The following is a 72,089-nucleotide window of genomic DNA, read 5'->3' on the forward strand; positions in this document are numbered from 1 at the left end:
AAAATAAAACTATTATGTAATCATGAAAAAGCTAATTATTTTATCTAACATTTTTAATGGGAAAATTTTAACAACAAATTCAATACCTTAAGTTAGTTCTTGAACGATGAAAGTCACATGGGTGTCACATTCTTGACATTTCATTGGCCATCACAAACTAATTAAAATTCTTTTTTTTTATCATTAGTTTTTAAAAATATAATAAATCGCAAGTCAGCAGTAGGAGGTTTTTTTTTCCTTTAGTTATTTGTTAAACAAATATTCTGCTAATTAATTGGGGATATATTAGTTTATTAACTGTCTTAATTAAGCTAATCTTGTCACATTATTTTTAACAAATCCAATGATTAATTTTGCTGTATTTGCCGTGTTCATTTTTTTCTTAAAAAAGGAATTAGCTTGCTAAGCTTTAATAAAATAATTAAATCAATTTGGCGTTGGATCTAGCGCAACGATGTCAGAATATTGACAAAATCTTTTGTTGTATTTGATTTATAGTTGGATAGATTATTAAACAGCCTGCAGTTCCACCACTACGCATGCTCTCTCTTTGTCTATATCTGTGCCCCGGGCTAGGATGTCTTTAGATTGTTATTTAGTTATTTGTAGTTTGATTTTTAGTTATCTTATTTTAAATTTATAAGATTTTTTTTTAAATGGGTGTGTAATTAAAGGATGATGTACTTCTTGATCGTCCACTGTGAGTATTTTTTGATTTATTTTAGTGTCCGATGAAAAAATTCTGTGGAACTGGATCGATATATCATGCTAGGACTAATTAATTGTGCTAACTGTATTTATCATTTTCTTTATCTCATATATGTCCTTGGATGAGTTAGTTATCGCACGATAAATTTATAGAATTGAGTAAGGATCAAATCCTGATAAAATCAATAAATTATTTTCCCATATTTCCTGATTTACCGTTAGGACTGTAAATGAACCAAGTGTTCGTGAACAAGCTTGGTGTTCGGCTTGGTAAGAACTTGTTTATGTTCGTTCAATATACATTAGATTAATTAAACAAACAAGCTTGAATAGCTCGTTAAGCTTGTTGGAAAAACTTGAATGGAAATACGACGTGTGTGTTTCAGTCCCACAAAGAAAGTGAAGCCTTCCGGCTGATTCGGAACAAAGGGGATGAAAATCCAGGGCCCGAATGAAATCAACCCGAAGGGTCATTTTGTGAACCTCATTATTTGTAATATCAGTCAGACAACTTGTTGACCAGCATACAAGACAAGGAAAGTCGCCAGCTTACCTGCACGCCACGTGACAGCTTGCCTGCTCGCCACGTGGCAAGCTTGCAAGCAAGCCACAACACGTGGCAAACTTGCAAGCAAGCCACGTTGTGGCTTGCTGACATTTTTGGCAAGCATGCAAGCCACAACGTGGCTTGCTCGTTGTGCTTGCAACGAGTTTGCAAGCAGATCAAAAGGCCACAGAGGTCTATATAAGACCTTGAGCAGAGAAGCAAAAGGCAGAGAGAAAAAGAAAGAAAAAAGAGAGAAAAAACTCAAGTGATGTGAACTTTGTCCTCCTTGAATCCCCATGTTTCTTTCCCTTCTGTTGTGCACTTCTTTTGCTCAACAGACATCGTGATAGTTTTCGGATCTAGTTCAGATCGTTACGACAACCAGTGCTCGGCTGTGCTCGTGATTTTGCCGTTTTATCCTGAGAAACAGACGTCCACCTAATCCTCTGAGCACCACGGAGGGGCCGAATCTGTTTTAAGGAGACAGCGCTCTGCTGGACTCGGCATCCACTCTGAGTTCGTGTTGCAGCTCTCGACATCCTGTTAGCAACTCTTAGCACAACGTGGCGCCGCTCGACAACTCACGGTGTTCGCGACTCATCTACTCGGTGCGTGGCTCAGCTCGCTAAAGTTGACAGTTTGAGATTATCTGCACAAACCTACTTGATTGTAAGTTCTTGTGACTCTGGTACGCACTCAGAAGCGTGGAAAAGAGCTTCTGAGAAGATCACACAGATTGTAACGGGTTTACTCCCAACAAAACTTAAAACAGATTCGTTCTGTTACCATGGCGGCAGAAAATGTTGAGATGCAACAGGCTCAACATGTGCCGGCCTCCTCCGCCCCGATTGGGAATGTGCCAATCAATCATGGGGAAAAGCCAGAGAAATTCACAGGAGTGAATTTCAAGCGGTGGCAGCAGAAGATGTTCTTCTACTTAACCACACTAGGCCTGGCACGTATCTTGACCGAGGAAACTCCCAAGGTTGTTAAGGGTGTAGATGAGGTGAACACACTCCTTCTGATCGACAAATGGAACGATTCTGAGTTCCTCTGTCGAAACTACATCCTTAACAATCTTGCTGACTCACTCTATCTTTTGTATTGTGAGATGAAAATGGCAAAGGAACTGTGGGAATCTCTGGACAAGAAATATAAATCGGAGGATGCTGGGGCAAAAAAAGTTTATTGTTGGTCGTTTCCTGGACTATAAGATGAGTGACTCGAAGTCTGTAATCAGTCAAGTCCAGGAGCTTCAAGTACTCTTACAAGAAATTCACTCAGAAGGTATGACTCTGAGTGAAACCTTCCAAGTGGCAGCTATCATCGAAAAGCTACCAACTGGCTGGAAGGACTTTAAGAATTATCTGAAGCACAAGCGGAAGGAAATGAACCTGGAGGAACTTGTTGTTCGCCTTCGTATAGAAGAAGACAACAAGAATTCGGAGAGAAAATTGTTCTCTCAAGCTACTGTAAAAGCCAATGTTATTGAGCACGGACAAAGCTCAAAACGGAAGCATCCAAAATCTTCCACGACGCAACCCAAAGGACAAAACATGAAAAAGAAGTTCTTAGGGAAATGCTACAATTGTGATCGTATAGGTCACAAGGCTTCAGACTGTAAAAGGCCAAAGAAGAAAAAGCCTAAGACCAACCTGGCAGGTGAATAGGATATGGATCTCTGCACCGTGATCTCTGAGGTGAACCTAATAGGTTCCAATCCTCGGCAATGGTGGATCGATACTGAAGCCACCAGACATGTGTGCTGCAGCAAGGAGCTACTTCACAACTTCGAAGAAGTCACTGGAGATAAACTGTTCATGGGAAACTCAGCAACCTCGGACATAATGGGCCAAGCAAAGGTGATGCTGAAGATGACCTCGGGCAAGGATCTCACTCTGAACAATGTGTTGTATGTTCCGAAGATTCGAAAGAATCTAGTATCCGGATCACTGTTAAGCAAGCATGGCTTTCGCATTGTCTTTGAGTCAGACAGAGTTGTACTGTCCAAGAACGGAGTGTTTATAGGAAGGGGCTATGTATCTGATGGGATGTTTAAGCTCAATGTAATAGTCATTAGGCCCAAGATAAATAAAAATGAAAGCTCTTCCACTTATATGCTTGAGTCTTCGTGTTTGTGGCATGGTAGACTAGGATATGTTAACTACGATGTATTACGTAGATTAATAAACATGCAAAACATACCTACATTCCACCTTGACCCAAAACACAAGTGTGAGATTTGTGTTGAAGCAAAAATGACAAGGTCATCCTTTCAACATATTGAAAGAAGTAATGAACCACTTAACCTAATCCACACTGATGTGTGCGACCTAAAAGGTATGCCAACACGTGGTGGTAATAAATATTTCATCACTTTTATAGATGATAACACAAAATACTGTTTTGTGTATCTTCTCAAAAGTAAGAATGAAGCTATAGAGAAATTCGCTCTCTATATAAATGAAGTTGAAAACCAACGTAATAGAAAGATTAAAATGGTTCGAAGTGACCGAGGCGGTGAATATGTATCACCATTCGTTGAGTTGTGTGCTGAACATGAGATCAGACACGAAACAACAGCTCCTTATACTCCTCAGCAAAATGGAGTTGCTGAACGAAAGAATCAGACTCTTAAGGAGATGATGAATGCTCTTCTATTGAGCTCTGGATTGCCAGAGTCCATGTGGGGAGGAGCTGTGTTAACAGCTAATTACCTTTTAAATAAGGTGTCCCGGAAGAAAATAGATAAGAGTCCTTATGAGTTGTGGAATGGAAGACAACCGTCCTACAAATATTTACGAATGTGGGGGTGTCTTGCCAAAGTATTGGTACATAATCCGAAAAGGATTAAGATAGGACCAAAGACTGTTGATTGCATCTTCATTGGCTATGCACAAAACAACACTGCATATATATTTTATGTGTATGAGTCACACATACCGGAGATACACAAGAACTCGATAATCGAATCGAGAAATGCCTCGTTCTTCGAGCATGTGTTTCCATATAAGACCCGGGAGGATGCTAGCTCCTCAAAACGGGCAACCGAAACACCAGGCGAAGAAGAAGATGATGATGACGAGGAAACCGTGGAGGTTGAGCCTAGACGGATTAAAAGAGTTCGGGTAGAAAAATCCTATGGATCGGATTTTATCACATTCATGTTGGAAAGTAAGCCCCGAAGTTACTCAGAAGCTGTAGACTCTTTTGATGGCCCTCACTGGAAAGAGGCAATTGCATCTGAGATAGAATCTATCTTGCAAAATCACACTTGGGAACTTGTGGATCTTCCTCCGGGAAGTAAACCACTAGGTTGTAAGTGGATCTTCAAGAAGAAAATTAAATCAAATGGTACAATCGATAAATACAAGGCCAGATTGGTAATCAAAGGATACCGACAATGAGAAGACCTTGATTACTTCGATACATACTCTCCGGTATCTAGAATAACTTCCATTAGAGTCTTGTTGGCTATCGCTGCTCTATGGAATCTCGAAATACATCAAATGGATGTAAAGACAACCTTTCTAAATGGGGATTTAGAAGAGAAAATCTATATGGACCAACCTGAGGGGTTTTCTGTGTCAGGACAGAAAAACAAGGTCTGTAGATTGGTAAAGTCATTATATGGTTTGAAAGAAGCACCAAAGCAGTGACATCAGACATTTGATAATGCCATGAAGGAATGTAGCTTCAAGATCAATGAATGTGATAAATGTGTCTACATGAGAACCACAGAGAGTGACTATGTCATCTTGTGCCTCTGTGTAGACGATATACTTATCATTGGAAGTAATGATAAGATAATCGAATCCACTAAAGATATGTTGAACTCAAGATTTGACATGAAAGACATGAGCCTAGCTGATGTGATTCTAGGAATTAAAATTCTTAGAACGATAGAAGGACTTGTTCTTAGTCAGTCCCATTACGTGGACAAGATTCTTGAGAAATTCACCAAGGGTGATACTGCGTTGGCACGAATGCCGATAGATACGAGTCAACATCTATCGAAAAATCGAGGTGAAAGTATCTCGCAGATAGAGTACTCTCGAGTGATTGGAAGTCTGATGTACTTGATGAGTTGTACATGACCATACTTAGCCTACGCAATAAGCAGACTGAGCAGATACACGAGTAATCCCGGTATTGAGCACTGGAAAGGGATAACAAGAGTACTGAGGTACTTAAGGTACACTCGTGAATATGGATTGCACTATACAAGATATCCTGCTGTGATCGAAGGATACAGCGATGCAAGTTTGATATATGATATACAAGACTCTAAGTCTACGAGTGGATATGTCTTCACTCTAGCTGGTGCAGCCATTTCCTGGAAATCTTCTAAGCAAACCGTAATAACCAGATCTACGATGGAATCTGAGTTTGTAGCTCTTGACAAATATGGTGAAAAGGCTGAATGGCTACAACAATTCTTAGAAGATATTCCACGTTGGCTAAAACCTATGCCGGCGATTTGCATACATTGCGATAGTCGATCAGCAATCGGTCGGGCACAAAGTCAACTATATAATGGTAAGTCTAGACATATACGTCGTAGACATAATACCATTAGACAACTACTCTCAACTGGTGTTATCACTATTGACTATGTGAAGTCAAAGGATAACTTAGTAGATCCGCTAACCAAGGGGTTAAATCGAGAGTTAGTTACAAGCTCATCACAGGGAATGTGCATGATGTCGTTGTCAGCAATCAGTGCAGAGGACACCCAACCTATGCTGACTGGAGATCCCAAGAACTAGGTTCAGGGCCAACTAATCTGCACTGACTAGACACATTGTGGGTAGCCCAATGAAACAGTGACCAGACCAGGGTAAGCCGATAGGCTTTTAATGATCAAGAAGAATAAAGTGTAACTCTTGAGGGATCACCTATGTGCGAAAGAAGTGAGGCCGCTTCCAAAAGAATTGAAGGCACAATTCTTAGAACTTCTCACAGAATCAGGCGTGTTCATGGCCAAGAATGAACACACTCATAAGACCTGAGCTATATCAGGGAGAGTCGTGGGTACACCTCTGTCTATGCTTACACCAACGGTCGAACAGTTCAAAGACCTCACGTCTACTAATCAGCCAGTGAGCAAACAGAGGTTACAAGGGAAGGTTCAAAGGGTAACACCTACCTATCCTATACTCAACTCAACTATCGAAGACTATCACACATCCTTGTTTCCATTCATGTGGGGGATTGTTGGAAAAACTTGAATGGAAATACGACGTGTGGGTTTCAGTCCCACAAAGAAAGTGAAGCCTTCCGGCTGATTCGGAACAAAGAGGATGAAAATCCAGGGTCCGGATGACATCAACCCGAAGGGTCATTTTGTGAACCCCATTATTTATAAGATCAGTCAGACAACTTGTTGACCAGCATACAAGACAAGGAAGGTCGCCAGCTTACCTACACGCCACGTGGCAGCTTGCCTGCTCGCCACGTGGCAAGCTTGCAAGCAAGCCACAACTTGCATGCAAGCCACGTTGTGGCTTGCTGGCATTTTTGGCAAGCATGCAAGCCACAACGTGGCTTGCTCGTTGTGCTTGCAACGAGTTTGCAAGCAGATCAAAAGGCCACAGAGGTCTATATAAGACCTTGAGCAGAGAAGCAAAAGGCAGAGAGAAAAAGAAAGAAAAAGGAGAGAAAAGACTCAAGTGATGTGAGCTTTGTCCTCCTTGAATCCCCATGTTTCTTTTCCTTCTGTTGTGCACTTCTTTTGCTCAACAGACATCGTGATAGTTTTCGGATCTAGTTGAGATCGTCACGACAACCAGTGCTCGGTTGTGCTCATGATTTTGCCATTTTATCCTGGGAAACAGACGTCTACCTAATCCTCTGAGCACCGCGGAGGGGCCGAATATGTTTTAAGGAGACAACGCTCTGCTGGACTCGGCATTAGGGGTGATCACGGATCGGCCGAATATGTTTTAAGGAGACAACGCTCTGCTGGACTCGGCATTAGGGGTGATCACGGATCGGATTGGTTCGGTTATTGGGGTAAAAAATTATCCGGCCCTACTAGATCAGATAATGCAAAATCGGGACCTACATCCGGCCCTATATCCGGCGGTTCTTATGTTTCAGATATCCGACGGATTGTCAGTTATTTGGATATCCGACCCTATATCCAATGAAATATAAAATATAAATATAAATATAACAAAAATAAAATAAATTTTTTTAAAATGATAATAGACATTACTCATTACACGTTATAGAAGGTAATCGGAAATAACTATTACAACGTGTAGCAGCTTATCGGCAGTAGTTACTACAACGTGTAACAACTTATCAACATTAGTTGCTACAAGTAGGGGTGATCGGATCGGATTGGTTCGGTTATTGAGATAAAAAACTATCCGACCCTACTAGATCAGATAATGCAATATTAGGACCCTATATCCGGCCCTATATCCGACGGATTATTTTTTTTCGGTTCGGTTCAGGTCGGTATAAGCGGGTTGGTCGGTTTGACGGATTGACTGCTCACCCCTACTCGGCATCCACTCTGAGTTCGTGTTGTAGCTCTCGACATCCTGTCAGCAACTCTTAGCACAACGTGGCGCCGCTCGACAACTCACGATGTCCATGACTCATCTACTCGGCGCGTGGCTCGGCTCGCTAGAGTCGACAGTTTGAGATTATCTGCTCAAATCTACTTGATTGTAAGTTCTTGTGACTCTGGTACGCACTCAGAAGCGTGGAAAAGAGCTTATGAGAAGATCACACAGATTGTAACGAGTTTACTTCCAACAAAGCTAAACATGTGTTCAGCTCGTTAACATTCGTGAACAACGTTCGTGAACAATGTTCGTGAACAATGTTCGTGAACAGCATTCGTGAACAATGTTCACTAACCATATTTATTAATAAAATTCTTTTCAATATACTAAATAAATAATAAAATAAAATAAAATAAAATAAATAAATAAATAAATAATTTTAAATTATCAATCTTAATAATCAATCAAACAATTAAAAGTTTCAAACAATTAAACAAACTTGAATTGAGAGCTTGATAACATCTAAATGAACCAAGCTTAAACCAAGATCATGCCAAGCTCGAACAAAGCTCAAGCCAAGCTTGAATTGAGAGCTTGATAACATCTAAACAAACCGAGCTTCAAACAAGCTCAAGCCAAGCTTCAAACAAGCTCAAGCTCATAAAAAATAAACCAAGCCAAACTTGAACACGCATTTTAAAAGCTTAGTTCATTTTAAGCTCGGCTCGGTTCGGCTTGGTTATCTTATCAAATAAGTTTGAATACTCCAAAGCTTAACTCGACTCGGCTCGACTCGTTTATAGTCCTATTTACCGTCTTCAAATGATATAGATAGTCGCAGGTGGTAGTATGACGAATTTTATCTTTTAATAAACCTTTATCTATGTGTATTTATGGGCGATTAAACTCTCCATTAAATCCAAATAATTGAATCATTGAATTTGAAAGATTAATTAATTAAAAAAACAGATTTTATAAAAAAAATATTTGATTATTTCAATTTACTTAATTCAGTTTTCATTTTTAAATTTAAATTTAGATTAAACCGAATTGGTTGGTACGAATCGACCGATATGATATGTGATGATTGTTATATTTGAAACTCTCGACTTGGAAATATTTAGTCTCAATTTAGATTCGATTGTCCAATAACAATTTGACTGATAAAAATTTGATAATGGATTGAATTAATTGATTTTTTTATTAGTTTGGGTTTGGCAAATCGATTTGTAAAAAAAATATTTTATTTCGATTTAATTATCATTCGATTTTAAACTGATTGTGGAGCTAAGCGACAAAAGATTTAATCTACACGAAGTTTCATTTTCATGGAGTTCAAAATCGATCATGTCTGTGTTTTTTTTTATCAGTCAAAATGACAGTCATGGCTCCTCCATGAACCAGACATGCACAGTGACCACGCTACGAAGGGAAGAAGAAGGTCTCAGGAATTTGAGGAAAACGCAAGCATCGTACATTTGATTCTCGTCCTACATAAATTGTTTAATTATTTGGGAAGAATTAATTCATATTAATTAGCAGTTCATGTTAATTACTTGATTTCTGAATCATTTTTAATTTTGGGAAGAATTAATTCATATTGTTGTAGTGTCTACACAAGTATGCAAACGCAAGAAAGCTAATGGCGCTCAACGAAGCTAAGAACCAGTAGTAGCTGTCGAGCCTTGCTTCCCTGATATCATCGGAGAACCAGCTTTGGTTCTTCCCATTTGATTTACTGAAAAATTCCAGAACTGATATCAGAAGAGCACTCAAGAAGCTTCCGAATCCGAAAACGCTGAGGTACAGCGCAATTCCGATCGTCCGCATCGTCGCCGGCACCTCCATGTAGAAGAACTCCTGCATCCCCACGACGGTGAACACGTCGGAAATTCCCAGGAGAATGTACTGCGGCAACAGCCAAAAGATGCTCAGCTGAGATTCAAGCTGAAGCGGCTGATCGTGTGGCAGGAGCATTCCTCCACTTTGCAGAATTCGGATCCGTTTCGATTCGACGACGGCGGCGACGACCATGGCGATGACGGAGAGACACATCCCAATGCCGATCCTCTGGAGCACAGTGATTCCCTTCTCTTTTCCGGTGAGGAGGTGGAGGAAGGGGATTATGAGCTTGTCGTAGAGAGGCATGATGAGGATGATGGACATGGTGATGGCGCTCTGCAGCATCGCCGGAGGGATCACGATTGTTCGTCGCTGTCCGACGCTGTGTTTCATCATCATGCCTTGCTTCGTGAAGAAGGTGAGCGGCTGCTGGAAGATCACTGCGAACGTGAGGAGCATCGTCCAGATTGGCAGGAGTCTGAGAATTGTTTTAGCCACGCCAGGCGGTTCATCGGCGACGTCGCCGCCGGTGCAATCAGACGCCGAGCCAAGAGGTTTCGCTTGTAACCTTCCATCCACACAATTAATCAAACATGTCAAGCAAAAGCAAAATCAAAAGCACAGGTGAAAGCTGATCTTACTCGAGTTCTTCAGCATCATTTTCCAAACCGATGAGGCTTTTCGACCTGAATTTATAAGGCCGATCGGGGATCTTGTGGACGTAAACCCGGGACGAGCAGAGGAAGCAAGCCACCGAGACGGCCATGGCACAGGTAGGGATGGCGAACCCCAGTCCCCAACCAAAAGTGTCTTGGATGTAGGACATGATGGAGTTGCCCAAGAGGCTGCCGCTGCAGATGCCGAAGTACCACCACTGGAAGAACAAGCTCTTCTTGTTGCTCCTCTCGTCATCTGTGTCCAACTGATCGGCTCCGAACGCTTGCAACGAAGGGTTGTATCCTCCTTGACCTAAGGAAATCAAGTAGAGCGGAAGGAACAGAGATGAAGTCGGCATCCATGCGCACAGCAACGCCCACGAGGTCAACCCCACGAATCCCTGCTAACAAAAAAAGTTTTCAGTAACTCGAGAGATGGAGCTAGCTAGCCATGATCGTTCTCTAGCTCTCACGAATTACCATGATGTAGAGCAAGGAAGAGACTGTAATGGTGGAGTAACGATCCCAGTAGGAATCAGCGAGGATGGCACTGGCGAGAGGAAGCATGGAAGTGACTCCACTCCAAGTGCTGACGCTCTTGGCAGCCGAAGAGGTGCTCATCTTCACATGGTGAGTGAGATAGCTCAGCAGGTTGGAGGCCACTCCTTTGTAAGCAAATCTCTCCACGCTCGCCACCACTGCAATGCTCCATGATCAGTAGTAAACTCATCACAAAAGGACGTCGATCGATCGATCCATCGAGAGCTTACCAATTATGAGTATGCATGATTTGCTAAGGCCTGAGGAGCTCTTCATTTCCAGAGCCATGGCAGAGATCAGGACTAATCAGGAAGCAGATGGTGGCTCCATATATCTTACGCAACTGACCTGTGTTACAGGGCGTCAGATCAATCAGACACACTTTGCGTTTTCCTGTTCAAGATAAAAACAAGTGTGACAAACACTTTATCTATCTCCTACTTCCCCAGTAGTGAATGTTGTTGCTAAATCGTGTCACTTTGCATCACTGTTCGTCATGGTGCATGCTTTTATGGATTGGCTGCCCAGAAAAGGATTGGGAACCGAAAAGCTTTTGGATTATGGAGTTGTTAAAGTTGTTCCTTTAGATAAACTTGGGTGGCATCCCCATAACCCTCCCTGACGCACTCGAGCAAAGGAGATGGCAAGATGGATCAGGCACTGATTTGCTTTCTTCAGGGTTCTCTGATTTGCCTTATCAGACAGAGCTCGAGTAGACTGAGTCGTCTGCAAAGAACATGTACAAAGAAGATAATGTCTAATTTAAACGAAGCAGAGAGCAAAGGACATGTACGAAGGAGGAAGGCGTTATAGAAGCCGATAAAGAGAGTAAGGTGGAGGATGATTCATCGTTGCAGGGAGAGGTGTTGTTGCTTGTCGAGGTGGACTTCACTTTCTCTTTGATTGAAATCGCCTGGTGGATCATCCTTTTCCTTTCCGAGCATCCCCGTCAGATTGCATACTGTCCAAGTTAACTAAACTTAGGCTTTCTGTGGTCGACTGGCCAACCCAACACATGGGTATTCTAGTCGGCTCAACTTATCAAACAGCTCGATAGATTCGCTCGAAGACATCAACTTACCATGAAACATTTGTTTTTATTTAAGTATGAATTGATGCTCGAATCAGGAGTTTATATGCTTGGTTCAATGTTAAAAAGCAATTATCTAATTGTTGAAATGTGTGATTTCTTTTTTATTTTTTATCTAAAAAAGTTACCATCGCCACCATTATCGATTTTACTAGCTGGAACTATAATGGCCCAACAGTAATGTTTGGAGAATTAGGATATTAATGGGCCTGATGAAATAATGGCGTTAGGCCTTTGTATTAAAACTTAGATGAATTAATAAATAATAGTGTTGATTAAATTATTATTTAGTTTATTAATGAATGTCATTTATTTATTTTTATATATTAAGTATGAATTACATATGACAGATAGACATATTATATAACACGTGGATCAGTAAAGGTGACGTGGCAGTTTGGGCACGACGATAGCCTTCAGTGGCACCTCCCGCCGCAGGGTGGTACCGGGCGCCTCCTCCATGCTCACCTCCTCCGGCCTCATCCCCGCTGGAGGCAGCCACTCGAATCCGTGAACAAGATTGGCCATCAATAATTGGATCATCTTCAATCCCAATCCGTACCCTGGGCACATCCTCCGCCCTGCTCCGAACGGCAATAGCTCCATGTCCTGGCCCTTCACGTCGACCGCGCTGCCCAAGAACCGCTCCGGCATGAACTCCTCCGGCGACTCCCACACAGATGGATCCCGCCCCATGGCCCACACGTTCACCAGCACGCTCGTCCCCGCGGGGACGTCATATCCGCCGCAGTCCTCGCCCGCGACGGCGTGCTCCCGAGCTTGCCGCGGAACGAGCAGGGGCACCGCCGGGTGCAAGCGCATCGTTTCCTTGACGACGGCCACCAGGTACGGAAGCCGTGGGATGTCATCCTCCTCCACCCACCGCCCTCGGCCTACAACCTGCTCCAGCTCCTCTGCTGCCTTCCTCTGTTTCTCAGGGTTCCGTACGAGCTCTGAGATGGCCCATTCGATGGTCACCGACGACGAGCCGGAGGCCCCAACGATCATGCTCTGTATAAAATTAGTCAATCAAAGCATTTAAAATCAAATTTTGAAAAGACGTAATCGATTAATCTACCTGAATGAAAGCTTTGACTCTGTCCCTATCAAGTCTGGTATCGTTGTCGATGGTTGGATCATCGACCATCAGAAGGAGCACGTCGACCGTGTCCTTGGCAACGAAGGCGTCACCTTCGCATAGGCGGTGCTCCTCGTGGTCGACCAGAATTTGCTCGTACAAGCTGTCGAGCTTCCGGCCCAGCAGCTTCATCCGGCGGACGTTGCCCAGCAGGTCGAGAAATCCGAGCCAGGGAATGTAATCGCCGAGGTTGAAGACTCCAAAAAGCATCACTAATTCCTCGATCCCCTCCTTGAAGTCCTGTGCTATGTATTGCTTCCCAAAAGCCATGCGGCTGATGACATTGAACGCGAAGGTGAAGAGGAATTCCTTGACGACGACCTGCGCAGACGCGTCAAAAATGCGGCGTAGGAGGGAGTGGACCTCGTCGACGCGGATGGAGGAGAAGGAGTGGAGGCGTTTGGCGCTGAACAGCTCGGTGAGGGATAGGCGGCGGACCTGGCGCCAGTAGGGGCCGTAGGGTGACCAAACCATGTCGGAAGAGTTGTATGCCGTGTACTTGGTGACGAACGTGTTGGGGCGGTCGGAGAAGGAGAGGTCGTGGGTCTTGAAGAAGAACCGGGCTACGGCGGCGGAGGAGCCGACGACGGTTGGGCGGGATCCGAGGAGGAGATACATGAGTGGGCCGTGCTTCTTGGCGAGGGCGTGGAGGGATTGGTGGCTAAGTGGGCCGATGAGGTGGAGGTTTCCGATCACTGGCCATGGCTTGGGACCCGGGGGAAGGTTAAATTTGCGGCAGCGGCAGCGGCGGCGGCTGTGGCGAAGGCCGGCGAGAGGTACCAGTACAAGTATAAATGCGATGACCAAATAAGTAATAATTAGCTCCATATTTCTCTCTCCAAACATATTGATTATATCTGAAAGAAGAGCCAAGTTATAGAGTTTAGAATACTTAAATTTCAAAAGAAAAATATTAATTCTTCGTTAACGTAACCGAATTAATTTGCTAATTTTGAATAAATCAGATGATTCATGCTGACGAATTTTATATTATAACTCTCTGTAATTATTATTTAAAAGGCAGGCGACACATTATTAAACTTAAAATATATTCATTAACATTTTTATAATATGCATGTGTCAATTAACTTTAATTAAATATATTAATTCTCATGTCATTAAATGGATTCCACGAGGTTCATGGGCTTACTAGAACATCAACATTAACTTTTTAACAAGATGAACATGTCAATTAACCTTAAAACAAATATATATACTAATTTAGTGATAGTAGGTCTCTAGGTGAATTTATCCTGTAGATGAATTTGAATCATCCATTGTTATTAGATAGGTCAACATCTTAATTATAATAAAAAAATTGTAAACCAAATATCAGTTGGATTTAAATAAAACTTATGTAAAATGTAATGTAACTTAGTTAGCAATTATAAAAAGATATTTGAAATTAACAAAAGTTACAAACTAAACAAATGGAAACTCTCTTTACTTACGGTACCACAAGACTAGTTAGCACAAAAGAGCAATCAAACAAGCTAATTTGAATGTTCCACATCTCTTATAAAAGTTGGACAACCCTGACTGATAACAGGAGAAGAGTCAGTTGCCCTTGACGATAGTTATATCCTCTAATAGGTAACTGAAGGTCTAAGATTTTAGTTCCAGTTGCGGTATATTGTAAAAGATTTTTTTTTCTCCAACAAGAAGTAGACCTACAAATATTGGGCATTCTCTATTAGAGCTTTCCGATTTATTCTAGTGGTCGATGAAAAATTTCTATAAGAACAAATCGTAAAAGAAAATAATTCAATATATCAAAATTGATCAAATCATGTCATCAAATCAAATCAAATTAATATTAAGATTTAATAATTATTAAAATAATTCAGTTGTAACTATTAGAATAATTATATTATTTATTAATCGATCAATTGATTAAATATTTTTTTATATATTAAAATGCCCTTATGAATAATATTTTTTCTTACTCTCTTTCTATTCTTTTTCTTTCATCTATCATCTGCAAAATTAGTCGGTTTAAATACTTAAGATACATATGTTATAAAGAAAAGAGTAGTTGCAATGGATATAACAAATTTGGAGGTTGTTGGAGACATGGTGATCGAGGGGATATAAGTGAAGGAGCCCGTGAACGTGCAGCTAGTTCATAGACGATCGAGTTTTCTCTTGAGTTCGCAAACAAGGGCGGAGCTACTTAAAGGAAAAGCTACAGTACAGATTTTAGGCTCCACCATTATTCGCAAATGCAAAGCGTTAAATATATTTGTCTATGACCTTTATAGTGTGGCAATGGATGACAAAACTGGAGGGCTTCCATTGATGTAGTATATGCTACAGGACCGTAAGGACTTAGTGTGCATTAGATGCCTCAAGGATCTCCGGTCAGTTGTGTGCAAATATACATAGATAAATGGTATAATGCCCACCAGGTACGATAAACGTAAAATGTCATCCTCATTTTAATAATAGATGAAACATGAAAGATATTGTACATGTGAAAAACATAAGTTGATAAATAAATATTTGTATTTCTAAAATTAACAATTTACAAATTTAAATGATGTCTATTTGAATCATATCTGAGTCATTATACGACATTATATATGTAAGGAGTGTCAATATATCAATCAGTATAAGAAATTCTAGATTTTACCATGAGTAGACATGGACGAGAGGATTTTAAAATAGACTTATGAAACAGTTAGTTGTTTTGATATTGCAGGATCACCAATAAATTTGAGTCAAATAGTCTAGGATATTGAATTCCAAAATATTTATTTTTGAGATAAATTTGACATTTCACTCTAGTATAAAATTAATTATATTTTTTAGAATATTGATTTTCAGTATAATTAATAATGTGATAAATTTGACATCGGTATGAAGCATGACCTCCTTGATATAATATTTGACCTCTAAAATAATATAACTTGACAGTAGGTGATGTTGACTTCTGCAGACCTTGTGGTTGGCGGTGCACTGTCTAGCGAATTCCCAATCTGCTGGGCGGTTGGGATTGGCTCCGGTGGGATGTTTAGAGATGACAATCGATGGCTTCTGGAAGTGACGATGGAAGCGATCTCTTTGCAAAAGAAATTAAAAAAAAACGATGGAGGAAATCGTTTGCTGCCTTGTCTCCGGAAGAAATCAAGATGTCTCCGGCAAACCACGATGGAGGAGAGGACCAGTGTCGACCATACTGGGGGTCGCGTGCGTAGCAATGGCTGCTACGGTGGGAAAGACTACTCGCAGCTGGCAGTGAGGAAGGTAGAGCCGGTCTTAATTTTTGGGAGTCGTTCGGTGAAAAGAGAAAAATGATCTTTTAGGAAAAAGAATTTATTAACGTACAATTTGAATATAATTTAATAAAAAAATTTAAAAATCAATATATTTCATTTAAAATATGATAAACTTTGTATAAAATTTATTTTTCAAAATTCTTCAAAAAATATAACACCATGTAAAATATGTTTCCTAAGTTTTTCCAAAAAAATATAATACCTACAAATAAAAAAAATAAGTATGAAATAATCATTAAAAAAATCTATATCTTCTAGTATTTTGAGAAGTAAAATCATCAATAAGGTTTTTAAAATTAAGTTTTTCTAATATCTCATTTTTGATACATAAAATTGTCAAGTCATTTACATTTAAATCATTATCATCATTTTCTCTCAATTCTTTCTGCTTATTCGTTGCATGATTATTATCATCATTTTCTCTCAATTCTTCCCCGTCATTAATTGTATGATTATTTAATTCTTCTTGATTACTCGATTGCTGCTCATTCATTACATGATCATTTAGTTCTTCTTGACTTTCTTTTTACAATTCATCAACTGAATTTTCATTGAAGAGCTAACTTTAAAAAATGTAAAGTGTATATAACCTACGCACATCACACCCCCAGACTTAAACCTTTGCTTGCCATCAAGCAAAACCCACAATTTAGATTCATGTGGTTAAATAGTATATCATAATCTCTAGCAAGTCAATCTAATCCTATCAAATGATTTCATTGGTGAGCAAGATATAACAGTAATTTGAGTATGACCTAAATAGTAGTCCTCCATGCTCAGTGCGAAAGTGGCCTATGTTTATCAAGTTTCAATCCCTAAGTCTAGTCAAGTCGTCATAAAATTGTGTTCCTTATACTTCCGGCGATAGACACTTACCTGCCACACGCAAGGTTCGTTCTCCTCGAAAATGCTATGCATCGTCTACATAAGGTCTCAAAGGAATACTCAGTATCAAGAGAAACATAGCATTCATTTCCCCAGTAACCTAACTCGGTTTCAAAGGGGTGAATTACTAGTTTCCACTCACGATAATTGTTTTTTATCCCTTATTTTTTTCTCTTTTTTTTTATATTTGCAAAGTGTCAAACTTGAACAAACTTTCATTTTTTTGGGATTGATTTTTCCAAATAAGCTTACATGATCTGAGTTTATCCAATAACCAAAATGTAGTTGAGAGGTCACCATAGAAGCACAAGTACTAGTCCAATTCTATGAATCATGACTATTTTAGAGTTATCAACCATCAAAAATAGACATAGTGTATAGAGATCCTAAAACAAGGCCAATACTTAAACTCTTATAGTAAAAACATTGATCACTTCATGCTATCATAGATAGAAATAGATAGATCACTAAACATAATAGCGCCATAAGTAACCAATAAACCACATGAAATATAGAATAAACGTGCTAGTAGTTTGCATTAAGGAACAAACAATCATGATATGATGAATGATGCAACTAGCAAAAACAAAAAATTTATTATACAAAAACTAAACTAAACGAAATGCATCTAATGCACCCCCCCAGACTTAAACTTTTCATTGTCCCAATGAAAATTAAAAACAATGTGGAGGAGATTTTAAGTAAGAGAAGTTACCAAGTGATGAGCTCCAAATGGTTGACATTCATGTTTTTAAAGATACTCCTCTATCCAATACTCACATTCCTCCACAACTTTGAATTCTACAAAAATAAGATAGACAAGAAAAATTAAGTAGAGAATACATGTTTATTATAAAGAAAGAACTAAAGACATAAAAGAAAACAAGGAAAATGAACTTGGGTTGCCTCCCAAGAAGCACTTGTTTAAGGTCATTAGCTCGACCACCTCATAAGATTTATCTAAATCTCGCTCTTGGAGGGGTAAGATATTTTAGAACCTTCTTACCAAGGATTCTTATTATGGATGGAGCTTCCAATATTGGAGTTAAAAAGTGAAGTATCGCCCTCTCCATCTTCGTCTTCTTTAAAGTTCTTTCAGGTGGTCGAAGACGGTTCAGTACCTGAAATTTCATAGGTACCTCTATGAAATTTTCTAAAAGATCATTAAGAATACTAACCTTGTAGTGCTGAGAAGTACCTGAAAGTTCTAAACAAGTGAATGTGACCTCTTCAAAATTTTGTAGTGGTTCTAGCTCTAGTTCGAGTGGTGGTGCCTCTAAAAGTAGTGATTCTTGGGGCTTTGTTTCTATTGCACAAGTCCCTACACAATTATCATCAACCAATTCCATATTTGCAAATTCCATAGTATCAATTGGTTGTGCGACCAAGAGAGGTGATCCTTGGAACATTTCCTCCATAGTACATGTTCCTACACTTTTATCTACCACATCATCATCATAAGTAGGGAAAAGTCCACTAACACTAATGTCATCACTACAAGAAAAAGCCTCATAGACATCGGTGGAATAACAACAGTTTTAAGCAAAAACCAATGTCTTTGAGTATTTACACCGGTTTTTCCAAAAACCGGTGTCTATAAGCGCAGATTTTCGCTCATAGACATCGGTTTTTTAGCCGATGTCTATAAGCGCCTTTTTTTTTGTTAATAGACATCGATTTTAACAGCGGTTTTTAAAACCCGATGTTAATGAACAAAAAAAAATAATTTAATTTTTCCACCAGCCAAAATTTATAACACTTCACAAAGTTCCCTCCAAACCTAAACCAATATCGCGCCCCTTCTCTCAGCCTAAACCTAAACCTAAACCTCCGACCATCTCTCTCAGCCTCATCTCCCTCTTCCCTTTCCTGGATCTCTTCCCCTTCCTGGATCGACGCCCCTTAGGATCAAAACCACCTGCTTCGATCCTAAGCAAAATCGCAGTATAAATCGTTCCATTCTGCCTCCTCGTCCGATCCTCTCTTCCTCCTCCTCCTCCTTCCTCTCTTCGCTCTTCCCGGCTAAGGTAGGGGCCGATAAGATCCGAACGCACGCGCGGTATCGTCCGCCCAGCATTTATCCGACCAATCGACATCATTCCGGTCACACTCGCGGTATCGTCCGCCCGGCATTTATCCATCCGATCGGTATCATTTCGATCGCTCGCACGACAGCGTTCGCCTAGCATCTATCCATCCGATCGACATCATTTCGATCGCTCGCACGACAGCGTTCATCTAGCATCTAGCCATCCAATCGATAGCACTTCGATCGTCCGCTCGGTATCGTTACCAGCTCCTACAACACCACTATTATAGCGACCGCTTGAGCGACATTATATTATTGGTTTAGCGATTTGGCTTTGACATCGAGAGCGGTTCAATTCTTTGCAATAGACTATCCAGTTAGTCGGACTCACGCCTCCTTCGACTAGACTTGAAGGGGAGGCTTGTGATCCGGATATAGAGAATGGCATGGGAGTAATTAAGGAGAAGGAGGAAGGCTTTTTTTGTCATTTCGCCTTTAGGTTTTGTGGGCTTAAAAGAGCACGGTTCGTGCTCTTAGAAGAGAGGAGAAAAAGGAGCGGTGGCTCAAGGGGGGTTCTGTTCGTGAGAGGAAAGGGAGCCCGCCGCCAGCCAAAGGGAAGCAGGGGTTTGCCCCTCTCACGCCCTTCGCCGGCGACCGACGAAGCCGCCGGAGTTATCCTCCTCCTCTCCGCCACCCCCTTCCTCCGGTTTCACACCATCGACGCCGCCTAGGAGAGGGCGTTTTCACCGCTGCCAGGGGGAGAACCGAGCACCGCCGTCGCGTATGGCGTCCATCGCCGCCTCCCCCCTCCGGTGTCGCCTCCTCTAGCAGCAGCCGACGTCTCCAGCCGCCACGGCCGCCTCCGGCGATTGCCACAGTCGTGGCCGGCGTCTCCAGCAGCCGCCGACTCCTCCACCATTGCTGCCTGCGCTTCCCGTGATGGGCGCCGGCGATCACGGCGAATACCACCTCCAAATCACAGCCATAGCTGCCTTTGGCAGCCCGCTGACATGGATCCGGCCATCGGGCCGGTGTATTTCATTCTTCGCACCACTATTATGCTTGTTAGTCATTTGTATTATCCGGCCTGCGTGCCGTGTGCCGGCCTATGAGCCGCTGTATTGTTCCGGGCCGCTGCGACTAGATCAGCACCACTATCAGCTCACCGATCCATCCGAGGGCGCCCCCTGGGCCAGGGTACGTCACTGCACTCATACTAATTACTTACTTTATTACTCTATTTTATGTGATCGCTTATGCGTTTGTGGGATTCGCCTCGAGCACCGAGGTACCAGAGACCGGGGGAACCCGGTCGCTGGATACAAGTACAGTTGACCGGAGGAGGACTTCAGACGACTTGGTCAACGCAGCGGACAGATCATCGACCGGGTCATGGGGATGCGGTCAACCTTCCAGACACGTCACACCGGCAGGTTCGTTTTCTCAGCTTCCAGACAGGATCAAAATGGCGCCGTCTGTGGGAACGCGCCTGATCTGGAACGTGAAGATGGACGACGCCGAAGAGTTCTGCTATCCTCATGACCTAGGTCAGTTTTTCCGTTATCTGTTCTCGGTTAGTTATATGATCTGTAGTAGTTCTTCGAGCCAAGGCCCCCGAGCCGTTCGGCCGGGAGGTTTATATTCGAGCTACAGGCTCGAAGACGAAGGCCCCCGAGCCGATCGGCCGGGAGGTTTATATCCGAGCCACAGGCTCGATGATGAAGGCCCCCGAGCCGATCGGCCGGGAGGTTTATATCCGAGCCACGGGCTCGAAGCCGAAGGCCCCCGAGCCGATCGGCCGGGAGGTTTATATCCGAGCCACGGGCTCGAAGACGAAGGCCCCCGAGCCGATCGGCCGGGAGGTTTATATCCGAGCCACGGGCTCGAAGACGAAGGCCCCCGAGCCGATCGGCCGGGAGGTTTATATCCGAGCCACGGGCTCGAAGACGAAGGCCCCCGAGCCGAGCGGCCGGGAGGTTTATATCCGAGCCAGGGGCTCGAAGCCGAAGGCCCCCGAGCCGTTCAGCCGGGAGGTTTATATCCGAGCCACGGGCTCGAAGACGAAGGCCCCCGAACCGATCGGCCGGGAGGTTTATATCCGAGCCACGGGCTCGAAGACGAATGCCCCCGAGCCGATCGGCCGGGAGGTTTATATCCGAGCCACGGGCTCGAAGACGAAGGCCCCCTAGCCGATCGGCCGGGAGGTTTATATCCGAGCCACAAGAGCCACAGACGAAGACCCCCGAGCCGAGCAGCCGGGAGGATTATATACGAGCCCGTAGCTGCTACGGGCTCGATGGCGAAGACCCCCGAGCCGAGCAGCCGGGAGGATTATATACGAGCCCGTAGCTGCTACGGGCTCGATGGCGAAGACCCCCGAGCCGAGCAGCCGGGAGGATTATATACGAGCCCGTAGCTGCTACGGGCTCGATGGCGAAGACCCCCGAGCCGAGCAGCCGGGAGGATTATATACGAGCCAGGGGCTCGATGGCGAAGACCCCCGAGCCGTTCGGCCGGGAGGATTATATACGAGCCCGTAGCTGCTACGGGCTCGATGGCGAAGACCCCCGAGCCGAGCAGGGTTTATATCCGAGCCACGGGCTCGAAGCCGAAGGCCCCCGAGCCGAGCGGCCGGGAGGATTATATACGAGCCACGGGCTCGATGGCGAAGACCCCCGAGCCGAGCAGCCGGGAGGATTATATACGAGCCAGGGGATCGATGGCGAAGACCCCCGAGCCGATCGGCCGAGAGGATTATATTCAAGCGATCATCACCGGTTTCGGACCAGTTCAGAGGACCAGCACATCATATATCTATATCCCCCGTTCGGGGTTGAGCGACCTTCACTGGTCACGGACCAGATTCATGATCATCTATCTCCCCCGTACGGGGTCGAGCAATCGTCGCGGCCAGGTATCTATTCTTCCGGTCGACATCATTCCGGTCGCACACGCGGTATCGTCCGCCCGGCATTTATCCGACCGGTCGACATCATTCCGGTCGCACACGCGGTATCGTCCGCCCGGCATTTATCCGACCGATCGACATCATTCAGGTCGCACGCACGGTATCGCCCGCCTGGCATTTATCTGACCGATCGACATCATTCCGGTCGCACGCGCGGTATCGTCCGCCCAGCATTTATCTGACCGATCGACATCATTCCGGTCGCACGCGCGGTATCGTCCGCCCAGCATTTATCCGACCGATCGACATCATTCCGGTCACACTCGCGGTATCGTCCGCCCGACATTTATCCATCCGATCGGCATCATTTCGATCGCTCGCACGACAGCGTTCGCCTAGCATCTATCCATCCGATCGACATCATTTCGATCGCTCGCACGACAGCGTTCATCTAGCATCTAGCCATCCAATCGATAGCACTTCGATCGTCCGCTCGGTATCGTTACCAGCTCCTACGACACCACTATTATAGCGACCGCTTGAGCGACATTATATTATTGGTTTAGCGATTTGGCTTTGACATCGAGAGCGGTTCAATTCTTTGCAATAGACTGTCCAGTCAGTCGGACTCACGCCTCCTTCGACTAGACTTGAAGGGGAGGCTTGTGATCCGGATATAGAGAATGGCATGGGAGTAATTAAGGAGAAGGAGGAGGGCTTTTTTTGTCATTTCACCTTTAGGTTTTGTGGGCTTAAAAGAGCACGGTTCGTGCTCTTAGAAGAGAGGAGAAAAAGGGGCGGTGGCTCAAGGGGGGTTCTGTTCGTGAGAGGAAAGGGAGCCCGCCGCCAGCCAAAGGGAAGCAGGGGTTTGCCCCTCTCACACCCTTCGCTGGCGACCGACAAAGCCGCCGGAGTTATCCTCCTCCTCTCCGCCACCCCCTTCCTCCGGTTTCACACCATCGACGCCGCCTAGGAGAGGGCGTTTTCACCGCTGCCAGGGGGAGAACCGAGCACCGCCGTCGCGTATGGCGTCCATCGCCGCCTCCCCCCTCCGGTGTCGCCTCCTCTAGCAGCAGCCGACGTCTCCAGCCGCCACGGCCGCCTCCGACGATTGCCACAGTCGTGGCCGGCGTCTCCAGCAGCCGCCGACACCTCCGCCATTGCTGCCTGCGCTTCCCGTGATGGGCGCCGGCGATCACGGCGAATACCACCTCCAAATCACAGCCATAGCTGCCTTTGGCAGCCCGCTGACGTGGATCCGGCCATCGGGCCGGTGTATTTCATTCTTCGCACCACTATTATGCTTGTTAGTCATTTGTATCATCCGGCCTGCGTGCCGTGTGCCGGCCTGTGAGCCGCTGTATTGTTCCGGGCCGCTGCGACTAGATCAGCACCACTATCAGCTCACCGATCCATCCGAGGGCGCCCCCCTGGGCCAGGGTACGTCACTGCACTCATACTAATTACTTACTTTATTACTCTATTTTATGTGATCGCTTATGCGTCTGTGGGATTCGCCTCGAGCACCGAGGTACCAGAGACCGGGGGAACCCGGTCGCTGGATACAGGTACAGTTGACCGGAGGAGGACTTCAGACGACTTGGTCAACGCAGCGGACAGATCATCGACCGGGTCATGGGGATGCGGTCAACCTTCCAGACACGTCACACCGGCAGGTTCGTTTTCTCAGCTTCCAGACAGGATCAACAAGAAAAACTAAAAATGCAGAATTAAAGACAAGAAATAAAATGCATAATGAAAAGCAAGAAGGAAAATGCAAAAAGAAAAAGAAAAATATCTAGAGTAACTTATATGTTAATAAACTAATGTTAATCGAAAACAGTCTCCGACAACGGCGCTAAAAACTTGATACGAACCGCAAGTGTATGGTTACGTTGTTAGTAATAATAAAAGATATCGTATCCACGGGAACTGTTGATTAAGCACTAGTTAACTTTACACGGTGAATTATCTAGACAAACACAAGCTTGATTAGAAAGAAATTAAGAGAAAGAAAGAGGAAAGAGAGAGAATAGATCTTGAGAGGGGTTGAGCAAGAGGATGGTGGATGATAGATTATAGGATTTCGATTTCCTTGTAATGCTAGGTGATGTTACATAGATTGCTTAGTTCCTATCCTCTATGTTCATGCTCTTGTAGGAAGTTAGATTCATTATCGACTCTCCCCTGCAGTGATCAAGCCGGCATGATCCCCTACTCGATGTCCTATGCTACTAAATGGGAATGATTCCTATGTTATCCTTACACGGGCTTGCCTGTCACGTGTGTTCCTCAGATAATCAATATAGAAACACACTAACACATAATACCATAGAAATAGAAATAGTGATTAGGCCTGATCCCCTACTTCCTTGTGGAGATTTGCTTCTCCTTTTAAGGTGATACCCTAAATCGTTCTTACACGGGCATGTTCCTGTCACGAACGTCCCTCGGATAATCGATCTAGGGTATCCCCCTACGGGATTAATAATTCTACACAACAATTTGATAAAACATGCAAAAGATATAAACAAGATTCACACACACATTACATCAAACAAGAACAAGGCATCAATAAGTCATTGAATAGAAAACATGACAAATCTACATAGTTTTACATCACCATCACATCACAAATACTTCCTATATCCTAGATCTAAAGATCTACTCCATTGCTAAGAAATAACAACTCCAAAACATAAAGAAAAACATACTTACAACCCTAGATTTGAGAAGAAGGGGAAGAAGAGATATTTGCCGATGATTCCGATGTCTTGGGGATGCTTCCTTGCTCCGGAGATGGATGGATTGCCAAGGGATGGAGGAGAATGAAGCTCTAGGGTTTTCCCCTAAGGGGAGAACCCTTCCCCTAAGGAGAGGGACGAAGTCCCAGATCCAAGATCCAAGATCCCAAGATGAGTCAAAGAATGGAGATCTTGACTCTTATATACCTCCTCCAAACTGCTCAGGAAAACCAGGAAAACAGAGGTCCGATAAACCAAGTTTTTCACTCATTAAACCAGGTTTTCTCATGATTCACTCTGAACTAAAGTTGTAGCTCTTTAAATTATCTTCAATCTGATACTTGGATCGAGCCCTGGCTCCAACCGAGCCAAAAGTTATGGTGGTTCAAAGTTTGGTCTGCAGTCTGGGCGGAGGTCCAGTTGAACCCGCGGTTGGGAGGCACGGCCATGCCATTTAGCACGGGTAGACAAGTCTCTCTCTCTGTTGGACCTGAAGCAAAGTTGTAGATCTTAAAGTCTACTACGTTTCAGTATAAAGATCATCCAAAAACTCCAACTGAGCGCAAAGTTATGACCGTTTTACGAACGGTCTGCAATCTGCCAGAATTCAGCACAGCTCTATTTTTTGGTGTGGCACGGCCCGTGTTCTTCGTCACACAACCGTGTGGAATCCACACGGCCTCACACGGCTCCCTCTCTGGTTGAGTCACACGGCCGTGTGGCTCACACGGCCATGGCCCTTTTCTTCTCTGCCGAGGCCACACGGCCATGTGGATTCACACGGCCGTGGCCTTCCGGGTCACTGGAATGTTGGCATGGCCATGTGGGTCACACGGCTGTGGCTTTCTTTGGCTCTGGTGGAGGGGCATGTCCGTGCCATTTGGCACGGCCAAGGCATGTAATGGCCACATTGCGGTGTGGCATATACGACCCATGCTGGATTTCTTCCGAAGTTGCTCCCGTGTGTATTTTTACTCCATTTTCGCTCCAAATAACGTCCTGTCAATCAAAACAATTAAAGAGCAGATCTCCGAACAAAATATAATGGAAGTATGACATTACAATGAAATAGGGTGTAATAAACATAGATTATGCTAATGAAATACAAGTAAATGTGCGTCAAGACATGCATAAAAGTGTATATAACCTACGCACATCACTTGCTGAAGCTTTCCCCTCCTTCAAAGACGATAACTTTGAATTTTCTCTCGTACCTTTACCATGAATTGTGTTTGGTTGTCAAAGCATCCTTTTGAATGTACCTTTACTAATGCATATTCTACGCTGGCTCCTATCCTGGGGCATTAGGATAATCTATTGAGCGCGTGCTTTTTCTCTGGATATTTCTGCTTCAACGTTCCTTGAATCCTTATGAATTTCCTAAAAACTTACTTGTCTCCTGCATGAGGTTTTGCCGTAACCTTACTGATATTCTGATCAATGTTGCAGACCTGGCCTTCTAACCACGCGCTTCAGGCTTTGCTGTGATATTGTTAGTATCTCGATCCATAATACAACAGACCTGGATCTCTTCCTATGTTTGTATTTGTCTTTTCCTGATCTGTTCTTCAGTTCTGTTTGTTGGTGTCCCAACCTGCACTACAAACCTATCTTTTTAACTGCGCCCACCTTTTTCCCGGTCTGTTCTTCAGTCTGGCTATTAACAGGTGAAAGCGCACATATGCAGATTTCTGAGAGACTCAACTGTAGCTGTGTTCCTTCCCCAGGTTACCATCCCTCATAATTACTCTTGTACACTGCGCCATTTACTTTTTCTAACACCTTCCTCTAGCTTCATTTTCTGTGATGATCTCATGGCTCCTTTTGCTCAGATAACTTGAACCACCTTTATTGTAAGTCGTCGGATGGTGGTTGACCATAATACCCTCATAAGCATCGGCTATAAATATACCTTCCCCTGTATCCCATGGAACTTTTTCGTCTGCCTTTTCCTTCTGTTCTCGCTCTCTGCTCTATCTTGCCTTTTTCTTCCTCTTTCCCTCTGCCTCATACTTAAATCCCTCCTCTTATGTTCTTGCTCTCTGCTCCCTCTTGCCCTCTGCTTCATACTTAAATCCCTCCTATGGCTTTTCCTACCATCGTTTACCCTACTGGAGTCTCTTCTTTCGCTGGTGTGGATCTGAATGATCTTCGTTTCAACTATGAAATCTCAGAAGACATGCACATCATTATCCCTAACTTGCTTTACCGGGCCTCCTCTTCTCCAGAGGGATATGCCACTTTTCATAAGGAACAATTCGTCATTGGGCTTCGCTTCCTCATTCACCCTCTATTCTCTGATGTAAGTCGATATTTCAGAATTCCTCTAGGCTAACTAACTCCCAATTCTATAAGGATCCTATGCGGATTCGTTATCCTGTGTGAAGTCTGCGACATACCCTGGTCTGCCCGCCTGTTCCACTATTTCTTTACCCCTCGCCAACAGAGTGAGGGTTTGTTTCGTTTTCAGGCCCGTACCCATACTACTTTCTTTTGTCCTATTCCCTCCTCCGACGCGAATTGGAAGGATACATATTTTTTCCTTAAATTTCCCTTTGGCATAGAATGGCCCACTCGGTGGCAACGATTACTTCCTGCAGCACCTTACTTAGGGGACTTCAGTACTGATCCCCTCTTCACAGAGGCTTTGGCTCAATCGAGATGTTGGAGACTAGATTTAATGAGACTGCTGACTGAGGAAGTGCTATCCTTTTTTAGGCTGAGCCGCATTTCCTCCGCCGAGTTGCCTCGCTCACTGGGTGAGTCTTACCTGACCTTGACTTATTCCACCCTGTTTTTTGGTATTGCTACTACAACCCTAGTTTTCCATGTGTAGCCAACATCCTACACCGTGCATCAGATGTCCAGCCCCTCCCCCTGAGAGACCAAGAAATAATGCGCAGAGGCAGGATCATATTAGAAAGAAGACCCCTTCATCATTCTTCCCCTACCCGGCTGGGATCAACTACCGTTGTAATTCCCTGGTCGGTCCCTCAAACAACTCCCCTATCAGCCTCCCGATCAGCTCCTGAACCTGCTTCCCGATCGACTCCCAGACCACCTTCCAGGTCAGCGAACATACCTCCTACCAGTCCCGCTTTCCGAGCAACTTCTTGTGCAGCTCGTCAGGTGTGTTTTGCTGTTGATCCCACAAGTCAAAGTGTCCCTCTCTTCTGGCTCGTCGATCCCGACCTCCATCTAAAGATTCAGATTCAGACGACCATCCATTGATACACCGGTTTCAACGCAGAGCTATTGATCCTGTCTCCAACGATCCACCTGCTGCTGGATCTTCCTCCTCACCTCCAGCGGTCACCCCAAGCCTGGGATTCCCGGGTGCTTCCATGACTCCTTCAGAGGCCCTAGAGGGAACTTTTTGAGGGGCGCCCCCAATTGCCAATTGTCCCTGAAGAAGTCCGCGACGAATCTCACTTGCCCCCCCCCCCCCCCATGGGTCCTACTTCGTCACATGCATCTCCCCCTACATCTCCGACCTCTGTGCCCCATCCTCCGGAGGCCCAAAAACACATCTGCAGGACCTTCAACTCACTTCCCTCCGGTTGTGGGTGAAACCGGACCATCTATCTCATGACGCCCAACCTACTCACACTTCAAAGTCACTTTACCCTCAGAACGACACCTGCAGCGTCAAGAAGATTCCCTACTAATCGCATCACTCTGAGAGGACTATTGTCCAACTGCTGGCAAGAAAATTTGGAGTAGATACATGCCATTCCGGTGCCACTCCAATTGGACCTGATCACGGAAGGAGCTATAGCCGTAAGCTTCCTTTATTATTTCCTCCCCTTATTTCTGTCATACCCTTATGCCTGTCCCTCTGTAGAGCCTCGCTGAGTCTTTGACAATGAGTCACACATTGTCCGCCTTATATCAAGAAAATAAAGCTATGAAGGACAGAGTAGCTGAAGTGGAGCTTCAATTAAATGACCCGACGGCAGCTAACCATATACTGAGGGCTGAGATAGAGACCTTGAAGAGAGTGAATGCTCTTCATAGGCAATCCTTAAGAGAGGCAGATCAAGAAATCAAAGGCCTTCAGGCGGAAATATGCAGGACGAAAGCTCTTCATAAGCAGACTTTGGATCAGCTAGCCCAAGAGCTGCAATCCAAGGAGCCACTATTTCAGGATCAGAGCAAAACTTTGGAATCGTAAGCAGTAGAATTGTGCGTCGTGCAAGCTGAATTAACCGAAGCCCGCTCTGCTTCCTCTGTAGTCGCCACAACTCTGGAAATATATAGGGAGGGAGAAAGCGAACGCTGCAGGTTGAGCCGAGAGGCCTACCTATATTCTTGGGAGCTTGGCATTCAGGTAGGGGACCGCTTCGTTACATCTATAGCTTATGGTGCATCAGGGGCCCTCCGGCAACTGTATGAGCAAGGGTATCTTACCTCCGCTCCCCCCGAAGACTTCTTAGATCACCACCGTATTTTGAAAGAAATACCTGACAAAATCTTTTCCGCTTTTAAGTAATTTGTATCTGTAAACTGTGTAAACTGAACAACCTTATGCTTAGCGTTCCATCCCATCTCTTGTTATCTGCTTCCGGTTATGAATCCTAAATGAGTCTGATGATTTACAAAGAGTAAGGACATAATAATCCTGACCAGGCTACCATTCTGACTAACCGGTTAAGCGAGTATTCCCAACCTGACTTATCATACCTCAATCAGACCCACTTCTATTGGGACTAGGCTTACAGACGAGAAAGTGGTCTATGTGCGATAAGGCCGAAGATAGTTAGCGCTCCAGGGCCGATCTAGCTTCCTACCTCGGTCATCTTGCAGGTAGTAGGCACCTGACGCCAACTTTTTAACAACTTTATAAGGCTCATCCCATTGGGGTGCTAGCTTGGCTATGTCCCCAACAGGCTTTGTTTGCTTCCAGACCAGGTCCCCTTCTCCGAAGAAATGAGGAACCACTCTTCTATCGTAATTCTGCCTCATCCTTTGTCGGTAGGCCGCTAGTCTGGCTGTCGTCTGCTCACGGATTTCACTAATAAGGTCCAGCTCTGCGAGTCTTCGTTCGACATTTTCTTCATCGTATAGCAGTCTCCTAGTTGAGGGCACCCCAATCTCTATAGGCACCACTGCCTCATTGCCATAGACTAGATGAAACGAAGTAAGACCTGTGCTCTCCCGGGGCGTCGTACGGTAGGTCCAGAGAATACTTGGCAATTTTTCTACCCAATCTCCTCCAACGTGATCCAACTTAACCTTCAATCCCCGCACAATCTCTCAGTTAATAACTTCTGTCTGACCATTACTTTGCTGGTATGCTACGGATGTGAAGGCCTGAGTAATGTCGAATCCTTGACACCAGGCCTAGATCTTCCAACCTTGAAAATGTCTTCCATTATCTGAGACCAGTTTATGGGGTATGTCGAATCTGCACAGAATGTTTTTCCACAAAAACTGAATAACTACTCCCTTTGTAATTCTGGCCAGGGCTTCGATTTCTACCCATTTGGAAAAGTAGTCCACTGCCACAAGCAGAAATTGCTTTTGACCGGGTGTCATAGGGAATGGTCCTATAATATTCATACCCCACTGATCGAAGGGGCAAGAAACTATAGATGTCTTTAGCATCGAGGTGGGCATATGTGTCAGATTCTAATATTTTTAGCTAGATAAACAAGTGTTTACCAACTGCTGAGCATCTTTATGTAAGGTAGGCCAGAAATAGCCGATCAACAGCACCTTGCGAGCCAACGTTTTGCCTCCAGCATGGCTACCGCAACACCCTAGATGTATCTCTCGTAAGGCATGATCCGCCTCTTCCATACCTAAACACTTGAGTAAAGGCCTAGAAAATGCCCGCTTGTATAACTGATCTCCTATCATGGTATAGGTGTGGGCCTTTTTCCTGACCAACCGTGCACTCTCAAGGTCGGTCGGCAGGATACCTTGCTGAAGATAACTAATCATCGCGCTCTCTAATCAATAGACTCCTCCATGTTATTCTGAAGATCTATCTGGGATACGAGGAAGGTCTGTGCTATTGACCTCTCCAATACCTATGTAGTCAAAGAACTGACCATTTGACTAACTCATCGGCTCGTCCATTTTCCGTTCTGGGAATCTTAGTTACCGTGACCTCCTTTAATTCTCCTCTCATTTTTTCATAAGCCTCCGGGTATACTTGCAACTTATCATTGTTGACATCAAAGTTGCCTACTATTTGTTGAGTTACTAATTGAGAGTCCAAATAGATGATTACCTGGGCAGCCCCCACATGTCGTGCTGCTTGCAACCCTGCTAACAAAGCCTCATATTCAGCCTTGTTGTTAGTAGGCCTGAAGTTTAACCGAACGACTATCTGCAGGATGTCCTCTTGAGGGGATATCAGAGGAACTCCAACGTCGCTTCCTTGCCGAGTGGTCGATCCATCCACGTACACCTTCCAAGTCTCTATGGAATCAGCCTGATGAATCTCTGTCAAGAAATCAGCCAAGGCCTACGCTTTAATGGTCGTGCGAGATTGATATACTATATCATATTCTCCCAATTCTGTTGCTCACTTAATAAGCCGACCAGCAACTTCTACATTGGTAAGGGCCTTACCCATAGTACTATTGATCAAGACCGTGATGGGATGTGCCAGAAAATAGGGCATTAAACGTTGGGCCATGAGTATCAGTCCATAGACTAACTTTTCCAGAGCTGTGTATCTAGACTCAACCCCTTTTAGTAGATTACTGAAAAAGTACACTAGCCGTTGTACATTGTCTTATTCTTTTACCAACACCGCCCCCACAACCTCAGGGGTGGCTGACAAGTAAACCCAAAGCGGCTCCCCCGTGATGGGCTTGAATAAGGAAGGTAAGGTCTCCAGATATTTCTTCAGTTCTTTAAAAGCCTGTGTACATTCCTCGTCCCACTGGAATTTGGAAGCTTTCCTGAGCACTTTAAAGAAGGGTGCTACTTTGTCTGCTGATCGGGAGATAAATCTGGACAGGGCTGTTATCCTGCCTACTAACTTCTGAGTCTCCTTTAGGTTTTGGGGGGCCTTCATTTCCCGGAGTGCTTGGACCTTCTTAGGATTGACTTCAATTTCCCGCTCAGTCACTAGGTATCCCAAGAACTTCCCTCCTTTGGCTCCAAACAAACACTTCAAGGGATTTAATTTTAACCCATACTGTCGGAGGGTACCGCAGGTCTCCTCCACGTCAGCTATTAGGTTTGCGGCTAAAGAGGACTTGATGAGTATATCATCTACATAGACTTCTACGTTACGTCCGATCTGCTCCCGGAAGATCTTATCCATCATCCTTTGGTAGGTGGTTCCAGCATTCTTAAGTCCAAAAGGCATGACAGTGTAACAGAAGATATCATCCGCCGTGATAAAACTGACCTTCTCCTGATCCTCTATGGCCAGGGGGATTTGGTGATACTCCTGATAAGCATCCAGTATGCAAATCCTTTCACAGCCTGCGGTTGAGCCTACCATCTGGTCAATTCTGGGGAGAGGATAACAATCTTTAGGGCTGGCATGGTTGAGATCCCGGAAGTCTATGCAAACTCTCCACTTATTATTGGGCTTCGCCACCAGGACCATATTAGAAAGCCAGGACGGGAATTGTACTTCCCTAACGTGACCCGCTTTCCAGAGTTGATCCACTTCAGCTCGGATAATTTTATTTTGATCGACCGAGAAATTTCTCTTTTTCTGCTTGACCGGCTAGGCCTCAGGCAAGAGATGTAACTTATGTTCTGCTATTTCAGGCTTGACCCCCGGTAATTCTTCAGTAGACCAGGCGAAGACATCTCTGTTGTGAGTCAAGCATTAGATCAATTCTTCTTTAAGCTCGGGAGGTAAATCACCGGCTATACGAGTGAGACTCTCTGAGCGTTCAGGATATAATTGGACTTCCTCCCAGGGAATGAGTTCTTCTGCTATAGGTAGAGGTTCTTCTTGGATGGCATGAACGACCCTATCCTGAGTCCTTTGTGTTGGTTAGTCCTAATAAAATCGTACCGGTTCCACTGTACAAAATTTTTTTTGTACAAGTGTCGAACCTTTCCTTAAATAACCTATTGTGTTCTTTAGAAGTTAAATTAGGAATCGCAGACGGAACTTAACATCATTGATTCCAAATTTAACTTATCTGTTCTTAATGGTTTAGATTTAAATCGCAAGCAGAACTTAACACTATTGATTCAAATCTACCTAAGTTATTAATTCCATAAATATTAATTTCCAAAATTGGCTTCCAGGACTGCATGGCGAGGCACATGACCTTCTTGGATATGGGAGCAACCACCACCGCCTAGGCAAAGCCTTTTAAGGAAAGCTAATATTTATTTCCTTAAATAACTCTAGGTTAATAAAAAAAAACAATCGAATCATAAATTCGAAAAAGAAGAAAACACAAACTCGAAAAAACTATTTCAAAAACTCTAGAATCATATGTCTCTTGTGTTTGGTATTTCCATAAATAACTATACAAAGAAAACTAGTATTATGCGGAAAATAATTACTAGTTATACCTTTCTTTGTAAGCAAAATAACCTCTTGATCTTCTACCGTATTCCTCTTCTTATCTCGGACGTTGTGTGGACAACGATCTTCCGAGACGAGAACCACCAAGCTCCTTCTTCTCTAAGCTAGATTCGGCCACCATTAATTTTCCATGAGAAGTAAAGGTCCGGCCACCACCACCAAGCTCCAAGGGATGCTAGAAACGAAGCCTTCTTTCTCTCCTTCTTCTCCTAGCTAGAACCGGCCAATATGGAAAGCTCTTGTGTTGATGCCGCCGGCCACAAAGGCGGAAGAGAAAAGAAGGAGAAGAGGAGACCCTAGGGCCGACCACACCAAGGAAGAAAAGAATAGAGTCGTTAGCCATGAAGGCACCTCTACCCCCTCTTTTATAATCCTTGGTCTTGGCAAATAAGGAAATTTTAATAAAAACTTCCTTAATTCTTTTGCCATGAAAAGAAAAATTTAATTAATTAAAAATCAATTTTCTTTTCTCAATTCATATGGCTGGCCACTTTCTCCTCAAAACAAGGAAAGTTTTAATTAAAACAAGAATTAAAACTTCCTAATTTGTTTCCGAAAATTTATAAAAATTTCTTTAATAATTTTTCCCTTCATGGTGATTTATAAAAAAGAAATTTTATAAATTAAAATCTTTCTTTTAAACATGTGGATAATTTCCAAAAAGAAAAGTTATCTCTAAAAATTAAAATCTCTTTTCAATCTACAAATAAAGAAAGATATCAAATCTTTTCTTAATCTTTTGTAGAAACTAATAAAAGAGAATATTTAATTTTTAAAACTCTCTTTTAAATTATGATCCTGGTTAAAAAGGAAAGTTTTCTCAAAATTAAAATCTCCTTTCAATCTACAAATAAGGAAAGCTTTCAAATCTTTTCTTAATCTTTTGTAGAAAACTATAAAAGGAAAAATTTAAATTTTAAGCTCTCTTTTAAAACCATGATATCCACATAAGAAATAATTTTAATAAAAATCCTTTTTAATATTCTAGTGGTCGGCCACCTAAGCTTGGGACCCAAGCTTTGGCCGGCCACCAACTTGGCTCATCCACTTGGTCTTGGCCGGCCCTAGCTTGGGTTCCAAGCTAGCTTGGCCGGCCCCATTAGGATGGGTAAGAAGGTGGGTATGTGGTGGGTATAAATCTCTATATACAAGAGGCTACGATAGGGACCAAGAGGAGGAATTGGTTTTGGTCTCCCGATGAAATTAAGCTTCCCGTGTTAGCCCCGAACACACAACTTAACTTCATCAATAATAATTCATACCACTAAAAAATTATTATTGAACTACCGCACCAATCCCAAATTACATTTTTGGGCTCCTTCTTATTATGAGTGTGTTAGTCTCCCTGTGTTTAAGATGTCGAATGTCCACTAATTAAGTGAGTTACTGACAACTCATTTAATTAATATCTTAGTCCAAGAGTAGAACCACTCAATCTTATCATCATGTCGGACTAAGTCCACCTGCAGGGTTTAACATGACAATCTTTATGAGCTCCTCTTGGGGACATTATCAACTTAGATTACTAGGACACAGTTTCCTTCTATAATCAACAACACACACTATAAGTAATATAATTTTCCAACTTATCGGGCTTATTGATTTATCGAACTAAATCTCACCCATTGATAAATTAAAGAAATAAATATCAAATATATGTGCTTGTTATTATATTAGGATTAAGAGCACATACTTCCATAATAACTGAGGTCTTTGTTCCTTTATAAAGTCAGTATAAAAGAAACCACCTCTAATGGTCCTACTCAATACACTCTAAGTGTACTAGTGTAATTATATAGTTAAGATAAACTAATACCTAATTACACTACGACCTTCCAATGGTTTGTTCCTTTCCATCTTGGTCGTGAGCTACTGTTTATAATTTATAAGGTGCTGATAGCATGATCCTCTGTGTGTGACACCACACACCATGTTAACAATATAAATTAATTGAACAACTATATTTATCATAAATGTAGACATTTGACCAATGTGATTCTTTTATTTCTAAATAAATGTTTATACAAAAGCTAGGCTTTTAGTATACACTCTAACACTTTGTGCCTTGTGAGCTTCTACGCTGACCATATCAATATAGCATCGACGAGAAACCCGCTGCTCTCCTTTAACTTCCCCGACCTGCTCTCCCACGAGGAACTTGGTTTTCTGGTGGAAGGTAGAAACAGCAGCTCGGAACTCATGTAAAGTTGGTCGGCCCGGAATTATATTGTAAGAGGGGGGTGAATCCACCATGATGAAGGTACTCCTCCTGGTTCTCACTAATGGTTCGCTTCCTAAAGATACGACCAACTTGATCTGGCCTATGGGTTTTACCTCGTTACCAGTAAAATCATATAAAGAAGTAGCCATTGGTTGAAGTTCGCTGGCATCGATCTACATTTCTTCAAAAGCGGTCCTAAACAGCACGTTGACAGAGCTCCCGGTGTCAACGAAGACCCTGGCCACGCGGCTATTTGCTATTACAGCCTTAATGATGAGGGCGTTATCATGAGGCAGCTCTAATCCTTCCAAATCCTGTGGTCCAAAGCTAATGACAGGGCTAGCAGCCTGCTCCTGGCTGCATCCAACAGTGTGGATCTCCAGCCAGCGTTCGTGGGACTTGCATGCCCTGCCCGAATCTTCATTAGTAAGCCCTCCAGAGATCATGCCTATGTCCCGGATGGCCGTATTGCCCCTATTCTCTGCTTCGCGGGCTTCTCCTTGCTCCCTGGTGAGTCCTTGTTGCTGCACGCCAGGCCCCCCTGCTCTGTCCGAGGTCTGCTTGCCTGCCCCACTGCATCGTGTCGCTCCTCCATCATTTTTTGAACCTGGGGAGCCAGCTCGGGTGGTGGTAGGCCCAGCTCAACAACATGACGAGAATCACGGGTGAATTGAAAACAATCACTGGTGGCATGCATGTGTGACCGATGATAAGTACAATAGTGTGATCCCCAATGCCCAGGTCGGGGAACATGGACTGCGGCCACACGTGGGACCGTCCGAACATCCTGACCGAGAAGGAAGGTAGGTCGGGCTTTCCGAGTGCGTGGGAGAGGTTGAGCAGACAGTTGGGGTATTCTTCTCTCAGGCTTATTGGTAGAAGAAGGCAGTTTGTCTGCCTTCCTTCGCGCCGCCTGCGCTTCTTCCACATTGATGTAGGTGGCGGCTTTCTCTAGCATCTCATCAAAATTCCTTACGGGATTTCTGATGAGGTCCCTAAAGAATTCTCCCTCTATCAATCCATGAGAGAAGGCGCTCATGAGTATTTCTGATGTGGCTGCGGGGACGTATTGGCCCACTTGGTTGAAGCGTTTGATATAACTCCTTAAGGGTTCAGAGGGCCCCTGCTTGAGAGTAAAAAGATAGTGGTAAGTCTTTTGGTATTTCCTGGTGCTGGCAAAGTGGCACAGGAATGCGGTCTTGAAATCTAAGAAGTAAGTGATGGACCCGTGCAGCAGTCCATCGAACCACTTCTGTGCGGAGTCCGATAGAGTATTCAAGAATACCCGACACTTAACGGCGTCGCTATACTGGTGTAGCAGGGCCGCGTTTCTAAACTTGTGAAAATGATCTTCGGGATCTTTGCTACCATCATATTCCCCAATAGTAGGGGGCCTATATCCTTTGGGTAGTTTTTCTTCCAATATCTTGGAGGAGAAGGACACTTTCTCATCTGGCTCCACCCGACGTTCTTCTCGGAGGACGGTAGCCTTTCCTCTTCCCGAGTCCTTAGGCAGAGAACTATCCGCCACAGAAAGTTGTGGTTGCTCCTTGTGGCTGTAGCATCCAGGATCTGCCTGATAATATAACTTAGGTCGGGCTCTCTGTAGAAGGCAAGGGGAAATTCTACGGGTTGCTTTCTCTTAGAGCCTCGATCCAAGGCGTGTAACGCTTGCCCCTCTACTACCCTAAGGGAGGGACGGGGTTACTTACTTGAATCATACAAACACACATATATATACATATGAAATTATGGCAGCGGAAGTGAGGTTTAAAAGTTTGATTTAATCATAAACATATTAACTAAACATGACATGTGAACAATATAATCATATCACATATTAAACATGCTAACAAGCTAATCCTTTAACATAACATGTGAACATCCTAGTATTCATGCATATAACTTGATTTACTATCAACCCTTTGAGACATGATTCATGATATCATAAGCATATTAACATGAAACAAGAAGAACATAAGTGCATAAACTATCCATACTAGCTCAAGTTATTATCAAAAGCATAAAGTTAAAACATGTTTCTCATGCATAACTTAGATACATATAAGTTTGAAACCCAAATGGATATATTCCACAATGCCACTGCCACACACATCTTTGCCCTTCCTGCTGCTCCTCTTAGTGTAGTCATTCCTTACTCTTTTCTGCAGTACAAAGAAAACATAAAACTATAAGCACATAGGCTTAGTAAGTTCCTTTCCTACTCACAAAATCATAAATCATAAACCAACCATAGAGTAGTGACATGTTCATTTAAGTATCATAGGCATATCTCAAAAGAGCATAAGCATAACATATGAGAGCATAATCAAAAGGTAGTAGCATATTCATCTAGGCATCATAAACATATCTCAAGGGAGCATTTTTTTTTCTAAAGCATAAAGATCACATAACATGAAATATCTCCATAGAGCATTCTTCTAAAGCATAAGAAATCATATATCATGAGACATGTAGATGCAAGATGTTCTTTTGAAAACATGTAACATATAGCATGAATGAGTAGATACGAGATGTTCTTTTGAAAACATATATCATATAGATACTTAAACATAATCTTAACATGAGGACCCGACTTTGTACCACATACATGAATTTACGTGCATCCTAAATAGATCCAAGGTAGCTAATCTTGAACCTACTAGGAACTAGACCCGTTTTCTTGACCATCGACCTACGGGCAACTTAGGAGCCCATCCCTTTTTACTAGGCCCGTTTCTTTGACCATCGACCTAGGGGCAACTTAGGAGCCCATCCTCGATACAAGCCATACAAAAGTAAAATAGCATATCAGGATTCTTGTCACATCATAGCATATCATGTTCTTGTCATATCATAGCATATCATGTTCTTGTCATATCATGAAGAGTGCTCTTAATCCCAATTTAAGGGAAGCATCTCTTAGGCTTTTCATCATACATAAGCCTTACATAAGCATAACATGATGGCATAAAGTGCACATAACATATGGCATGTCATAAGGAAAGCATAACATGATAGCATAAGTGCACATACATATAACATATCATAGGTAAGCATAACATGATGGCATAAGTGCACATATCATAAGAAAACCTAGCATGATGGCATAAGTGCACATATCATATGACATGTCATAAGAAAGCATATCATGATGACATAAGTGCACATACATATAACATATCATGGGTAAGCATAACATGATGTCATAAGTGCACATATCAATTAACATGGTGACATGAAATTCATATCATATTATAAGGAACATATAAGCATGAATCATGGGTTTTCAAGCAACATAACAACATAGAACCAATATCCTAATATCTCATAGTATTTAGCATGGCATGTGAGGCCCTTTGGAACCCTGGGTAACTCCTTAACATAGTTTCCTTGTCTTGGCCGAAACATGTAAGCATGACTCTATTCTTTTTTTTTCCAATTTAAAGCATGAAACCTTTACACCATACATAGCATATCAAGTGAAACTCTTGGTAAACATATAGAAGTTTCTAACCCTAATGCACAAGCCTTGGCCGAAACCTATAAGCATGTGTCTAGGTTTCTTTTAACAACCTAAAGCATGAAACCTTTAAACTAACATCATATGGTGGGTTACTTATCATGAGGAATTATAACAAACATAATTAGGTTTCTACATTTCCTCTAACCCCTTTTATTTTTACTTGGACGAAACCCTAAGGCATCATAATAACTTCTTGTGCAACCTAGAGCATGAAAACATTTAACTAGCATCATATAGTCGGTTACATATCATGAGAGGTCATAAACAAGTATAGGTAGATCCTAAATTTCATCTAACCCTTTTTATTCTTCCTTGGCCGAAACCCTAAAGCATCATTCTAACTTCTTGTGCAACCTAAAGCATGAAAACATTTAACTAGCATCATATAGTAGGTTACATATCATGAGAAGGCATAAACAAGCATAGTTAGATCCTAAATTTCATCTACCTTCTTTTATTCTTACTTGGCCGAAACCTTAGGAGCATGGATCTAACTTTTCATTCAACCTAAAGCATGAGATCATTAAACTAGCATCACATAGTAGGATACATACCTTGAAGAGTCATAACCAAGCATAGTTAGGTCCTAAATTTCATCTACCTTCTTTTATTCTTACTTGGCCGAAACATGTAAGGCAAGACCCTAGTTTTCAAGCAAACTTTAAGCATAAAAACATACGAAGCTACTTGTACTGCAGGTGAGGGGAATACTTACATCCTTTCGCTTGATTCACTAAGAGAATACCCTTGCTTCGTGAAACTTCCCTAGGAAGGGGACCTTAGCTTGGTTCGGCAATGGTGAGGAAGGATGGCTTGATTTCGGTGGAGAGAAGGAGGAATGAGGAAGAGGGAAGCAAAAATGAAGTTTTCCTTTCCTATTTTCCAATTTATTCTCAATGAAGGAAGAAGCCAAAACCAACTTCTCATTGAAAGAAGAAGAAGAAAACTTAAAATTTTCCTTCTTAGTGAAAGGGAGTCTTCTTTTTCCCTACCTTTAACTACAATTTCCCCCTCTTTTATAACAGCACACCCTTGCTGGGGCTACTGGTTATTACCTAGAACCACTTGCTAAGAGGTCCAAGGTTCAAACCTGGGTCATGCCTCTTTTTGGTTCTAATTTTTCCTTTATTTTGGAAAAATCCACATAAGGCCTATTCTAATTGATAGATCGTTTGGAGCGATAGAGGGGGGGGGTGAATATCGCGCTTTTTAAAACTATTCTTTTCTTTCAAATCAAAGTCATGCAGCCGAAATAAAAAGGAGATAAAGTATTTTACTTTGTTCGGAGCCTAGCTTGACTCCTACTCGAAGGCCCGCGGTCCTTGACCGCACCGATGAGCAAAACACTATAATCCTTCTTTCCGAAATCCTCGGAAAGAAGTGAATCGTACAAGTACAAATATGTAAGATAGTAACACTCCTACTATCTTACAGAAATTAAGTGCAGTACTAAATATATACCGACAATAGAAGTAGTAAATTGTAGCTTGGTCGGCACTGTTGGATGAAGTCGCTTGCAAACTTGATGATGACGTGTAGCGTGAGCAGCTAGCAGAAGAGCACAAGAGATGATCTGAAAGTTCTTCCTGGCCTCTGACTTCGAGCCTCAATTTATATGTATGATGGATATTCGGTCGACCGATCTCTCTGTTCGGTCGACCGAACCAGCTCCGATCCCTTCCAGCTGGACTCTGACGCTGGCTCGATATTCTGCATTAACTGGACTTCAATGGTTCGGTCGACCGATCCCTCTATTCGGTCGACCGAACAGGCTCCTTCCCTGTTAGTCGAGATTTATCGTGATCTGCATTTACTGCGCCTTTAATATTGATGGTTCGGTCGACCGATCCTCGGGTTCGGTCGACTGATCAGCGTATTTTCCTTCTGCATATGATCGTTGCTGATTAAACTGATCTGTGCTGAGTCATTTTGGTTCGGTCGACCGATCCTCTGGTTTGGTCGACCGATCCAGCCAAACCTGCAACACAGTATTAAGCAAAGTATCCCTGCAACACAAAGGTTAGTACAGTAATATATAATGCATGAGTATGACAGTTAGGACTATCTTGATCTCAACTTGAAAACCTTCCCGATTTCTTTAGTTGGATCAGCGACCTTAGGTTGTTCCCTTTAGGAACCCGACCTCACTGTCACTCTTCCAGTTGTATACATCAACTTACCTGCCAAACATGATCCTCCAGACATATTTGGTCTTTTGTCTGCTCAGTGTCTGATTACCTGATCCACTAAGACTTTTCCTGCAATACCATATTAGCCAACAGCAATAATAGTAATACAAAAAACAATGGTAAACCTAAACCTAGATTTACCGAGATCCGCTGGTCCAGTCGACCGCGCGCGGTCGACCGGAAATCATCCGATCAACCTTGCTTGGAGTTCATTCCTCCAAGACTTCTCGTTACCTAAGATTACCATCCCCTAGGATTTTCTCCACTTGACTTCACTCACCAAGACTCAGTATTCGGCTACCCAGGGATCAAGTCCTCCAGACCTATCCACCTGGCTTCCACGACATACCGAGATTTCCCTTACCTAGCCTACAACTAGGACTCAGTATTCGGCTACCCAGGGATTAGTTCCTCCAGACCTATCCACCTGGCTTCCACGATATACCGAGATTTCTCTCCTTGCCTAGTCTCCAACTAGGACTTCCCTTGCCTAGCCTACAACTAGGACTTCCCTAGATCAAACTCCATACTTAAACATACTTAAGCATACTTAAACATATTTGTCTGACATTAAAACCTTGGAGGTCGATTGCACCAACACTAATCATGCAACAATTCATATGAAATCATTAGGGATCCTATGGGTGTTACAGTCCCCCATAACTCATAAAAGTTCGTCCTCGAACTTAAAATAATTTTGGGTACTTTTGTTTCATATCGTCTTCGCGTTCCCAAGTGGCTTCTTCAAACTGTTGATTTTGCCATAGGGCCTTTACTAAGGGCACCTCTCTGTTCCTTAGTCTTTTGATATCTCGGTCTAATATCTGAACCGGTCGGCTCTCATAACTTAGGTCCTCTTGAACTTGCACTGTATGTGGCTCGATTACTTGGTCTGTTCTAGAAATACATTTCTTGAGCATTGAGACATGGAACACATTGTGGATAGCTGACATCTCTGGTGGTAGCTCCAGTTCGTAAGCCACCTTGCCAACTCTCTTCAGAATCTGATATGGTCCCACATAGCGTGGACTTAGTTTTCCCTTCTTCCCGAATCTCATCACTCCTTTCATAGGAGCTACTTTGAGAAATACTGAATCCCCGTCACTGAATTCCAATGGCCTACGCAGCTTATCTGCATAGTTCTTTTGCCGACTCTGAGCAGTCTCTATTCTTTGGCGGATGTTCTATATCGCACGAGTGGTGTTATCAATGAAATCTGTTTGGAATCCCATCTCCTTCTTTTCACCACCTTCGTACCAGCATATAGGGGACATACATTTCCTCCCGTACAAAGCCTCGTAAGGCACCATTCCAATAGTAGCTTAGTAGTTATTATTGTAGGTGAATTCTACTAAGCATAGATATCGGCTCCAGCTCCCCTTGAAGTCTAAGGTGCAAGCTCGTAACATATCTTCTAGTACCTGGTTCACCCTTTCTGTTTGTCCGTCGGTCTGAGGGTGGAAGGTCGTACTGAACAATAGCTTCGTGCCAAGAGCCCTCTGAACACATTCCCAGAAATGTGAAATAAAGCGACCATCTCTGTCAGAAATGATGGTCTTAGGAATCCCATGTAATCTAATAATTTCCTTGATATACAATTGAGCCAGTTGCTCAACTGAGTAAGCCATCTTGATTGCTAGGAAATGAGTGGATTTCATTAATCTGTCCACGATTACTCATATAGCGTCGTAGCCGTTCGTCGTTTTGGGTAGTCCTGAAATGAAATCCATAGAAATATCTTCTCATTTCCATTCTGGAATTTGGATTGGCTGCAGTACTCCTCCAGATCTATGATGTTTTGCTTTAACTCTCTGGCAAGTCAGGCATGTACTGACATACTGAGCCACGTCTCTTTTCATACCGAACCACCAGAATTTCTTTTTCAGATCTTGGTACATCTTGGTGGATCTAGGTTGCATTGCATAGGGTGTTGCATGGGCTTCTTCCAGTATCTTCTTTCGTAACTCTAGATCGTCAGGAATACATAGGTGATCCCTGAGGTATAATATTCCACTGTCAGTGATACGGAATCCATCATTCTTTCCTTCTAATACCTCTTGCTTGATCCTTTGGATGCTTGGGTCATGGGTTTGCTTCCCCAATATATCGTCGAACATCATCGGTGCTATTGTCAGGGTAGAGAGCTGTCTGGACATATTTTCGACCTCGTAACACATGTTAATTTCCCTTGGCTTCCCAATAAATTCAAATGTCGATTCTGCTTCTGGCCGAAAAACCACTTTTCTCCTATGACACTCTATCGAAGCACTGTACTTGCTTAGGAAATCCATGCCCAATATAATATCATAATCCTGCATGTCGAGCACTATCAGATCACAGTAGAGTTCTCTATCTGCGATTCTAATGGGTGTGGCTCGCAGCATATGAGTAGATGACATCACTTCTCCCGAAGGTAGGGTTGTTAAGAACTTGCAATCTAAGGCTTGGGGTGGCATGTCTATCTCCCTTGTGAAAGGTGTAGAGACGAACGAGTGCGTTGCCCCAGTATCTAATAATACAGTAGCATGCTGACTGAAAATAAATATCTGACCTGTGATAACCGTAGAGTCATTCACCATATCTTCCTTGGTGAGGGAGAAGATCCTGGCATTCGTCGTAGTTGGCGGAGCTTCCAATCTCCCTTGGATTATCGAAGTTCCTTCTATAGCAGTCTGTATCTGATGTAACTGTGGGGGAGCACCTCTGTTCTGGACATACTGCTAAGGAGGTGTCCGAAACTGGGTAGGGTAGTCTTTGGCTCTATGTCCTTCCAATCCACAGTTGTAGCATCTATTTGTGCCCATACGACATATTCCAGGGTGCTTCTTTCCACATGTGGTACACTGAGGGTACATGGGTTGCTTGTTCGCTGGACCACTCTTAGTGTCGTTCCATTACTTTCTCTTGCCACTGTGGTTTCCTTTCCAGCTGGCTCTAGTATTTTGAGGTTTCTGGCCTCCTGACTGAGCTTGACTCTTGCCCTCGTTCAGGGTCTTCAAGTAGTGTTCAGTGATCAGGGCACTACTGATTAACTCTTCTGCAGTCTGCGGTCTATTAACTCTGTCGGCCACATTCAGAGCTATCTCGGGTCTGAGCATCTTCAGCATGAGTCTGACACTTTCTCTTTCTGTACTGACCAGCTCTGGGCATAGGCACGCTAGTCGGTTGAATCTCTTCACTGCTTCATTAACTGATAGGTCACCTTGCCAGAACTCGGTGAACTCGTCGTAATGCTTGTTTGTTACCTGCATGTGGAAGAATTCTTCGAAAAATTCCGTTTCGAAGTCCGTCCATCTCATTTGATTTACTTGTCTCTTCGCTTTAACTCTGTCCCACCACATTCTAGCATCTCCCGTAAGACAGAATGATGCACACTTGACTTTCTCATGTTCAGGCCAGTCCAGTAGCTCTACCATGCTCTCCACCGTCTTGAACCAGGCTGGAGCATCCCATGGTTCGCAGTTACCAGAGAAATTCTCTGGCTTCAGCCTCTGCCATTGAATTAGATACGCCTCTTGTCGAACCACTGGGGCTGGGCCTACCGGTGGTACAGGTGCAGCTGTAGGTACAACTGGCATTGCATTCTGGTTCCCTGGTGGGGTGGCAGGGTTCCCCTGCTGATTCATCAGAGTATTAATCACTTGTTGCTGTTTTGTGACCTGACGCTGAAGTTCAGTGACTACATGCATCAGATCAGGTGGGGGTACCATAGGCTATGGTATTACGTCTTCTAGCCATGCTTATCTTCATAAATGACAACAAGGCTAGCATAAGTTATCATTATTCCTAACCAGGTTAGCATAAGGTTATTATCATTCCTAACAAGGCTTAGAATAGGTTATCATCATTCCTACCCTACCATCATGCATACTTAGACTAAAACTGTGACTTATTATAATTAAAGGAATAGAGTAGGCATGTGTACTTAGATTAAAGATTAAAGCATTCCTTATCATACATAAAAGAACTTGGAGCGGTAGGATGGAGGCTTGATGTGTGTGTAGTGGAAAGGCAGACTTGGCTCTGATACCAAAGTGTAACACTCGCCCCTCTACTACCCTAAGGGAGGGACGGGGTTACTTACTTGAATCATACAAACACACATATATATACATATGAAATCATGGCAGCGGAAGTGAGGTTTAAAAGTTTGATTTAATCATAAACATATTAACTAAACATGACATGTGAACAATATAATCATATCACATATTAAACATGCTAACAAGCTAATCCTTTAACATAATATGTGAACATCCTAGTATTCATGCATATAACTTGATTTACTATCAACCATTTGAGACATGATTCATGATATCATAAGCATATTAACATGAAACAAGAAGAACATAAGTGCATAAACTATCCATACTAGCTCAAGTTATTATCAAAAGCATAAAGTCAAAACATGTTTCTCATGCACAACTTAGATACATATAAGTTTGAAACCCAAATGAATCTATTCCACCATGCCACTGCCACACATCTTTGTCCTTCCTGCTGCTCCTCTTAGTGTAGTCATTCCTTACCCTTTTCTGTAGTACAAGGAAAACATAAAACTATAAGTGCATAAGCTTAGTAAGTTCTTTTCCTACTCACAAAATCATAAATCATAAACCAGCCATAGAGTAGTGACATGTTCATTTAAGTATCATAGACATATCTCAAAAGAGCATAAGCATAACATATGAGAGCATAATCAAAAGGTAGTAGCATATTCATCTAGGCATCATAAACATATCTCAAGGGAGCATTTTTTTCTAAAGTATAAAGATCACATAACATGAAATATCTCCATAGAGCATTCTTCTAAAGCATAAGAAATCATATATCATGAGACATGTAAATGCAAGATGTTCTTTTGAAAACATGTAACGTATAGCATGAATGAGTAGATGCGAGATGTTCTTTTGAAAACATATATCATATAGGTACTTAAACATAATCTCAACATGAGGACCCAACTTTGTACCACATACATGAATTTGTGCGCATCCTAAATAGATCCAAGGTAGCTAATCTTGAACCTACTAGGAACTAGGCCTGTTTTCTTGACCATCGACTTAGGGGCAACTTAGGAGCACATCCCTTTTTACTAGGCCCGTTTCTTTGACCATCGACCTAGGGGCAACTTAGGAGTCCATCCCCGGTACAAGCCATACAAAAGTAAAATAGCATATCATGATTCTTGTCACATCATAGCATATCATGTTCTTGTCATATCATAGCATATCATGTTCTTGTCATATCATGAAGAGTGCTCTTAATCCCAACTTAAGAGAAGAATCTCTTAGGCTTTTCATCATACATAAGCCTTACATAAGCATAACATGATGGCATAAAGTGCACATATCAATTAACATGGTGACATGAAATTCATATCATATTATAAGGAACATATAAGCATGAATCATGGGTTTTCAAGCAACATAACAACATGGAATCAATATCCTAATATCTCATAGTATTTAGCATGACATGTGAGGCCCTTTGGAACCCTAGGTAACTCAACATAGTTTCCTTGTCTTGGCCGAAACATGTAAGCATGACTCTATTCTTTTTTTTCCAATTTAAAGCATGAAACCTTTATACCATACATAGCATAGCAAGTGAAACTCTTGGTAAGCATATAGAAGTTTCTAACCCTAATGCACAAGCCTTGGCTGAAACCTATAAGCATGTGTCTAGGTTTCTTTTAATAACCTAAAGAATGAAACCTTTAAACTAACATCATATGGTGGGTTACTTATCATGAGGAATTATAACAAACATAATTAGGTTTCTACATTTCCTCTAACCCCTTTTATTTTTACTTGGACGAAACCCTAAGGCATCATAATAACTTCTTGTGCAACCTAGAGCATGAAAACATTTAACTAGCATCATATAGTCGGTTACATATCATGAGAGGTCATAAACAAGTATAGGTAGATCCTAAATTTCATCTAACCCTTTTTATTCTTCCTTGGCCGAAACCCTAAAGCATCATTCTAACTTCTTGTGCAACCTAAAGCATGAAAACATTTAACTAGCATCATATAGTAGGTTACATATCATGAGAAGTCATAAACAAGCATAGTTAGATCCTAAATTTCATCTACCTTCTTTTATTCTTACTTGGGCGAAACCTTAGGAGCATGGATCTAACTTTTCATTCAACCTAAAGCATGAGATCATTAAACTAGCATCACATAGTAGGTTACATATCATGAAGAGTCATAACCAAGCATAGTTAGGTCCTAAATTTCATCTACCTTCTTTTATTCTTACTTGGCCGAAACATGTAAGGCAAGACCCTAGTTTTCAAGCAAACTTTAAGCATAAAAACATACGAAGCTACTTGTACTGTAGGTGAGGGGAATACTTACATCCTCTCGCTTGATTCACTAATAGAATACCCTTACTTCGTGAAACTTCCCTAGGAAGGGGACCTTAGCTTGGCTAGGCAATGGTGAGGAAGGATGGCTTAATTTCGGTGGAGAGGAGGAGGAATGAGGAAGAGGGAAGCAAAAATGAAGTTTTCCTTTCCTATTTTCCTATTTATTCTCAATGAAGGAAGAAGGCAAAACCAACTTCTCATTGAAAGAAGAAGAAGAAAACTTAAAATTTTCCTTCTTAGTGAAAGAGAGTCTTCTCTTTCCCTACCTTTAACTACAATTTCCCTCTCTTTTATAACAACACACACCTACTGGGGCTACTGGTTATTACCTAGAACTACTTACTAAGAGGTCCAAGGTTCAAACCTTGGTCATGCGTCTTTTTTGTTCTAATTTTTCCTTTTATTTTGGAAAAATCCACATAAGGCCTATTCTAATCATGCAACAATTCATATGAAATCATTAGAGATCCTATGGGTGTTACAAGGCGTGGGATGGCTCTTTGGAAACTTCAGGCAACTTTCGCGGTCGGGAGGCGGTAGTTTGCTTCTCGGAGGCCGCCCGTTTCTTGGCTTCCTTGAATAGTTCGTACTCTCCAGCTATCATGGTCACATTGATTCAACCAGAGTCCTCCATCTTCATGTTCCGAAACGGGTAGATGCGTTCCCACAGACAGCGCCAAATTGATCTCGTCCGGAAGCTGAGTTGGACAAAGGCTGGCCGCACTGTCCTCGCTATTGACGGAAAGTCATGGAGATGCCTTGTTGGCCTGGTACCTACCGGAAAGGTTCCCATGGGTGAATGACGGGGTGGGGGTGATGACTAGGACGATGAGACGTGGTCTCCTACGCACACTCAGACAAGCCCCCCTCACGTTAGAGGCCAAGAAACAGGGGAAAAGTCATCGGGGCAGGCCCTCCGATGCTCAAGTCAGGTACTTTTTCCCCAGAAGTATAGTGAAATGAAAGGATGAAAAGTAAAAGATGAATGTGAAAAAATGAGTGAGCGTCCCTGCGTAAGGGAGAAAACCTTCCTTTTTATATGTCAGTGGGTACTTCTGGAGTCTAACAAGTGTTAGGGAATGTCGGGTGTCAGAATTTACTTGGTGGTGAATGACACGTGGCATCTTCCTATAGGCCGGAGGAGGGATCGGTAGACAATGAGCCCTAGACCGTTAGCATATTCCCTGACATGCGGTGATTATTCTCTGACAGGTGGTTACAATTCCCTGACTTGATTGTCGTATAGTGCATGCCCACCTAGGTCCGTTAACCCTGAAATAGGTCCCCGTACCTGCAAACCTTGACCTATGGGCACAAACCTGCATTCCCTGTCCTGTGTGTTGTCGCCCTGTAAATCCAGATATGTATGTTAGTCCTGCATTTATCATTCGGTAAATCCCGGTAAATCTAGAGCTGCGCTTACCGCCCTGCCAATCGAGACTCTCGCTTGTCGTTCCTTAAGTCTCGTCCTGTATGCATGGCCCTGCTCCATATTTTATCTTGTAAGTCCTGAACCGTACGTCCTGGTCTGCATATCCTGTTCTGCATGTCTTATCCTGTAAGTCCTGACCTGTAAGTCTTAGTCCGCCTATCCTGAACTGTACATCCTGTTCTACATGTCTTATCCTGTAAGTCCTGACCTGTAAGCCTTAGTCCACCTATCCTGAACTGTACGTCCTGGTCCGTATATCATGTTCTGTATGTCTTATCCTGTAAGTCCTGACCTGTAAGCCTTAGTTCGCCTATCTTGAATTGTACGTCCTGGTCCGTATATCCTGTTCTGCATGTCTTATCCTGTAAGTCCTGACCTATAAGCGTTAGTCCGCCTATCCTGAATTGTACGTCCTGATTCGTATATCCTGTTCTGCATGTCTTATCTTGTAAGTCTTGATCTGTAAGCCTTAGTACGCCTATCCTGAACTGTACGTCCTACCTTCTGAGTTCCTACTTGCCATGTAGGCCTAACCTCTGACTGCCACATAGGCTTGACCCTGACCGTCATGTAATCTTGACTTTTGACCACCACATAGGTTGGACCTTTGACCGTCATATATGCTTAGCTTCTGACCTCCATGTGGGCTTGACTTTTGATCGTCACGTGAGCTTGACTTCCGACCACGTCAGCTATTCGACCCCTCTATCATGCACCGTATCAGTTACCCTTGGAAAAAAAATTATTTATTTCAAAATATACTGTAATTCTAATGAAAAAGTTAATCTTACATGAAAATACTAACAAATTTATACTAAATTTTTGACCCGGGTTAGGATTATTAAAGAAATAAAGATATTTTTAGAATAAAAACTACACGTGCTTTTAATTATTATAATACGGATAGATACATTTTGATTTTTGCTCTAAACATTTTTATTAATAAATTATTCTTTAATTTTATTTATGAATGCCAAATTTATTAATTTATAGATTGTTTATTTTTATATATTTTATATCATTGCGGAGTTACACTATTTAAGGCAGGTAGACGTATTATATAATACGTGGATCAGTAAAGGTGATGTGGCAGTTTGGGCACGACGATAGCCTCCAGAGGCACCTTCATCGTCAGAGTTATACCGCCCGCCTCCTCCATGCTCACCTCCTCCGGCCTCATCCCCGCCGGCGGAAGCCACTCGAATCCATGAACCAGATTGGCCAGCACTAACTGGATCATCTTCAGTCCCAATCCGTACCCTGCGCACATCCTTCGCCCTGCCCCGAACGGCACCAGCTCCATGTCCTGGCCCTTCACGTCGACCGCGCTGCCCAAGAATCGCTCCGGCCAGAACTCTTCCGGCGACTCCCACACAGCCGGGTCCCGCCCCATGGCCCACACGTTAACCAGCACGCGCGTCCCCGCGGGGACGTCATACCCGCCGCAGTCCTCACCCGCGACGGCGTGCTCCCGAGCGAGCCGCGGCAAGAGAAGCGGCGCCGCCGGGTGCAAGCGCATTGTTTCCTTGACGATGGCCACCAGGTACGGCAGCTGTGGGATGTCATCCTCCTCCACCCACCGCTCGCGGCCAACCACCCGTTCCAGCTCCTCGGCTGCCTTCCTCTGTTTCTCGGGGTTCCGGACGAGCTCGGAGATGGCCCATTCTATGGTCAACGAAGGCGTATCGGTGGCGCCAACGATCAAGTCCTGTAGAAAATAGTCAATTTAAGCATTCAAAATCAAAATCTTGAAATGACGCAATCGATTAATGTACTTGAATGAAAGCTTTGACGTTGTCTCTATGAAGTCTGGTATCGTCGTCTGTGGTTGGATGATCATCGACCATCAGAAGGAGCAAATCTACCATGTCCTTGGCCACGAAGGTGTCACCTTCGAGGTGGCGGCGCTCCTCGTGGTCGACCAGAATTTGCTCGTACAAAACGTCGAGCTTCTGGCTCAGTAGTTTCATCCGGCGTACGTAGCCTTGCAGGTCGAGGAATCCGAGCCAGGGAATGAAGTCGCCGAGGTTGAAGACTCCATGAAGTAGCATGAATTCGTCGATCCCTTTCTCGAAGTCCTGTGCCACGTATTGCCTTCCGAATGCCATGCGGCTAATTACATTGAACGTGAAGGCGAAGAGCAATTCCTTGAGTAGGACCGATGGAGACGCGTTGAAAATGCTGCGCAGGAGGGCGTGGACCTCGTCGACGCGGATGGAGTAGAAGGAGTGGAGGCGTTTGGCGTTGAGAAGCTCTGAGAGGAAGAGTCGGCGGACGTGGCGCCAGTAGGGACCGTAGGATGACCATACGATGTCGGAAGAGTTGTATGCGGTGTACTTGCCGACGACCGTGTTGGGGCGGTCGGAGAAGGAAAGGTCGTGGGTCTTGAAGAAGAACCGGGCTGCGGCAGCGGAGGAACCGACGACAGTGGGGCGGGAGCCGAGGCGCAGGTACATGAGAGGACCGTGCTTCTTGGCGAGGGCGTGGAGGGATTGATGGGGAAGCGGGCCGATCAGGTGGAGGTTTCCGATCACCGGCCATGGCTTAGGACCCGGGGGAAGGTTAAACTTGCTGCGGCGGCTGTGGCGGAGGACGGCCGGAAGTGCGAGTGTAAGTACTAATGCGATGACCAAGAAAGTGATAATTAGCTCCATATTTTCTCCCTCCGAATATATCGATTATATTGGAGAGTAGAGCATATTTATAAAGTTCGGCCAAAGAAATCCTTTTTTAATAAATCAAAATTAAATATTAACTCTAATAAAAAAAAACATGAATGGAAATATCATTTTCAATTTAAATAAAATTTGTGTAAAAAATGCAGCTTAATTAGCAATAATTAAAAAAACATCTGAAAATTGCATGAATTAAATTATTAAATAAGCATGTAAAAGAAGGATGGACAAACTGTGGATAATTTTTTTTTAAAAAAAGGATAAAATTGTATCTTTGATTTTTGTTATTCCTAACGTAGAGGCGCTGGAATTTTGGCCAAAGTAAAAAATAAATAATCTGTGAATTACGCTCTTATATTTATTTTAAAATGACCCGAGAAGAATGCTGAGCCAACCAAAATTTCAAGTGCATAGTTGAATAAGAAAGAATCCTAAATTTTTGGTGGAGCACAAATATGTTCATTTAAATCAATTTGGAAAAATAAAAATAAAATAAGTAGCCCTTTTTATTATTTTGGACAAAAAGGCAGTCCTTTTATAAAAAAAACATTAAAACAATGTCCCAGTATATTTCTGTCACTGATTTGTAAAACATATTGCTGTCCTTTTGTTAAGACAATTGGTTTCCATTTGGAAAACAGTCCATCGATCACTCGGTTTTGTGTGTATGTATGACTATATATACATTTCCTTTAAAACAATAAACAAATTGTTTAAATGTGTGATTATTTTTGAAATTTTTATCTAACAGATGCTATCGTCCGTATCATTCATTCATTTATGGAAAAATTAAAAGAGCGTACTAGATTTATCAAATTTTTTAGTATTTTTTTTTTCTAAAAAAGTCAAAAGATGCTCTACTTTTCGAGAATATATTTACTTTGAATGTTGTTGGAACAGCTATTACAACACTATTTATTGTCCTACGTATCAAGAGTTACTCCACTGGTGGCACTATAATGAACAAAGCCTACTAACCATATAATTAGAATAATTAAGAAATTCATCTAATTTATTTATTTATACCATTTTCTTTTCTATATAACGGAAATTATAAAAAAAAATTAGAGGCAAAACAAGATGTAATAAAAGAAATCAAATTAGGAATCAATAGGTTGAGATATCAGAGTAAGCGTAATATCATTAATGTTCTGATAAATTAACTAAGAAGTAATCATTAAAGCTAATGTTCTCATAATGTAATACTGACATACGTAATCTGAGCTAAAAGCTCTCATGATAAACTACGATAATAAAATATCATCTCATAAATAAATACGGGATGTGAGTGGTTCATATCATCACAACTCATGTATATGATCAAGTACTAAGATATAGAACTAGGCTAAGAGTTTTCACTTTTACTATTCAATTTTTCCTATTTATCATAATTGTTAAATTATAAGTTCACATCTATTATTGAATAGTTAAACGACCAATCTGAATTAACCTTTTCATATGCCTCATGATAATTCATTAAAATATCATCATAAGATTTACAACAAAAACTTATACAATATGAAAATTTAAGTATTAATAGTATGAAAAATCAAGCAAATCTAAAGACAACATCAACCAAAGATAATATAGAATATCAATTTTAATTGTCAAAACAATCTTTCCCTTCTTAATTCTGATATGAAACTCATATTTGAATATAAAACAATATCAATTTTATCCTTTAGTGATTTAATTATTTTAAACACTCATTTCAATATTTTAAATCTCATTTTAATCCTTTTTCGGAAACTATTATACAAACATACATATTCCATTTATCTGGTTGGTTGTTCATGTGCAAGCAAACGTATAACGAGGGAAAGAACCGAATTTATCCACTTTAATATATTGTAAAAACTTTGAGTATCGGTACATCACCGTACTCCATTGAATTTGTATCTACAAATATTATATGAAAATACTTCAAAAATTCAAAAGGATATCTAATACAGTGATAAGTATGAACCCTAAAAGTGGGTCAAAATCGGCTGACGACATGAAGGTCAAAATCAATGAATGGTCAAAGTCATTAACAAAAGCAGGGGTACGCTAAAATCGGCCACAAGGTTGATCAGGCTTGGAGCTGTCAGTCGGGCACGAGTGGCCAATTGGACCTCCCAATCGACCGAATTTCATGTCCTGACTTGGGATAAGCGGACAAACCTCATTGCTAAGTATTAAGTAATCTGACCGACAGTCTCAACCGATGAAGGTTGTGGGCTGATAGAACATGATGTTCCTTTATGGCAAATGGAGAAGTCGAGTGAGGACTGAGTCGTTGAAGGCATTCCGTGGGGCCGAGCTGGCAATACCCTTGAAGGATGACTAATCAGCCTAACGGAGGCCCTATGGAACTACGGTTTCATACTCTCTTTTAAAAGTTTGTGGCATAAAGGACAGAGAATATATCGTAGATAAATCGTGCGTTTGAAGCCTCCAACCTATCAAATTACAGAGATTTACGAGCTCATTTTAGGAAAGAGTCAGAGGCACTTAATGACTTATCCTTTCTTAGGAGTGCTTTAGAACGCGTGCATAGACACAACAATGATAATATAGAAAGGAGTCTCCATTTTATAGGCAAAGGTATGCGATGCTCTAGGATTTTATATGCTCTTTGGTACAGTTTGCTGCCACTATTTTCCCCATCACTCAATCACTAACTTGAACTTCGGAGGGTCAATGCTAGGGACCCATTCCCTGGTCCGACACTAACGCTCTTTGTATTACAGGATAGCACAAAGTCTTCATTCAGTCAACAACAATACCACTTTGCTAGTCCACTACCTTCACTACTTTTGAATGAGATCAATATTCAATAGCAGCTCCTACTCAAAGAGCATTGTTATTATTTTTATCTCCCTAACTTATAAGGTTTATTATTCCTAAACTAATACCTCCATTCTTATCTTACATATCCATTCTAAATAAAAATGGATTAAAATTACATATATCTAGCCATTACATGCATTGCAAGTATAATATAATTGAGGTATCTTCTTTTTGCTTGTAGAAGTCATTATGTTTCACGCTTTCGCCCTCGACTCCTCTGCACTGCCCAGCGAGATTCTGAGGAAACAAGACAGAGAAATCATGTCTGGCCAAGAAGTTCCACCAGCCAGCGTATCAACAGAGGCCTCATCTCACCAATCAGGGGACCCCGAGGCCCCCGAAGATGAGTCTCTCCCGATAGAGGTCCCAATCGGCGAGCAAATCTCCTCTCTAGCCCCGAGCAGTGCTTGCACCTCCAGCGTATAAGAGGAGACAGGTTACTCTATCAATTCAATCCTCTCCATCAAGGCCTCTAACATCGCGAGCCTCCTCCAAGGCAAAACCCCCTGCCCAGGCAAGTGCTTTCACCTCGTCGGAGGCTGCAGCCTCCACTCATATCCCGGAGCAGGAGACCTCCCGAGCAGAAAGCTAGCCTGGGGACTCCACGACTCCTGTTCCTCCATCTCCGAGCCAAAAATCACCTGCGGCTCTGGCACCTCCTTCTCGCTCCAAGGAACGCTCCAAGGGATGGTATATCTTCTCCTCCTCCTTTCAACTGTCGTCCCTTCAGGTGTTAAATCTAGCCCCTTCGGGCTCCTCCCCCACTCGCGATCAGGTGCAATTTTGTGATGCTCTGGCCGACTCCTGGAAAGCCACCGCAGACTAGATTTTGGAATGTCCTCAGCTAGATCTGGCCGACCTATTCTCCCAATGGCTAGTGTTGGTAAGTTTTATTTAATTCTTCTTCATGTCCTTCCACCGCTGATAATCTTGTCCCTGCTCTCTATAGACTTTTGTCATAGGGTTGAGCCTCTCCTAATACGTGGCCGGTCTGCATCGGGAAAATGAGGTGCTCAGGGCTTGGCTTTAAGAGATGACATCTCCTACAACTGCAGGTCAGGTTGTCGATCTGACGACCCCCGAGAGCTTACTCTAATCCCATTTGCGGGTGGCGGAGGATAAAACTCGAACACCCGGGACGTAGCCCATGCTGAATCCGAGAGAGTGCAATCCTTGGAGCCCTCCCTGAAGACCAGCTCCGCCAAATTGAAGTCTGAGGGCCTAAGGCGCATTCAAATCTTGGCGGACTTAGAGGCAAGGGAAACAGAGGTCACCACCCATTCCGCTCAACTACAGGACCTCCAGTAAGCCTGTACCTCTCTGCAGAAGACCTAGCGGCCAAAATGGTAGACCTATCTACCAGCACCGATCGGGAAACTGCCCTACAGAAGTAGTGGGAAGTAGCCAGGGCTATCCTCGAATCTCTTCAGGCGGACTTCTCAACGATCAAGGCCGAGACCGCGGCTATGCATCAAGAGCTGGCTAAGGCCCGGGGCGATGCAGACAAGGCCAAGGACGAGCTAAAGGACTACCAAGCAGGCGAGGCTTCTCGCCTAGAAGCTCACAAGGCCTCCTTCATATCTTCCAAAGAATTTGGAGCTAAGATAGGCAACCTCATTGACCAGATGGTCTGCTATGGCGGTGCAGGGGCCTTACTGCAGCTTCAAGAGAAAGGCTTTCTCCATTCGCCCCCTCCTGACAACTTCTTGGATCAGACTCACCTTGTCAGAGAGCTCCCTGACGTTTCCTTCTTTTGACTAGCCCAGGTTCACTTGTAATTGCCTTCATTTTGCAAGATAATGTAAGGCTTCAAACTTCTTGGCAACTGTGAGTATGACATTCTCTTAAGATGTTGTGAAATTTTATGCAAATGAGCTCGCTACCAGTGTGTGATGTGGTATTCAAATATCTACGGGATCCAGTCAATTCCCTTGGACCCTTTCTCTTGCTATGTAAATTTTTTAAGTGCTGACAGCCTTCGTGGAAGACGGGCTAGCTTATTACCAGAACGAGCATTATCCTGTTAGAGTGTATACTAAAAGCCTAGCTTTTGGTATAAACATTTATCTAGAAATAAGAATCACATTGGCCAAATGTCTACATTTGTGATAAATGTAGTTGTTCAATTAATTTATATTGTAGATAACATGGTGTGTGGTGTCACACACAGAGGATCATGTTATCAGTACCTTATAAATTATAAACAGTAGCTCACGACCAAGATGGAAAGGAACAAACCATTTGAAGGTCGTAGTGTAATTAGGTATTAGTTTATCTTAACTATATAATTACACTAGTACACTTAGAGTGTATTGAGTAGGACCATTAGAGGTCGTTTCTTTTATACTGACTTTATAAAGAAACAAAGACCTCAGTTATTATGGAAGTGTGTGCTCTTAATCCTAATATAATAACAAGCACATATATTTGATATTTATTTCTTTAATTTGTCAATGGGTGAGATTTAGTTCGATGAATCAATAAGCCCGATAAGTTGGGAAATGATATCACTTATAGTGTGTGTTGTTGATTATAGAAGGAAACTGTGTCCTAGTGATACTAGGTTGAGAATGTCCTCAAGAGGAGCTCAAAAGGATTGTCATGTTAAACCCTGCAGGTGGACTTAGTCCGACATGACGATGAAGTTGAGTGGTACTACTTTTGGAGCTAGATATTAATTAAGTGAGTTGTCAGTAACTTACTTAATTAGTGGACATTTGTTATCTTAAACACAGGGAGACTAACACACTCATAATAAGAAGGAGCCCAAAATGTAATTTGGGATTGGTGCGGTAGTTCAATAATAGTTCTCTAGTGGAATGAATTATTATTGATAAAATTAAGTTGTGTGTTCGGGGCGAACACGGGATGCTTAATTTTATCGGGAGACCAAAACCAATTCCTCCTCTCGGTCCCTATCATAGCCTCTTATTTATAGAGTTCTATACCCACCTATACCCACCATCTATACCCATCAATAAGGGGCCGGCCAAGCTAGCTTGGGAATCAAGCTAGGGCCGGCCTAGGTATAAAATTGGGTGGCCGGCCCTAGCTTGAACCCAAGCTAGTGGGGGCCGGCCAAATTAAATTAAAAAGGGATTTTAATTTTAATTTTTATTATGTGGAAGAAATAATTTATTAAAGAGAATTAAAATTAAAATATCTCTCTTGTAAAAGATCTACAAGAGATTAAAGAAAGAGATTAAATCTCTTTCCTTATTTGTAGATTGGTGAGATATTTTATTTTCTCTTTAAAATTATCCACATGTTGATAAAATTAAAATTATAGAAATTTCCTTTTATCAACCATGAAGAGATTTTTAAAGAGAAATTTTATTTTTAAAATTTCCGGAAACAAATTAGGAAGTTTTAATTTGTTGATTAAAACTTGTCTAATTTATTTCCTCTTGATGTAGCCGGCCATTAGAGATTAATTGGGGAAATATTATTTTATTTTTCTCAATTAAATCATGTCAAGGGAATTAAGGAAATTTTATTGTAATTAAATTTCCTAATTTGCCTAGGCCAAGGAATATAAAAGAAGGGGTGAGGGTGCCTTCTCAAGACACAACCTCTATTATTCTCCCTCTCCTATTCTTTGGTGTGGCCGGCCAACATCTTCTCCCTTTCTTCCTCTTTGTGGTGGCCGAAATTCTCTATTGCTTGGAGCTCTTGTGGAGGCCGGATACTACTTGGAGAAGAAGAAGAAGAAGGAGAGAAAGCTTGCATCTCTTGGAGCTTGGTTGGTGTTTTTCTTCTTCCTTGGTGAAGCTTTATTTTTTTGTGGCCGAACCTAGCTAGGAGGAGAAGAAGGTGGTTGGTGGTTTCTCATCTCGGAAGATCGTTGCCCACACAACGTCCGAGGTTAGAAGAGGAATACGGTAGAAGATCAAGAGGTTTTTCTAAAAGGTATAACTAGTAATTTTTCTTTCCGCATCATACTAGTTATTTTTGGAAATAATACTAAATACAAGAGGCATACGATTCTAGAGTTTCGAATTTGTTTTCGATATAGTGTTCTTTTGTTTTTCTTTTCCTTGTGATTTGATTGTTCTTTTCGGTTAACCTAAAGTTATTTTAGGAAATTAAATATTACCTTTCTATAAAAGGTTTTGTCTAGTCGGTGGTGGTTGCTCCCATATCCAAGAAGGCCATGTGCCTCGCCACGTCAGTACTGGGAACCGATTATGGAAATTAATATTTAATGGATTTAATAACTTAAGGTGACTTGGGTCGAACGTGTTAAGTTCCGCAGGAGATCCAAGTCAAAACCTAAAGAACAAATAGATTAAGTTTTGGATCAAACGTGTTAAGTTCCATGAGCGATCCAAAATTTAATTTAAAAGAACACATGGTAGCTAGGAAAGGTTCGGACCTTTGTACAAAATTTTTGTACAGAGGAACCTCTAGGCTTTCCGAGTAGCAACCAACAATTGGTATCGAGCTAGGGTTTTGCCTCTGTATTTGGTATTAGTTTAATTATGCACATGTCATACATAATTTAGGCGGGATAATAGTAGGATATGCTAACTTTGTGGATGCAGGATCCAACTATTATGGCTTATAGTTTTATGTGTGATTGGACCCTTGGACATGTCAAGGGCATTTATATGTGTGTGCATGATTGTATTATAAAATACGGCAGCTGTATTTAGTTTTATTAGGATTTTATTTTTGATCTAGATACATGTACATTCCTTTTATGGAATATAGGATCAAAATTGTAAAATTCTATTTATGTCGCGGATCGAATCTTGCAAAGCGTGGAACCTTCTAAGGACCAGAGGCGCAGCGGAACAAGGAGCAAGATGGATGAGACAGCTAGACCCGGTAGCGGTGGCCAAATATGGCAGCAGCTTGGGATGACAACACACGAAGGACAACTAGAGATAAAAGCCATAATAGTTGAAAATTAGATTTTCTATTTATTGCTTTTATATTGTGCTGCATGTTAGTTTACAAGTTTAGTAGGCTAGCATAGTTAAAATTCCTCATTAATAAATAACTAAGTGGGAGAGATTTTTAAGTAAATCCCATGGTCTCCATTCTTGGTTTGTAAGTGATGCAAACAAGCTTGGCGTTGGCTCGAGTGCCTTCCTCCATACGGATGAGCTAGTTTGCGGATCACTAGAGCAGACTTCCATTTTGGATGACTATAGGAAGTTAATTAAGGCGTGTGATCTTCCCCAACGGAAGGGCATAATCTTATTAATGGACTTAGTGTCAAGTAATGGTATACACTTAGACACATCTAATAGTATCCTCCCGATCATTGTTATTATTTGTGTGACCAAATGAAACCAACTATTAATTTGTCATAAAACTAGGTTGACAAGATAATAAAATTAAAGGGTTAAAATCCCTCTTACAAATGATTGATTTTGTATCGTCCACACTAACGTGGCATACAAAATTAACGGTGTTGAGATAATTTTATTTGTCATAAAGTTACGTTGACAAGATAGTTAATGGGTAAAACCCTCCTCTTACAAATGTTGATTTTGTATACGTCCACACTAACGTGGCATGCAAAATTCACGGTGTTTTGAGGTGTTGGTAAATTTAAATAGTATTGTTAGAGGAATCAATATTATTTTAAATTTAGAAGTCTTGACCAAATATTTGATTAAAGATAGACCAACTATTAATTTTATTCGTCATAAAGTAAGGTTGACGAGATAATAAAATTAAATGATAAAATTTCCTCTTTGAATTTGTATACGTCCACACTAACGTGGCATACAAAATTCATGGGGATTTTTAAGGAGTTGGTCTTAACCAAATATTTTTGTGATTCTTAGGACGATGGTCAATCCCTAGCTGATATACTTTAGGATAGACTTAGTGGTCCCAATTATAATTGATTGGAAATAGGATTTGGACATTAAGGTAGACTGTCCTCTTAGAATTAAGAACAATATAGGTGTATTTTATTCATTAGTTGAAACATGTTTAGTGGTGTTATCTACGTAACACGGTGTGAATACGGATGCCATTAATCATGTCGCATTCATTGCGGGGTTCGTGAAACCCGACAACTAAATGAAAATAAAACACCGTCCACATGGGCAATCTACCAAAAGTGGTGGCTGTTGCAGTGGGAGATGTTTATCTTTTGATAAAAATAAAACATGGATTTTTGAGTAATTGTCTTTACGCACCAAGTTTAGAAAGAACTAGTTTTCAGTTTCTAAACTATTCAAAGAACATGATATTCTGCCTCTTTTAGTAACAAAGTTGTTATTAAGGAAAAGAGGGAAGTTATCTGTTCTGGTACGTTGGTTGGCAATTTATAAATCCAATAACTCTCACGATGCAACAAATGGAAATTAGTAACACATCTTCTAACTTTAAGAGAAAGTAACCTTCGGAAATGAATTAATTATATCTTTGGCATCTAAGGCTAGGTTATATTAACTTGAGTATGATTCATTGGTAGCTGATGAACTTTTGGTTCATTAGTAGTGGAAATCTTTCCAACCTGCGAGTCTTACTTGGAAGGAAAAATAACCAAGAAGCTTTCAAGTCTAAGGGGTATAGAGTCAAAGATATGTTGAAATTGGTTCATTATGATTTGTGTGATCCTATGACTATCCAAGCAAGAGGTTGTTTCAAATATTTCGTCTATTTTATAGACAACTATTTGATATACGGATACATTTACTTGATGTGCCACAAGTCTAATTGTTTTGATTAGTTCAAAGAGTATGAGGCTGATGTGGAGAAATGTCAAGGTAAAAGTATCAAGACACTACGGTGAGATCGTAGTGGCAAGTACCTCTTGGGAGAATTTACGAGTCACTTATCAGAAGTAGGGATTCAATCCAAACTAACTACACCTAGGTATATCCCAACTGAATGGTGTAGAAAAAGGAAGGTATAGGACTCTTATGGAAATAAGTAGATTGATGATGAGTTATTTAGAAAATTACCAAATTCATTTTAAGGATATACTCTGGAAACGAAAGTGAACATAGTACCTTCCAAAGTCAGAACTCTCTACTCATATAGAATTGCTGAATAGGTGTAAGCCTATTTTGGAGCATATTCGGATTCGGGTAGTCCAGCACATATGCTGAAGAGAGACAAAGATAAGTTGGACAGGAATTCACTTGTTTGTGGGATATCCTAGAGAAATGAAAGTAGGTTTATAGTCTTAAAAATCAGAAGGTTATTGTTAGCATCAATGACCGATTTTTAGAAAAGGACTATGTAATAAACCTCATGCCCATAAGTAAATTTGTTCTTAAGGAAATAATAAAGGGCATGTCTAGTACCAACTGTACAAGATGAAATATCACAAGAAACTGCAACACGTATCATAAATGATACATAATTACAGATAGTGCCTCATCGTAGTGGGAGGGTTGTTAGGCAACCTAAAAAGATTTATGTTTTGGGAGAGTTTATGGACTCGATCCCTGGAGGACATGAACCTGATCTCCGGACATATGACGAAGCACTCAAAGATGCAATATCTTGGCAAGGAGTAATGAATACAGAATTAGAATATATGTATTCTAATAAAATCTGAAGCTTATAGAACCACCAAATGGTATAAAATCTTTGGGTGTAAAAGGTCTATATTAGGAAAAGAGGGATAGACAGGAAGGTAGAAACTTTCAAAGCAAGGCTAGATGAAAAGGAAACTTTTTCCTGGTAGTCATGCTTAAGTCTATCCGGATTCTTTTATCTATTTGGCAAGTGGATGTCAAGACAGCATTCCTTAATGGAAGTCTTGAAGAAAGCATCCATATAAAGCAACCGAAGGGTTCATTGCAAAGAGCTAAGAGCATCTTGTGTAAGCTCAATCAGTCTATGGACTGAGGCAAAGCTTCAAGGTCTTGGAACATCCGGTTTATCAAAGTAATCCAGATCTATGGATTTAGTAACCGGATAAGTCTTGTGTATACGAAAGATGTGATGGAAACGTGGTGGTATTTCTTGTACTATACTTAGATAACATTTTTGGTAGTTGGAAACAATATCAAAATGTTGTCAGAAGTAAGGGTATGGTTGTCCAAACAATTCGATATAAAGGACTTGGGAGAATGTATATATTCTTGAGATCAAAGTAATAAGGGATCGCAAGAAAAGAATATTTTACTTATCCCAAGCTTCATACATCGGAAAAATCCTTGCTCGTTTTAAGCATACAAAACTCCAAGAAAGGTTTCTTACCTTTTAAGGATGGAGTAACTTTATCTAAAGATATGTCTCTGTAGACATCAAAGGAGATAAAGGAAATAAAGGCAGTTCTTTATGCTACGGCTGTTGGAAGCCTAATGTATGCTATGCACGAGATCATAAATTTGTTTTGCCAAGGGCATAGTTAGCAGATATCAAAGTAACCCTGGACAAGGATAGTGGACTGCAGTAAAGCATATATTGTAGTAACTTAGAGGCACTAGAGATTATATGCTAGTTTACAAGGCAGTTAATTTAGTCCTTGTGGGTTGCATGGATTTTGACTTCCAATCGGATAGGGACAATAATAAGTCAACCTCGGGGTTTTGTGTTTACTTTAGGAGGTAAAGTCATAACTATGGAAGAGTGATAAGCATAGGTGTTTTTCTGGACTCCACCATAGAAGCTTAGTATATGGCAAGCCTCTGAGGTAGCTATAAAAGCTGAATGACTCAATAACCTCAAGATAGACTTAGATATGATTTCTGGTTTGTCCAAAAATTATTACAATTTATTGGTGCAGTAGCAAACTCGAAGAAACCATAAGTCTATAAGGCAAGTAAACACAATAAAGCGCAAGTACCACCCAATACGAGGAATCGTATAAACGAGGAGAAGTTGTTGCCGCCTAGATTGCATCAGGTGATGACCTATAGATCCTTTCACTAAGGTCCTTAAGGCAAGAGCTTTTGATGGGCATGTTGAAGGGATGGGAATCAGATGTATGGCAGCAGATATGACAGCTTAGTCTTTTAGTATAAGTGGGAGATTGTTAGAGTGTATACTAAAAGCCTAGCTTTTGGTATAAACATTTATCTAGAAATAAGAATCACATTGGCCAAATGTCTACATTTGTGATAAATGTAGTTGTTCAATTAATTTATATTGTAGATAACATGGTGTGTGGTGTCACACACAGAGGATCATGTTATCAGTACCTTATAAATTATAAACAGTAGCTCACGACCAAGATGGAAAGGAACAAACCATTTGAAGGTCGTAGTGTAATTAGGTATTAGTTTATCTTAACTATATAATTACACTAGTACACTTAGAGTGTATTGAGTAGGACCATTAGAGGTCGTTTCTTTTATACTGACTTTATAAAGAAACAAAGACCTCAGTTATTATGGAAGTGTGTGCTCTTAATCCTAATATAATAACAAGCACATATATTTGATATTTATTTCTTTAATTTGTCAATGGGTGAGATTTAGTTCGATGAATCAATAAGCCCGATAAGTTGGGAAATGATATCACTTATAGTGTGTGTTGTTGATTATAGAAGGAAACTGTGTCCTAGTGATACTAGGTTGAGAATGTCCTCAAGAGGAGCTCAAAAGGATTGTCATGTTAAACCCTGCAGGTGGACTTAGTCCGACATGACGATGAAGTTGAGTGGTACTACTTTTGGAGCTAGATATTAATTAAGTGAGTTGTCAGTAACTTACTTAATTAGTGGACATTTGTTATCTTAAACACAGGGAGACTAACACACTCATAATAAGAAGGAGCCCAAAAATGTAATTTGGGATTGGTGCGGTAGTTCAATAATAGTTCTCTAGTGGAATGAATTATTATTGATAAAATTAAGTTGTGTGTTCGGGGCGAACACGGGATGCTTAATTTTATCGGGAGACCAAAACCAATTCCTCCTCTCGGTCCCTATCATAGCCTCTTATTTATAGAGTTCTATACCCACCTATACCCACCATCTATACCCATCAATAAGGGGCCGGCCAACACTCAGCAGGTACAACTGATATACAAAGTAGGGAAATAACACCTAGCACTAATCATGCGTACAGTCTCCTGATATAAGAAAGATAAAAATGCATCTGAAGTAAACAGGAGAGAAACTGTACTAACCAGGACCTGGGTATAAGGACAAACAGTCCGAGTGATATGGAAATCCTGTATGCATGTCAAACGTAGGTATCCAAACAATATGCAGCATATAAATGCAGCAAACACAACACACAAGCAATAAATGCATCATGCATATGATGTCAATGATGCGTCCTGGTCACCCCTGACGCCAGTCGATTGTCTCACACAATAGTGAGGCCGAGTGGGTAGGGCTGTGACAACCATGCACTCTGTCGTCACTACTCCTGATGAGTGACCGAGTGGACGGGATGCTGTTGGAGTACACCTATCCTCCTACCCCAAATCATAAATAGGGGAGCGCAATGCTCTCAACTCCCGGTACATGATGACGGGGAGGAATCCCTACCGGATAACACATTGTGTCACACTACCCATGAGCGGACCAACGGTGCCTAACAGAGTCCCTGCTGCAACACACTCTGCCTGAATCGACCACTAACCCATGAGTGGTGGTGTGTGCAGATCCATATAACTGGCGATGTGCTCAATAATAATGGAGCAAACTATCGCACAGCATGCAATCATGCAAATGGTGCATGACACTAACCACAACATATCCTGACCTAATCTCTATATATATATATATATATATATATATATATATATATATATATATATATAAGTGCATCATAGGTCAACGAATCAAATCAAATCAAAGGTACACAAGGTATAAAACCTAGGTCCTGTACATGGTGAAGCATGGTATATCACTACCCCTATAAGCATGTATCAACAGGTAAGGAATACATGAGATGCAAAACAAGCACTCAATCATGTAACAAGTATCGGGTAGTGATTAACCGGAACAAATAAGAACATAATTAATGCAACTTGTTAAATTCACTACTATGTATATCAAATGACATAAGTCAAAAGTACCCGCCTCCGATAAGAAAGGTCGTATCCAAAATAGATCCCTCGTCGAGACACCGTCTTGAGTCAAAGTCCTGTGATATCAAACAGATATTGTATTTAGCTATATAGCTAAATAAAAATCTCCAAACTTATTTAATAATCTTATCCTTTCTTCTTATTAACATCAATCACCTCTCAAAATAACCAAACTATCACATTTAAACACGTTCTAACACTAATTCCAATACCTTCATTAATCAAATGAAACCCAAACTCAGTAAAGATTATACCATCTACACCTTACCTAAATTCACAGCAGGGATCACTGACCCACTGAAGGTTTGTTGCTGCCAGCAAGGGTTGATTGCTGCTGGAAACCTAGGAAACCCACCGAACACCCCTTCCGGCTGAACTCCTTCTCTGAACAGAACAGGAAGAGTTCAAGAATCCAACTAGATATAGAACCAGATCCCTAATTCAACCAATCGTTCCATGTAAAACCAACTTACCTTGTTGGCTCGGCAGTAAGGAACTAGGGCACGGAAGAGGCCGCAAAGCAGTGATAGGGCACAGTATTGGCGCAGGGGTGATTGAGAGTGAGGGGGTCTCGGAACAGATCTGGTGGCCGACATTGCTCTGTGCGACGGCGGCTCTCGGCTCCCAGCGATCTAAGGCACGACACAGTGGTGGCAGCCGGCCCTAGGGCTCGGCTGGATCAGCGTCGGTGAAGGGGAGAAGGCGTCGCCTAGGGCACGCGGCTGGAGGCTAGGACACCGGTGGAAGTCGGCTGTAGGGCGGAGGAAGGCCGGCGGCAGCACTAGGTCGGTGGCGGCGAAGCAATCTCGGCGGCAACACAACCCAATTAGGGCACGGCTGGCGCTGTGGTGTCGGCAGAGGAGAGGAGAAGAGGAGAAGGCTTCGGGTGTGCGGCTCGGGAGGAAGAAATAGAAGGAGTAGGAACTGCCGTGGCCGGCGGTTAGGGCTCGGGATCGGCGTCGGCCGCGTGGAGCAGAAGAGAGAACGGCGGAAAGAAAAGAAAATAAAAGAAAATAAAGAAAAGGAAATGTAAATATAAACATTTCCTCGCTTAAACGGGGTAACCTAAACAGCCTTTTCCGGGCCCCGTTTTTGTCCCCGTTAACTCGTCCGTACGAGCTATGAAAAATTCCCGAAAAATTTCTAAAAATTCCAGAAAATTCCCTTATCAATATTTGCCTATTTTTGGTATTTTACATTCTCCCCCACTAATAAAAATTTGGTCCCCAAATTTCATTATCTACCATCAGCAAGTACCAACAACAGATATAAAGTATAAATGTTGAACGGTAAACAAATCACATACCTCAAGTAAAAAGATGGGGATATCAAGCTCGGATAGTATCCTCGAGCTCCCAAGTAGCCTCCTCATCCGAATGATGCTGCCATCTGACTTTAACCAGTCGGATAGTCTTGTTCATGAATCGACGCTCCTTGTCGAGAATTGTGCATCAAATCTCCTCATAAGAAATGTCAGGCTGAACTGAATATCAGCACATGCGTCGGGTCGGCACGTATCTCCGCAGCATAGATACGTGGAATACATCGTGAACGCCGACAAGGACGGTGGTAGTGTCACGGTAAGCTACCGCTCCGATCCTCTCCAAGATCTCGAAGGGCCAATATACGGAGCTAACTTACCTCGAGGCCAAATCTCTTCACCCCTTTCGTGGGTGAAACTCATAGAAACACATAGTCGCCAGTAGAGAACTCTAGTGGTCTGCATCTCCGATCAGCATAACTCTTCTGGCGGTCCTGCGCCTCTGACATCCTCCGTCTGATAGTACGGACCAACTCTGCATCCTGCTAAACTCTATGAGGTCCCAACAACTGGGCCTCTCCAACCTCATCCCAGAGGACGGGTGTCCGACAAGGCCTACCATACAACGCCTCAAACGGTGCCATCTGGATAGCCGAATGAAAGCTGTTGTTGTAGGCAAACTCTACCAACGGCAGATGGTCCTCCCAACTACCTCCGAAATCCATAACACATGACCTCAGCAGGTCCTCTAAAGTCTGAATGGTCCGCTCTGACTGTCCATCTGTCTGTGGATGGAAAGTTGTACTAAAACGGAGCTGTGTACCCAAGGTCTGCTGCAGACTCTACCAGAAACGAGACGTGAACTGTGGATCTCTATCCGAGATGATACTCAACGGAACACCATGTAGCCTGATGATCTCTCGACAATACAGATCTGCCAATCGATCCAGGGGATCAATCCTCCGAATCGCTAAAAAGTGCGCGGATTTGGTTAATCGATCAACGATTACCCAAATCGCGTCATGGCCTAGTCGTGTCCTCGGCAACCCTACCACAAAGTCCATGGTAATGTGATCCCACTTCCACTCAGGAATAGGAATCCGCTGAAGTAATCCTGCAGGTCTCTGGTGCTCAGCCTTCACCTGCTGACAAACAAGACATCTGGCTACGAAATCCGCGATGTCTTTCTTCATGCCGTTCCACCAGTAGGAACGCCTCAAGTCTCGATACATACGGGTCCCGCCTGGATGGATCGCAAATCGAGAGCGGTGTGCCTCCTGGAGTAGCTCCTGTAAGATCGGATGAGACTGAGGTACGCATAATCTGTCTTGGAAGTATAAAATACCCTCCTCGTCTCGTGTAAACTCGGTTTGCTGCCCGGAGGCTATCTGACTGCTAATGAACTGCAAATGCTGATCACCAGCCTGGGCCTCTCGGATCCTCGTCCTGATCGACGACTGAGCAACCATGGTAACCAAAATACCCTGCTCTGTCGGTCCCTGCTCTTCAAGATCTAACTCAGAGAAACCCTGAATCAAGTCTGTAATTGAAACTCGGTGGCAAGCCAAGGTCCCTCTGGACTTCCTGCTGAGTGCATCTACAACCACATTAGCTTTCCCCGGGTGGTAGCTAATAGTACAATCGTAGTCCTTCAGGAACTCCATCCATCTCCTCTGTCGGAGATTAAGCTCCTTCTGAGTGAAAATATATTTGAGGCTCTTATGATCAGTGAGAATCTCAAATGTAATACCGTATAAATGATGCCGCCAAAGCTTCAGAGCAAAGATGATGGCAGCTAACTCCAGATCATGAACTGGCTAGTTCTTCTCTTGCTCCTTCAACTGTCGAGAAGCATAAGAGACTACTCTGTCGTGCTGCATCAGAACAGCGCCCAAACCCTGAAGAGACACGTCGGTGTAGAGTATAAATCCGTCCTCTCCAAAAGGTAAAACCAAAACTAGAGTCGACACTAATCTCCACTTCAGCTCCTGAAAGCTGGTCTCGCAATCCTCGGACCACATGAACTTCACGCCTTTCCTGGTAAGGCGTGTCAGCGGCATAGCAATACGCGAGAAACCCTCGATAAAACGTCGGTAATATCCGGCCAATCTCAGAAAACTGCGGATTTCCTGAACTGACTTCGGCTGCTCCCAACTGGTGACAACCTCGATCTTCTGAGGATCAACTGAAATACCTCTGCTAGAAACCACGTGTCCCAGAAAACCGACTGAAGATAGCCAGAATGCACACTTGCTGAACTTCGCGTACAGCTGATGCCGTCTAAGAGTCTCCAAGACTATACGAAGATGATGTGCATGCTCCTCCTCGGAATGCGAGTAGACCAATATGTCATCAATGAAAACGATAACAAGCTGGTCCAGATACTCCAGAAAAATACGGTTCATCAAGTCCATAAACACCGCTGGAGCATTGGTAAGCCCAAATGGCATTACCAAAAACTCATAATGGCCGTATCTCGTATAGAAAGTTGTCTTCTGAATATCTGAGTCTCTGACCCTCAACTGATGATATCCGGATCGCAGATCAATCTTAGAATACACTGATGTACCTCTGAGCTGATCAAACAAATCCTCGATCCGTGGTAAAGGATATTTATTTCTGACTGTCACTGCATTCAGATGTCTATAGTCAATACATAACCTCATAGTGCCGTCCTTTTCCTTGACAAATAATACAGGAGAACCCCATGGAGAAACACTAGGGCGAATGAATCCCCTGTCTAAAAGCTCCTGGAGTTGAACCTTCAGCTCGTTCAACTCTTTTGGTGCCATATGATACGGAGCTTTCGATGTCGGCGCGGTTCCCAGAATCAACTCAATAGCGAACTCCACTGGCCTTCTGGGAGGCAAACTAGGTAGCTCCTCTGGAAACACATCCGGGTACTCACGGACCACAGGAACGTCGGAGAGCTGCAAACTACTGCTATTTTCAGTACTAATAAGAGATAATAGGAAACCATGACAGCCGTGAGACAGCAGCTTCTGAGCCTGAATCGCCGAAATAATCGAGATGCCATCATCTCTGATGCTAGTGAAACTCCACGAGGGTTGGTTAGGAGGCCGGAAGGTGACCACCCTCGTCTGGCAATCAACGGTAGCATGATATACTGATAGCCAATCCATGCCAAGTATGATATCGAACTCGACCATCTCCAATACTAGAAGATCTACCATAAGCATCATGCTGCCAAAGTCTAACGGGCAACCTCTGACCTCCTGGGTGACGTCCAAAGTATCACCGGACGGTAGGGAGACGGTCAAACGCTGCAGTCTAAAAGTAGGTAATCTACCAATCTCCCGCATAAAGGTACGGGATATAAAAGAGTGCGAGCTACCAGTATCAATCAATATATCAGCGGAAAATGCATAAATGGAAATCATACCGCGGAAAACGGATCCGTCGGCTCGCTGCGCATCCTCTCTGGTAATCGCATGAACACGTCCAGTCTCTGGCGGAGGAGGAGGTGGTAACGTTGCCAGCGACTGCTGCGGTTGGGCAGAAGCCTGCCACTGAGGCGGTGCTGGATAATGTGCTAGAGGAGACTGAGAGGACGGTGACTGATACTGTGCCGATGACTGGGACTGAGTCTGGTACTGGCCTAGAGGCTGAGGCTGCATCTGATACTGCCCCTGCGTCGGATAATAAGGTCCTGGAACAAAACTCTGGGGTGCTATGAAAGCACTGGAGTACTCCTGTCCAAGCATGCCAAATGCTGCTGCTGCAGGTGAAGCTATCCCCTGCTGACGATGTGAAGATTGGACTTTCTGCCCTCCTCGATATGCCCCTGACTGACTAGACTGTCCCCTCTGACCTGACCCTCCAGAAACCGTGTGTGAGCCTTCAGCTGACAATCTTGACTCTGGTGCCCAGGCAGTTTGCAATAAAAGCAAATTGGCTATCCCAGAGAGCAAGCTGGGGTGAGATGATCTCTGGACCCACATCGGAAACAGTCAGTATCGCTGGAAGGTGGTTGCCGATTTTGTTGAGAAAACCGAGAACGTCTTGAAAAAGACCGCCCTGATTTCTGAGGCCTACAAGATACCCCAGAAGTACCCTGACCTGACCGACAGCGACTACTCTGCTGCTGTCCTGTCGCCGGTGTCTGCTGGATCTGTCCGGATGCCTGACCCGTATGCTTCCTCTTCCTGTCCGGAAATGCTCTCTACTGAGCTAACTCTATCATCAAAGTTCGATCCAGTGCATCTGAGTAAGATACGATCCCTAAATCGGCAAGCCATACTTGCAGATAACCATCCAATCCCTGCATAAACTGCATCATATGAGATATGTCCTCCGCAACTAACTCTGGACAAAACTTAGCCAACCGGTTGAATTCAGTATTATACTCTGTCACCGTGCGATTGTTCCGACACATACTCATGAAATCCTGCCGGCGAGCCATCTGATATGATAGTGGGAAGAAACGGCTCTCAAAAGCCTCTCTGAACCTGGCCCAAGTAACGTTCCGCTCGCCGATGATGGAACGCTGAGTAATCCACCAGGCGTTAGCCTCATCCCGTAAATGGAAAGCAGCCAGCTCTGCTTTCTCCCACTCGGAGCAAGCCATATAGAAGAAAGTCTGCTCCATAGTCTCTATCCATGACAGGGCCATACCCGGATCGAGGTCTCCTCGGAAGAGAGTGAATCGAGTCTTCATCGACTCTGCCAATACTGGAATCCTAGCTTGTGCTTTTACAATATCAGTGAGCTGTGTCGGGACGGCTGCAGGAACTAACGGAACCACTGGAACTGGTGCTACAGGTGGTACCGCGGAATAAACTGGAGGAGGAACTCCCGATGCTGCTGTATAAACCGAAGCATAAGCCGTTGGTGATACTGTCGGGTGAACTAAAGTGGCTGCGACTGGAGGTACAGTAGGTAGTGATACCGGAGGTGGAGCAGCTGCTGCTACTGTAGGCACTGGGGGCACAGATGCCACTGATGTTGGGTACACTGTAGGTCCAGGTGGCGGTGGTGCCGAATACGTCGTAGGCTGCGCTGGAGCAGACATCGAAAACGCCAATGGTACCCCTGATGGTACCGGAACTACAGTAGGGATAGGTACACTCGGCATAACCGAGGTAGGTACCTCTATAGGAGCCATCGGGGTCTGAGATCCCGACGCGCCCGTGATATGCTGAGTCTGTCCCTGACTGACAGGCTCATCAACAGTAGACA

The 72,089-nt window shown here is 42.7% G+C and overlaps 3 protein-coding genes across 3 annotated transcripts; all 3 read right to left on the reverse strand.

Moving 5' to 3' along the window:
* Nucleotides 1-9,360: 9,360 nt before the first annotated feature.
* LOC122042096 (protein NRT1/ PTR FAMILY 5.8-like) lies at nucleotides 9,361-11,620 on the reverse strand. Its single transcript, XM_042602035.1, has 4 exons — nucleotides 11,045-11,620; nucleotides 10,755-10,972; nucleotides 10,260-10,675; nucleotides 9,361-10,186 (listed from the first exon to the last, which is right to left on the reverse strand). The coding sequence occupies exons 1-4, from the start codon at nucleotides 11,100-11,102 to the stop codon at nucleotides 9,367-9,369; spliced, it is 1,512 nt and encodes a 503-aa protein (XP_042457969.1). The 5' UTR covers nucleotides 11,103-11,620; the 3' UTR covers nucleotides 9,361-9,366.
* A 643-nt stretch (nucleotides 11,621-12,263) lies between these two features.
* On the reverse strand, nucleotides 12,264-13,870 carry LOC122043939 (trimethyltridecatetraene synthase-like). Its single transcript, XM_042604496.1, has 2 exons — nucleotides 12,983-13,870; nucleotides 12,264-12,915 (listed from the first exon to the last, which is right to left on the reverse strand). Exons 1-2 carry the CDS (start codon nucleotides 13,868-13,870, stop codon nucleotides 12,280-12,282), a joined length of 1,524 nt encoding a protein of 507 aa, XP_042460430.1. The 3' UTR covers nucleotides 12,264-12,279.
* Nucleotides 13,871-50,226: 36,356 nt separating this feature from the next.
* On the reverse strand, nucleotides 50,227-51,808 carry LOC122039949 (trimethyltridecatetraene synthase-like). The gene is made up of 2 exons (XM_042599358.1): nucleotides 50,930-51,808; nucleotides 50,227-50,862 (listed from the first exon to the last, which is right to left on the reverse strand). The coding sequence occupies exons 1-2, from the start codon at nucleotides 51,806-51,808 to the stop codon at nucleotides 50,227-50,229; spliced, it is 1,515 nt and encodes a 504-aa protein (XP_042455292.1).
* Nucleotides 51,809-72,089: the final 20,281 nt, after the last annotated feature.

This window comes from Zingiber officinale, chromosome 2A (assembly GCF_018446385.1).
Source record: "Zingiber officinale cultivar Zhangliang chromosome 2A, Zo_v1.1, whole genome shotgun sequence".
Classification (NCBI taxonomy): domain Eukaryota; kingdom Viridiplantae; phylum Streptophyta; class Magnoliopsida; order Zingiberales; family Zingiberaceae; genus Zingiber; species Zingiber officinale.

Coding starts and splice junctions, on each gene's coding strand:
- LOC122039949 (XM_042599358.1), bottom strand. CDS start 51,808: ATGGAGCTAATTATCACTTTCTTGGTCATCGCATTAGTACTTACACTC. Junction 50,863..50,929: donor ACGTCAAAGCTTTCATTCAA/GTACATTAATCG, acceptor TATTTTCTACAG/GACTTGATCGTTGGCGCCAC.
- LOC122043939 (XM_042604496.1), bottom strand. CDS start 13,870: ATGGAGCTAATTATTACTTATTTGGTCATCGCATTTATACTTGTACTG. Junction 12,916..12,982: donor GAGTCAAAGCTTTCATTCAG/GTAGATTAATCG, acceptor AATTTTATACAG/AGCATGATCGTTGGGGCCTC.
- LOC122042096 (XM_042602035.1), bottom strand. CDS start 11,102: ATGGCTCTGGAAATGAAGAGCTCCTCAGGCCTTAGCAAATCATGCATA. Junction 10,973..11,044: donor ATCATGCATACTCATAATTG/GTAAGCTCTCGA, acceptor GGAGCATTGCAG/TGGTGGCGAGCGTGGAGAGA. Junction 10,187..10,259: donor AATGATGCTGAAGAACTCGA/GTAAGATCAGCT, acceptor TGTGGATGGAAG/GTTACAAGCGAAACCTCTTG.